A 72,089-nucleotide genomic window follows, 5' to 3' on the forward strand; every position below is an offset into this window, starting at 1 on the left:
CTTTATTGCATTTCTCACTAACACACTACGACACTTGACATACCAGACGACAGACAGGAACTTTGTTGCATTTCTCACTAACACACTATGACACATGACATACCAGACGACAGACAGGAACTTTATTGTATTTCTCACTAACACACTATGATACATGACATACAAGATGACAGACAGGAACTTTATTGCATTTCTCACTAACACACTATGATACATGACATACCAGATGACAGACAGGAACTGTATTGCATTTCACACTAACACACTATGACACATGACGTACCAGACGACAGACAGGAACTTTATTGTATTTCTCACTAACACACTATGATACATGACATACCAGATGACAGACAGGAACTTTATTGCATTTCTCACTAACACACTATGACACTTGACTTACCAGACGACTGACAGGAACTTTAATGCATTTCTCACTAACACACTATGACACTTGACATACCAGACGACAGACAGGAACTTTATTGCATTTCTCACTAACACACTATGATATATGACATACCAGATGACAGACAGAAACTTTATTGCATTTCTTACTAACACACTATGACACTTGACATACCAGACGACAGACAGGAACTTTATTGCATTTCTCACTAACACACTATGACACATGACATACCAGACGACAGGCAGGAACTTTATTGCATTTCTCACTAACACACTATGACACTTGATATACCAGACGAGAGAGAGGAACTTTATTGTATTTCTCACTAACACACTATGATACATGACATACAAGATGACAGACAGGAACTGTATTGCATTTCTCACTAACACACTATGACACATGACATACCAGACGACAGACAGGAACTTTATTGCATTTCACACTAACACACTATGACACATGACATACCTGACGACAGACAGGAACTTTATTGCATTTGTCACTAACACACTATGATACATGACATACCAGATGACAGACAGGAACTTTATTGCATTTCTCACTAACACACTATGACACTTGACTTACCAGACGACAGACAGGAACTTTATTGCATTTCTCACTAACACACTATGACACATGCCATACCAGACGACAGACAGGAAGTTTATTGCATTTCTCACTAACACACTATGACACTTGACATACCGGACAACAGACAAAAACTTTATTGCATTTCTCACTAACACACTATGATACATGACATACAAGTTGACAGACAGGAACTTTATTGCATTTCTCACTAACACACTATGATACATGACATACCAGATGACAGACAGGAACTTTATTGCATTTCTCACTAACACACTATGACACATGACATACCAGACGACAGACAGGAACTTTATTGCATTTCTCACTAACACACTATGATACATGACATACCAGATGACAGACAGGAAGTTTATTGCATTTCTCACTAACACAGTATGATACATAACGTACCAGACGACAGACTGGAACTTTATCACAATTCTCACTAACACACTATGATAAAGGACATTCCAGACGACAGACAGGAACTTTATTGCATTTCTCAATAACACACTATGACACATGACATACCAGACGACAGACAGGAACTTTATTGTATTTCTCACTAACACACTATGATACATGACATACAAGATGACAGACAGGAACTTTATTGCATTTCTCACTAACACACTATGATACATGACATACCAGATGACAGACAGGAACTGTATTGCATTTCACACTAACACACTATGACACATGACGTACCAGACGACAGACAGGAACTTTATTGCATTTCTCACTAACACACTATGATACATGACATACCAGATGACAGACAGGAACTTTATTGCATTTCTCACTAACACACTATGACACTTGACTTACCAGACGACTGACAGGAACTTTAATGCATTTCTCACTAACACACTATGACACTTGACATACCAGACGACAGACAGGAACTTTATTGCATTTCTCACTAACACACTATGATATATGACATACCAGATGACAGACAGAAACTTTATTGCATTTCTTACTAAGACACTATGACACTTGACATACCAGACGACAGACAGGAACTTTATTGCATTTCTCACTAACACACTATGACACATGACATACCAGACGACAGGCAGGAACTTTATTGCATTTCTCACTAACACACTATGACACTTGACATACCAGACGAGAGAGAGGAACTTTATTGTATTTCTCACTAACACACTATGATACATGACATACAAGATGACAGACAGGAACTGTATTGCATTTCTCACTAACACACTATGACACATGACATACCAGACGACAGACAGGAACTTTATTGCATTTCACACTAACACACTATGACACATGACATACCTGACGACAGACAGGAACTTTATTGCATTTGTCACTAACACACTATGATACATGACATACCAGATGACAGACAGGAACTTTATTGCATTTCTCACTAACACACTATGACACTTGACTTACCAGACGACAGACAGGAACTTTATTGCATTTCTCACTAACACAGTATGATACATAACGTACCAGACGACAGACTGGAACTTTATCACAATTCTCATTAACACACTATGATAAAGGACATTCCAGACGACAGACAGGAACTTTATTGCATTTCTCAATAACACACTATGACACATGACATACCAGATGACAGACAGGAACTTTATAGCATTTCTCACTAACACACTATGACACATGACATACCAGACGACAGACAGGAACTTTATTGCATTTCTCACTAACACACTATGATACATGACATACAAGATGACAGACAAACACTTTATTGCATTTCTCACTAACACACTATGACACTTGACATACCAGCCGACAGACAGGAACTTTATTGCATTTCTCACTAACACACTATGACACTTGACATCCCAGACGACAGACAGAAAGTCTATTACATTTCTCACTAACACACTATGACACTTGACATACCAGACGACAGACAGGAACTTCATTGCATTTTTCACTAACACACTATGATATATGACATACCAGATGACAGACAGAAACTTTATTGCATTTCTCACTAACACACTATGACACTTGACATACCAGACGGCAGACAGAAACTTTATTGCATTTCTCACTAACACACTATGACACATGACATACCAGACGACAGACAGGAACTTCATTGCATTTTTCACTAACACACTATGATATATGACATACCAGATGACAGACAGAAACTTTATTGCATTTCTCACTAACATACTATGACACTTGACATACCAGACGACAGACAAAAACTTTATTGCATTTCCCACTAACACACTATGATACATGACATACCAGATGACAGACAGGAACTTTATTGCATTTCTCACTAACGCACTATGACACTTGACATACCAGACGACAGACAGGAACTTTATTGCATTTCTCACTAACACACTATGACACTTGACATACCAGACGACAGACAGGAACTTTATTGCATTTCTCACTAACACACTACGACACTTGACATACCAGACGACAGACAGGAACTTTATTGCATTTCTCACTAACACACTATGACACATGACATACCAGACGACAGACAGGAACTTTACTGTATTTCTCACTAACACACTATGATACATGACATACAAGATGACAGACAGGAACTTTATTGCATTTCTCACTAACACACTATGATACATGACATACCAGATGACAGACAGGAACTGTATTGCATTTCACACTAACACACTATGACACATGACATACCAGACGACAGACAGGAACTTTATTGCATTTCTCACTAACACACTATGATACATGACATACCAGATGACAGACAGGAACTTTATTGCATTTCTCACTAACACACTATGACACTTGACTTACCAGACGACAGACAGGAACTTTATTGCATTTCTCAGTAACACACTACGACACTTGACATACCAGACGACAGACAGGAACTTTATTGCATTTCTCACTAACACACTATGACACATGACATACCAGACGACAGACAGGAACTTTATTGTATTTCTCACTAACACACTATGATACATGACATACAAGATGACAGACAGGAACTTTATTGCATTTCTCACTAACACACTATGATACATGGCATACCAGATGACAGACAGTAACTGTATTGCATTTCACACTAACACACTATGACACATGACATACCAGACGACAGACAGGAACTTTATTGCATTTCTCACTAACACGCTATGATACATGACATACCAGATGACAGACAGGAACTTTATTGCATTTCTCACTAACACACTATGACACTTGACTTACCAGACGACTGACAGGAACTTTAATGCATTTCTCACTAACACACTATGACACTTGACATACCAGACGACAGACAGGAACTTTATTGCATTTCTCACTAACACACTATGATATATGACATACCAGATGACAGACAGAAACTTTATTGCATTTCTTACTAACACACTATGACACTTGACATACCAGACGACAGACAGGAACTATATTGCATTTCTCACTAACACACTATGACACATGACATACCAGACGACAGACAGGAACTTTATTGCATTTCTCACTAACACACTATGACACTTGACAAACCAGACGAGAGAGAGGAACTTTATTGTATTTCTCACTAACACACTATGATACATGACATACAAGATGACAGACAGGAACTGTATTGCATTTCTCACTAACACACTATGACACATGACATACCAGACGACAGACATGAACTTTATTGCATTTCACACTAACACACTATGACACATGACATACCTGACGACAGACAGGAACTTTATTGCATTTGTCACTAACACACTATGATATATGACATACCAGATGACAGACAGGAACTTTATTGCATTTCTCACTAACACACTATGACACTTGACTTACCAGACGACTGACAGGAACTTTAATGCATTTCTCACTAACACCCTATGACACTTGACATACCAGACGACAGACAGGAACTTTATTGCATTTCTCACTAACACACTATGATATATGACATACCAGATGACAGACAGAAACTTTATTGCATTTCTTACTAACACACTATGACACTTGACATACCAGACGACAGACAGGAACTTTATTGCATTTCTCACTAACACACTATGACACATGACATACCAGACGACAGACAGGAACTTTATTGCATTTCTCACTAACACACTATGACACTTGACATACCAGACGACAGACAGGAACTTTATTGTATTTCTCACTAACACACTATGATACATGACATACAAGATGACAGACAGGAACTGTATTGCATTTCTCACTAACACACTATGACACATGACATACCAGACGACAGACAGGAACTTTATTGCATTTCACACTAACACACTATGACACATGACATACGTGACGACAGACAGGAACTTTATTGCATTTGTCACTAACACACTATGATACATGACATACCAGATGACAGACAGGAACTTTATTGCATTTCTCACTAACACACTATGACACTTGACTTACCAGACGACAGACAGGAACTTTATTGCATTTCTCACTAACACACTATGACATATGCCATACCAGACGACAGACAGGAAGTTTATTGCATTTCTCACTAACACACTATGATATATGACATACCGGACAACAGACAAAAACTTTATTGCATTTCTCACTAACACACTATGACACTTGACATACCAGACGACAGACAAGAACTTTATTGCATTTCCCACTAACACACTAAGATACATGACATACCAGATGACAGACAGGAACTTAATTGCATTTCTCACTAACACACTATGGCACTTGACATACCAGACGACAGACAGGAACTTTAATGCATTTCTCACTAACACACTATGACACATGACATACCAGACGACAGACAGGAACTTTATTGCATTTCTCACTAACACACTATGACACTTGACATACCAGACGACAGAGAGGAACTTTATTGTATTTCTCACTAACACACTATGACACATGACATACCAGACGACAGACAGGAACTTTATTGCATTTCCCACTAACACACTATGACACTTGACATACCAGACGACAGACAGGAACTTTATTGTATTTCTCACTAACACACTATGATACATGACATACAAGATGACAGACAGGAACTTTATTGCATTTCTCACTAACACACTATGACACATGACATACCAGACGACAGACAGGAACTTTATTGTATTTCTCACTAACACACTATGATACATGACATACCAGATGACAGACAGTAACTTTATTGCATTTCTCACTAACACACTATGACACTTGACTTACCAGACGACAGACAGGAACTTTATTGCATTTCTCACTAACACACTATGACACATGCCATACCAGACGACAGACAGGAAGTTTATTGCATTTCTCACTAACACACTATGACACTTGACTTACCAGACGACAGACATGAACTTTATTGCATTTCTCACTAACACACTATGACACTTGACATACCAGACGACAGACAGGAACTTCATTACATTTCTCACTAACACACTATGATAGATGACATACCAGAAAACAGACAGGAACTTCATTGCATTTCTCACTAACACAGTATGATACATAACGTACCAGACGACAGACAGGAACTTTATCGCAATTCTCACTAACACACTATGATATATGACATACCAGACGACAGACAGGAACTTTATTACATTTCTCACTAACACACTATGACGCATGACATACCAGACGACAGACAGGAACTTTATTGCATTTCTCACTAACACACTATGACACTTGACATACCAGACGACAGACAGGAACTATATTGCATTTTGCACTAACACACTATGATATATGACATACCAGATGACAGACAGAAACTTTATTGCATTTCTCACTAACACACTATGACACTTGACATACCAAACGACAGACAGGAACTTTATTGCATTTCTCACTAACACACTATGACACATGACATACCAGACGACAGACAGGAACTTTATTGCATTTCTCACTAACACACTATGACACTTGACATACCAAACGACAGAGAGGAACTTTATTGTATTTCTCACTAACACACTATGACACATGACATACCAAACGACAGACAGGAACTTTATTGCATTTCTCACTAACACACTATGACACTTGACATACCAGACGACAGACAGGAACTTTATTGTATTTCTCACTAACACGCTATGATACATGACATACAAGATGACAGACAGGAACTTTATTGCATTTCTCACTAACACACTATGATACATGACATACCAGATGACAGACAGGAACTGTATTGCATTTCACACTAACACACTATGACACATGACATACCAGACGACAGACAGGAACTTTATTGTATTTCTCACTAACACACCATGATACATGACATACCAGATGACAGACAGGAACTTTATTGCATTTCCCACTTACACACTATGACACTTGACATACCAGACGACAGACAGGAACTTTATTGTATTTCTCACTAACACACTATGATACATGACATACAAGATGACAGACAGGAACTTTATTGCATTTCTCACTAACACACTATGATACATGACATACCAGATGACAGACAGGAACTGTATTGCATTTCACACTAACACACTATGACACATGACATACCAGACGACAGACAGGAACTTTATTGTATTTCTCACTAACACACTATGATACATGACATACCAGATGACAGACAGTAACTTTATTGCATTTCTCACTAACACACTATGACACTTGACTTACCAGACGACAGACAGGAACTTTATTGCATTTCTCACTAACACACTATGACACATGCCATACCAGACGACAGACAGGAAGTTTATTGCATTTCTCACTAACACACTATGACACTTGACTTACCAGACGACAGACAGGAACTTTATTGCATTTCTCACTAACACACTATGACACTTGACATACCAGACGACAGACAGGAACTTCATTGCATTTCTCACTAACACACTATGATAGATGACATACCAGAAAACAGACAGGAACTTCATTGCATTTCTCACTAACACAGTATGATACAAAACGTACCAGACGACAGACAGGAACTTTATTGCAATTCTCACTAACACACTATGATATATGACATACCAGACGACAGGCAGGAACTTTATTACATTTCTCACTAACACACTATGACACATGACATACCAGACGACAGACAGGAACTTTATTGCATTTCTCACTAACACACTATGACACTTGACATACCAGACGACACACAGGAACTATATTGCATTTTGCACTAACACACTATGATATATGACATACCAGATGACAGACAGAAACTTTATTGCATTTCTCACTAACACACTATGACACTTGACATACCAAACGACAGACAGGAACTTTATTGCATTTCTCACTAACACACTATGACACATGACATACCAGACGACAGACAGGAACTTTATTGCATTTCTCACTAACACACTATGACACTTGACATACCAAACGACAGAGAGGAACTTTATTGTATTTCTCACTAACACACTATGACACATGACATACCAGACGACAGACAGGAACTTTATTGCATTTCTCACTAACACACTATGACACTTGACATACCAGACGACAGACAGGAACTTTATTGTATTTCTCACTAATACGCTATGATACATGACATACAAGATGACAGACAGGAACTTTATTGCATTTCTCACTAACACACTATGATACATGACATACCAGATGACAGACAGGAACTGTATTGCATTTCACACTAACACACTATGACACATGACATACCAGACGACAGACAGGAACTTTATTGTATTTCTCACTAACACACCATGATACATGACATACCAGATGACAGACAGGAACTTTATTGCATTTCTCACTAACACACTATGACACTTGACTTACCAGACGACAGACAGGAACTTTATTGCATTTCTCACTAACACACTATGACACATGCCATACCAGACGACAGACAGGAAGTTTATTGCATTTCTCACTAACACACTATGATATATGACATACCGTACAACAGACAAAAACTTTATTGCATTTCTCACTAACACACTATGACACTTGACATACCAGACGACAGACAGGAACTTTATTGCATTTCTCACTAACACACTATGATAGATGACATACCAGAAAACAGGCTGGAACTTTGTAGCATTTCTCACTAACACAGTATGATACATAACGTACCGGACGACAGACAGGAACTTTATTACATTTCCCACTAACACACTATGATACATGACATACCAGACAACAGACAACAACTTTATTGCATTTCTCAATAACACACTATGACACATGACATACCAGATGACAGACAGGAACTTTATTGCATTTCTCACTAACACACTATGACACATGACATACCAGACGACAGACAGGAACTTTATTGCATTTCTCACTAACACACTATGATACATGACATACCAGATGACAGACAAACACTTTATTGCATTTCTCAATAACACACTATGACACTTGACATACCAGACGACAGACAGGAACTTTATTGCATTTCTCACTAACACACTATGACACTTGACATACCAGACGACAGACAGAAAGTCTGATACATTTCTCACTAACACACTATGACACATGACATACCAGACGACAGACAGGAACTTTATTGCATTTTTCACTAACACACTATGATATATGGCATACCAGATGACAGACAGAAACTTTATTGCATTTCTCACTAACATACTATGACACTTGACATACCAGACGACAGACAAAAACTTTATTGCATTTCCCACTAACACACTATGATACATGACATACCAGATGACAGACAGGAACTTAATTGCATTTCTCACTAACGCACTATGACACTTGACATACCAGACGACAGACAGGAACTTTATTGCATTTCTCACTAACACACTATGACACTTGACATGCCAGACGACAGACATAAACTCTATTACATTTCTCACTTACAATCTATGACACTTGACATACCAGACGACAGACAGGAACTTTATTGCATTTCTCACTAACACACTATGATATATGACATACCAGATGACAGACAGAAACTTTATTGCATTTCTCACTAACACACTATGACACTTGACATACCAGACGACAGACAGGAACTTTATTGCATTTCTCACTAACACACTACGACACTTGACATACCAGACGACAGACAGGAACTTTGTTGCATTTCTCACTAACACACTATGACACATGACATACCAGACGACAGACAGGAACTTTATTGTATTTCTCACTAACACACTATGATACATGACATACAAGATGACAGACAGGAACTTTATTGCATTTCTCACTAACACACTATGATACATGACATACCAGATGACAGACAGGAACTGTATTGCATTTCACACTAACACACTATGACACATGACGTACCAGACGACAGACAGGAACTTTATTGTATTTCTCACTAACACACTATGATACATGACATACCAGATGACAGACAGGAACTTTATTGCATTTCTCACTAACACACTATGACACTTGACTTACCAGACGACTGACAGGAACTTTAATGCATTTCTCACTAACACACTATGACACTTGACATACCAGACGACAGACAGGAACTTTATTGCATTTCTCACTAACACACTATGATATATGACATACCAGATGACAGACAGAAACTTTATTGCATTTCTTACTAACACACTATGACACTTGACATACCAGACGACAGACAGGAACTTTATTGCATTTCTCACTAACACACTATGACACATGACATACCAGACGACAGGCAGGAACTTTATTGCATTTCTCACTAACACACTATGACACTTGATATACCAGACGAGAGAGAGGAACTTTATTGTATTTCTCACTAACACACTATGATACATGACATACAAGATGACAGACAGGAACTGTATTGCATTTCTCACTAACACACTATGACACATGACATACCAGACGACAGACAGGAACTTTATTGCATTTCACATTAACACACTATGACACATGACATACCTGACGACAGACAGGAACTTTATTGCATTTGTCACTAACACACTATGATACATGACATACCAGATGACAGACAGGAACTTTATTGCATTTCTCACTAACACACTATGACACTTGACTTACCAGACGACAGACAGGAACTTTATTGCATTTCTCACTAACACACTATGACACATGCCATACCAGACGACAGACAGGAAGTTTATTGCATTTCTCACTAACACACTATGACACTTGACATACCGGACAACAGACAAAAACTTTATTGCATTTCTCACTAACACACTATGATACATGACATACAAGTTGACAGACAGGAACTTTATTGCATTTCTCACTAACACACTATGATACATGACATACCAGATGACAGACAGGAACTTTATTGCATTTCTCACTAACACACTATGACACATGACATACCAGACGACAGACAGGAACTTTATTGCATTTCTCACTAACACACTATGATACATGACATACCAGATGACAGACAGGAAGTTTATTGCATTTCTCACTAACACAGTATGATACATAACGTACCAGACGACAGACTGGAACTTTATCACAATTCTCACTAACACACTATGATAAAGGACATTCCAGACGACAGACAGGAACTTTATTGCATTTCTCAATAACACACTATGACACATGACATACCAGACGACAGACAGGAACTTTATTGTATTTCTCACTAACACACTATGATACATGACATACAAGATGACAGACAGGAACTTTATTGCATTTCTCACTAACACACTATGATACATGACATACCAGATGACAGACAGGAACTGTATTGCATTTCACACTAACACACTATGACACATGACGTACCAGACGACAGACAGGAACTTTATTGCATTTCTCACTAACACACTATGATACATGACATACCAGATGACAGACAGGAACTTTATTGCATTTCTCACTAACACACTATGACACTTGACTTACCAGACGACTGACAGGAACTTTAATGCATTTCTCACTAACACACTATGACACTTGACATACCAGACGACAGACAGGAACTTTATTGCATTTCTCACTAACACACTATGATATATGACATACCAGATGACAGACAGAAACTTTATTGCATTTCTTACTAAGACACTATGACACTTGACATACCAGACGACAGACAGGAACTTTATTGCATTTCTCACTAACACACTATGACACATGACATACCAGACGACAGGCAGGAACTTTATTGCATTTCTCACTAACACACTATGACACTTGACATACCAGACGAGAGAGAGGAACTTTATTGTATTTCTCACTAACACACTATGATACATGACATACAAGATGACAGACAGGAACTGTATTGCATTTCTCACTAACACACTATGACACATGACATACCAGACGACAGACAGGAACTTTATTGCATTTCACACTAACACACTATGACACATGACATACCTGACGACAGACAGGAACTTTATTGCATTTGTCACTAACACACTATGATACATGACATACCAGATGACAGACAGGAACTTTATTGCATTTCTCACTAACACACTATGACACTTGACTTACCAGACGACAGACAGGAACTTTATTGCATTTCTCACTAACACAGTATGATACATAACGTACCAGACGACAGACTGGAACTTTATCACAATTCTCATTAACACACTATGATAAAGGACATTCCAGACGACAGACAGGAACTTTATTGCATTTCTCAATAACACACTATGACACATGACATACCAGATGACAGACAGGAACTTTATAGCATTTCTCACTAACACACTATGACACATGACATACCAGACGACAGACAGGAACTTTATTGCATTTCTCACTAACACACTATGATACATGACATACAAGATGACAGACAAACACTTTATTGCATTTCTCACTAACACACTATGACACTTGACATACCAGCCGACAGACAGGAACTTTATTGCATTTCTCACTAACACACTATGACACTTGACATCCCAGACGACAGACAGAAAGTCTATTACATTTCTCACTAACACACTATGACACTTGACATACCAGACGACAGACAGGAACTTCATTGCATTTTTCACTAACACACTATGATATATGACATACCAGATGACAGACAGAAACTTTATTGCATTTCTCACTAACACACTATGACACTTGACATACCAGACGGCAGACAGAAACTTTATTGCATTTCTCACTAACACACTATGACACATGACATACCAGACGACAGACAGGAACTTCATTGCATTTTTCACTAACACACTATGATATATGACATACCAGATGACAGACAGAAACTTTATTGCATTTCTCACTAACATACTATGACACTTGACATACCAGACGACAGACAAAAACTTTATTGCATTTCCCACTAACACACTATGATACATGACATACCAGATGACAGACAGGAACTTTATTGCATTTCTCACTAACGCACTATGACACTTGACATACCAGACGACAGACAGGAACTTTATTGCATTTCTCACTAACACACTATGACACTTGACATACCAGACGACAGACAGGAACTTTATTGCATTTCTCACTAACACACTACGACACTTGACATACCAGACGACAGACAGGAACTTTATTGCATTTCTCACTAACACACTATGACACATGACATACCAGACGACAGACAGGAACTTTACTGTATTTCTCACTAACACACTATGATACATGACATACAAGATGACAGACAGGAACTTTATTGCATTTCTCACTAACACACTATGATACATGACATACCAGATGACAGACAGGAACTGTATTGCATTTCACACTAACACACTATGACACATGACATACCAGACGACAGACAGGAACTTTATTGCATTTCTCACTAACACACTATGATACATGACATACCAGATGACAGACAGGAACTTTATTGCATTTCTCACTAACACACTATGACACTTGACTTACCAGACGACAGACAGGAACTTTATTGCATTTCTCAGTAACACACTACGACACTTGACATACCAGACGACAGACAGGAACTTTATTGCATTTCTCACTAACACACTATGACACATGACATACCAGACGACAGACAGGAACTTTATTGTATTTCTCACTAACACACTATGATACATGACATACAAGATGACAGACAGGAACTTTATTGCATTTCTCACTAACACACTATGATACATGGCATACCAGATGACAGACAGTAACTGTATTGCATTTCACACTAACACACTATGACACATGACATACCAGACGACAGACAGGAACTTTATTGCATTTCTCACTAACACGCTATGATACATGACATACCAGATGACAGACAGGAACTTTATTGCATTTCTCACTAACACACTATGACACTTGACTTACCAGACGACTGACAGGAACTTTAATGCATTTCTCACTAACACACTATGACACTTGACATACCAGACGACAGACAGGAACTTTATTGCATTTCACACTAACACACTATGATATATGACATACCAGATGACAGACAGAAACTTTATTGCATTTCTTACTAACACACTATGACACTTGACATACCAGACGACAGACAGGAACTATATTGCATTTCTCACTAACACACTATGACACATGACATACCAGACGACAGACAGGAACTTTATTGCATTTCTCACTAACACACTATGACACTTGACAAACCAGACGAGAGAGAGGAACTTTATTGTATTTCTCACTAACACACTATGATACATGACATACAAGATGACAGACAGGAACTGTATTGCATTTCTCACTAACACACTATGACACATGACATACCAGACGACAGACATGAACTTTATTGCATTTCACACTAACACACTATGACACATGACATACCTGACGACAGACAGGAACTTTATTGCATTTGTCACTAACACACTATGATACATGACATACCAGATGACAGACAGGAACTTTATTGCATTTCTCACTTACACACTATGACACTTGACTTACCAGACGACAGACAGGAACTTTATTGCATTTCTCACTAACACACTATGACACATGCCATACCAGACGACAGACAGGAAGTTTATTGCATTTCTCACTAACACACTATGATATATGACATACCGGACAACAGACAAAAACTTTATTGCATTTCTCACTAACACACTATGATATATGACATACAAGATGACAGACAGGAACTTTATTGCATTTCTCACTAACACACTATGATACATGACATACCAGATGACAGACAGGAACTGTATTGCATTTCACACTAACACACTATGACACATGACATACCAGACGACAGACAGGAACTTTATTGCATTTCTCACTAACACACTATGATACATGACATACCAGATGACAGACAGGAAGTTTATTGCATTTCTCACTAACACAGTATGATACATAACGTACCAGACGACAGACTTGAACTTTATCGCAATTCTCACTAAAACACTATGATAAAGGACATTCCAGACGACAGACAGGAACTTTATTGCATTTCTCAATAACACACTATGACACATGACATACCAGATGACAGACAGGAACTTTATTGCATTTCTCACTAACACACTATGACACATGACATACCAGACGACAGACAGGAACTTTATTGCATTTCTCACTAACACACTATGATACATGACATACAAGATGACAGACAAACACTTTATTGCATTTCTCACTAACACACTATGACACTTGACATACCAGCCGACAGGCAGGAACTTTTTTGCATTTCTCACTAACACACTATGACACTTGACATACCAGACGACAGACAGGAACTTCATTGCATTTTTCACTAACACACTATGATATATGACATACCAGATGACAGACAGAAACTTTATTGCATTTCTCACTAACACACTATGACACTTGACATACCAGACGGCAGACAGAAACTTTATTGCATTTCTCACTAACACACTATGACACATGACATACCAGACGACAGACAGGAACTTCATTGCATTTTTCACTAACACACTATGATATATGACATACCAGATGACAGACAGAAACTTTATTGCATTTCTCACTAACACACTATGACACTTGACATACCAGACGGCAGACAGAAACTTTATTGCATTTCTCACTAACACACCATGACACTTGACATACCAGACGACAGACAGGAACTTTATTGCATTTCTCACTAACACACTATGATACATGACATACCAGATGACAGACAAACACTTTATTGCATTTCTCACTAACGCACTATGACACTTGACATACCAGACGACAGACAGGAACTTTATTGCATTTCTCACTAACACACTATGACACTTGACATACCAGACGACAGACAGAAAGTCTAATACATTTCTCACTAACACACTATGATACATGACATACCAGATGACAGACAGGAACTTAATTGCATTTCTCACTAACGCACTATGACACTTGACATACCAGACGACAGACAGGAACTTTATTGCATTTCTCACTAACACACTATGACACTTGACATGCCAGACGACAGACATAAACTCTCTTACATTTCTCACTTACAATCTATGACACTTGACATACCAGACGACAGACAGGAACTTTATTGCATTTCTCACTAACACACTATGATATATGACATACCAGATGACAGACAGAAACTTTATTGCATTTCTCATCAACACACTATGACACTTGACATACCAGACGACAGACAGGAACTTTATTGCATTTCTCACTAACACAATATGACACTTGACATACCAGACGACAGACAGAAAGTCTAATACATTTCTCACTAACACACTATGATACATGACATACCAGATGACAGACAGGAACTTAATTGCATTTCTCACTAACGCACTATGACACTTGACATACCAGACGACAGACAGGAACTTTATTGCATTTCTCACTAACACACTATGACACTTGACATGCCAGACGACAGACATAAACTCTATTACATTTCTCACTTACAATCTATGACACTTGACATACCAGACGACAGACAGGAACTTTATTGCATTTCTCACTAACACACTATGATATATGACATACCAGATGACAGACAGAAACTTTATTGCATTTCTCATCAACACACTATGACACTTGACATACCAGACGACAGACAGGAACTTTATTGCATTTCTCACTAACACAATATGACACTTGACATACTAGACGACAGACAGGAACTTTATTGCATTTCTCACTAACACACTATGACACATGACATACCAGACGACAGACAGGAACTTTATTGTATTTCTCACTAACACACTATGATACATGACATACAAGATGACAGACAGGAACTTTATTGCATTTCTCACTAACACACTATGATACATGACATACCAGATGACAGACAGGAACTGTATTGCATTTCACACTAACACACTATGACACATGACATACCAGACGACAGACAGGAACTTTATTGCATTTCTCACTAACACACTATGATATATGACATACGAGATGACAGACAGAAACTTTATTGCATTTCTCACTAACACACTATGACACTTGACATACCAGACGACAGACAGGAACTTTATTGCATTTCTCACTAACACACTATGACACATGACATACCAGACGACAGACAGGAACTTTATTGCATTTCTCACTAACACACTATGACACTTGGCATACCAGACGACAGAGAGGAACTTTATTGTATTTCTCACTAACACACGATGATACATGACATACAAGATGACAGACAGGAACTGTATTGCATTTCTCACTAACACACTATGACACATGACATACCAGACGACAGACAGGAACTTTACTGCATTTCACACTAACACACTATGACACATGACATACCTGACGACAGACAGGAACTTTATTGCATTTGTCTCTAACACTCTATGATACATGACATACCAGATGACAGACAGGAACTTTATTGCATTTCTCACTAACACACTATGACACTTGACTTACCAGACGACAGACAGGAACTTTATTGCATTTCTCACTAACACACTATGACACATGCCATACCAGACGACAGACAGGAAGTTTATTGCATTTCTCACTAACACACTATGATATATGACATACCGGACAACAGACAAAAACTTTATTGCATTTCTCACTAACACACTATGATACATGACATACAAGATGACAGACAGGAACTTTATTGAATTTCTCACTAACACACTATGATACATGACATACCAGATGACAGACAGGAACTTTATTGCATTTCTCACTAACACACTATGATACATGACATACAAGATGACAGACAAACACTTTATTGCATTTCTCACTAACACACTATGACACTTGACATACCAGCGGACTGACAGGAACTTTATTGCATTTCTCACTAACACACTATGACACTTGACATCTCAGACGACAGACAGAAAGTCTATTACATTTCTCACTAACACACTATGACACTTGACATACCAGACGACAGACAGGAACTTCATTGCATTTTTCACTAATACACTATGATATATGACATACCAGATGACAGACAGGAACTTTATTGCATTTCTCACTAATTAACACACTATGACACTTGACTTACCAGACGACTGACAGGAACTTTAATGCATTTCTCACTAACACACTATGACACTTGACATACCAGACGACAGACAGGAACTTTATTGCATTTCTCACTAACACACTATGATACATGACATACCAGATGACAGACAGGAACTTTATTGCATTTCTCACTAACACACTATGACACTTGACATACCAGACGACAGACAGGAACTTTATTGCATTTCTCACTAACACACTATGACACATGACATACCAGACGACAGACAGGAACTTTATTGCATTTCTCACTAACACACTATGACACATGACATACCAGACGACAGACAGGAACTTTATTGCATTTCTCACTAACACACTATGATACATGACATACCAGATGACAGACAGGAACTTTATTGCATTTCTCACTAACACACTATGATACATGGCATACCAGATGACAGACAGTAACTGTATTGCATTTCACACTAACACACTATGACACATGACATACCAGACGACAGACAGGAACTTTATTGCATTTCTCACTAACACGCTATGATACATGACATACCAGATGACAGACAGGAACTTTATTGCATTTCTCACTAACACACTATGACACTTGACTTACCAGACGACTGACAGGAACTTTAATGCATTTCTCACTAACACACTATGACACTTGACATACCAGACGACAGACAGGAACTTTATTGCATTTCTCACTAACACACTATGATATATGACATACCAGATGACAGACAGAAACTTTATTGCATTTCTTACTAACACACTATGACACTTGACATACCAGACGACAGACAGGAACTTTATTGCATTTCTCACTAACACACTATGACACATGACATACCAGACGACAGACAGGAACTTTATTGCATTTCTCACTAACACACTATGACACTTGACAAACCAGACGAGAGAGAGGAACTTTATTGTATTTCTCACTAACACACTATGATACATGACATACAAGATGACAGACAGGAACTGTATTGCATTTCTCACTAACACACTATGACACATGACATACCAGACGACAGACATGAACTTTATTGCATTTCACACTAACACACTATGACACATGACATACCTGACGACAGACAGGAACTTTATTGCATTTGTCACTAACACACTATGATACATGACATACCAGATGACAGACAGAAACTTTATTGCATTTCTCACTTACACACTATGACACTTGACTTACCAGACGACAGACAGGAACTTTATTGCATTTCTCACTAACACACTATGACACATGCCATACCAGACGACAGACAGGAAGTTTATTGCATTTCTCACTAACACACTATGATATATGACATACCGGACAACAGACAAAAACTTTATTGCATTTCTCACTAACACACTATGATACATGACATACAAGATGACAGACAGGAACTTTATTGCATTTCTCACTAACACACTATGATACATGACATACCAGATGACAGACAGGAACTGTATTGCATTTCACACTAACACACTATGACACATGACATACCAGACGACAGACAGGAACTTTATTGCATTTCTCACTAACACACTATGATACATGACATACCAGATGACAGACAGGAAGTTTATTGCATTTCTCACTAACACAGTATGATACATAACGTACCAGACGACAGACTTGAACTTTATCGCAATTCTCACTAAAACACTATGATAAAGGACATTCCAGACGACAGACAGGAACTTTATTGCATTTCTCAATAACACACTATGACACATGACATACCAGATGACAGACAGGAACTTTATTGCATTTCTCACTAACACACTATGACACATGACATACCAGACGACAGACAGGAACTTTATTGCATTTCTCACTAACACACTATGATATATGACTTGCCAGATGACAGGCAGAAACTTTATTGCATTTCTCACTAACACACTATGACACTTGACATACCAGACGACAGACAGGAACTTTATTGCATTTCTCACTAACACACTATGACACTTGACTTACCAGACGACAGACAGGAACTTTATTGCATTTCTCACTAACACACTATGATACATGACATACCAGACGATGGACAGGAACTTTATTTCATTTCGCACTAACACACTATGACACATGACGTACCAGACGACAGACAGAAACTTTATTGCATTTCTCACTAACACACTATGATACATGACGTACCAGACGACAGACAGGAAATTTGCCGCATTTCTCACTAACAAACTATGGCACATGACATACCGGACGACAGACAGGAACTTTATTTCATTTCTCACTAACACACTATGATACATGACATACAAGATGACAGACAAACACTTTATTGCATTTCTCACTAACACACTATGACACTTGACATACCAGCCGACAGGCAGGAACTTTTTTGCATTTCTCACTAAACACTATGACACTTGACATCCCAGACGACAGACAGAAAGTCTATTACATTTCTCACTAACACACTATGACACTTGACATACCAGACGACAGACAGGAACTTCATTGCATTTTTCACTAACACACTATGATATATGACATACCAGATGACAGACAGAAACTTTATTGCATTTCTCACTAACACACTATGACACTTGACATACCAGACGGCAGACAGAAACTTTATTGCATTTCTCACTAACACACTATGACACATGACATACCAGACGACAGACAGGAACTTCATTGCATTTTTCACTAACACACTATGATATATGACATACCAGATGACAGACAGAAACTTTATTGCATTTCTCACTAACACACTATGACACTTGACATACCAGACGGCAGACAGAAACTTTATTGCATTTCTCACTAACACACCATGACACTTGACATACCAGACGACAGACAGGAACTTTATTGCATTTCTCACTAACACACTATGATACATGACATACCAGATGACAGACAAACACTTTATTGCATTTCTCACTAACACACTATGACACATGACATACCAGACGACAGACAGGAACTTCATTGCATTTTTCACTAACACACTATGATATATGACATACCAGATGACAGACAGAAACTTTATTGCATTTCTCACTAACACACTATGACACATGACATACCAGACGACAGACAGGAACTTCATTGCATTTTTCACTAACACACTATGATATATGACATACCAGATGACAGACAGAAACTTTATTGCATTTCTCACTAACACACTATGATATATGACATACCGGACAACAGACAAAAACTTTATTGCATTTCTCACTAACACACTATGATACATGACATACAAGATGACAGACAGGAACTTTATTGAATTTCTCACTAACACACTATGATACATGACATACCAGATGACAGACAGGAACTTTATTGCATTTCTCACTAACACACTATGATACATGACATACAAGATGACAGACAAACACTTTATTGCATTTCTCACTAACACACTATGACACTTGACATACCAGCGGACTGACAGGAACTTTATTGCATTTCTCACTAACACACTATGACACTTGACATCTCAGACGACAGACAGAAAGTCTATTACATTTCTCACTAACACACTATGACACTTGACATACCAGACGACAGACAGGAACTTCATTGCATTTTTCACTAATACACTATGATATATGACATACCAGATGACAGACAGGAACTTTATTGCATTTCTCACTAATTAACACACTATGACACTTGACTTACCAGACGACTGACAGGAACTTTAATGCATTTCTCACTAACACACTATGACACTTGACATACCAGACGACAGACAGGAACTTTATTGCATTTCTCACTAACACACTATGACACATGACATACCAGACGACAGACAGGAACTTTATTGCATTTCTCACTAACACACTATGACACTTGACAAACCAGACGAGAGAGAGGAACTTTATTGTATTTCTCACTAACACACTATGATACATGACATACAAGATGACAGACAGTAACTGTATTGCATTTCACACTAACACACTATGACACATGACATACCAGACGACAGACAGGAACTTTATTGCATTTCTCACTAACACGCTATGATACATGACATACCAGATGACAGACAGGAACTTTATTGCATTTCTCACTAACACACTATGATACATGGCATACCAGATGACAGACAGTAACTGTATTGCATTTCACACTAACACACTATGACACATGACATACCAGACGACAGACAGGAACTTTATTGCATTTCTCACTAACACGCTATGATACATGACATACCAGATGACAGACAGGAACTTTATTGCATTTCTCACTAACACACTATGACACTTGACTTACCAGACGACTGACAGGAACTTTAATGCATTTCTCACTAACACACTATGACACTTGACATACCAGACGACAGACAGGAACTTTATTGCATTTCTCACTAACACACTATGATATATGACATACCAGATGACAGACAGAAACTTTATTGCATTTCTTACTAACACACTATGACACTTGACATACCAGACGACAGACAGGAACTTTATTGCATTTCTCACTAACACACTATGACACATGACATACCAGACGACAGACAGGAACTTTATTGCATTTCTCACTAACACACTATGACACTTGACAAACCAGACGAGAGAGAGGAACTTTATTGTATTTCTCACTAACACACTATGATACATGACATACAAGATGACAGACAGGAACTGTATTGCATTTCTCACTAACACACTATGACACATGACATACCAGACGACAGACATGAACTTTATTGCATTTCACACTAACACACTATGACACATGACATACCTGACGACAGACAGGAACTTTATTGCATTTGTCACTAACACACTATGATACATGACATACCAGATGACAGACAGAAACTTTATTGCATTTCTCACTTACACACTATGACACTTGACTTACCAGACGACAGACAGGAACTTTATTGCATTTCTCACTAACACACTATGACACATGCCATACCAGACGACAGACAGGAAGTTTATTGCATTTCTCACTAACACACTATGATATATGACATACCGGACAACAGACAAAAACTTTATTGCATTTCTCACTAACACACTATGATACATGACATACAAGATGACAGACAGGAACTTTATTGCATTTCTCACTAACACACTATGATACATGACATACCAGATGACAGACAGGAACTGTATTGCATTTCACACTAACACACTATGACACATGACATACCAGACGACAGACAGGAACTTTATTGCATTTCTCACTAACACACTATGATACATGACATACCAGATGACAGACAGGAAGTTTATTGCATTTCTCACTAACACAGTATGATACATAACGTACCAGACGACAGACTTGAACTTTATCGCAATTCTCACTAAAACACTATGATAAAGGACATTCCAGACGACAGACAGGAACTTTATTGCATTTCTCAATAACACACTATGACACATGACATACCAGATGACAGACAGGAACTTTATTGCATTTCTCACTAACACACTATGACACATGACATACCAGACGACAGACAGGAACTTTATTGCATTTCTCACTAACACACTATGATATATGACTTGCCAGATGACAGGCAGAAACTTTATTGCATTTCTCACTAACACACTATGACACTTGACATACCAGACGACAGACAGGAACTTTATTGCATTTCTCACTAACACACTATGACACTTGACTTACCAGACGACAGACAGGAACTTTATTGCATTTCTCACTAACACACTATGATACATGACATACCAGACGATGGACAGGAACTTTATTTCATTTCGCACTAACACACTATGACACATGACGTACCAGACGACAGACAGAAACTTTATTGCATTTCTCACTAACACACTATGATACATGACGTACCAGACGACAGACAGGAAATTTGCCGCATTTCTCACTAACAAACTATGGCACATGACATACCGGACGACAGACAGGAACTTTATTTCATTTCTCACTAACACACTATGATACATGACATACAAGATGACAGACAAACACTTTATTGCATTTCTCACTAACACACTATGACACTTGACATACCAGCCGACAGGCAGGAACTTTTTTGCATTTCTCACTAACACACTATGACACTTGACATCCCAGACGACAGACAGAAAGTCTATTACATTTCTCACTAACACACTATGACACTTGACATACCAGACGACAGACAGGAACTTCATTGCATTTTTCACTAACACACTATGATATATGACATACCAGATGACAGACAGAAACTTTATTGCATTTCTCACTAACACACTATGACACTTGACATACCAGACGGCAGACAGAAACTTTATTGCATTTCTCACTAACACACTATGACACATGACATACCAGACGACAGACAGGAACTTCATTGCATTTTTCACTAACACACTATGATATATGACATACCAGATGACAGACAGAAACTTTATTGCATTTCTCACTAACACACTATGACACTTGACATACCAGACGGCAGACAGAAACTTTATTGCATTTCTCACTAACACACCATGACACTTGACATACCAGACGACAGACAGGAACTTTATTGCATTTCTCACTAACACACTATGATACATGACATACCAGATGACAGACAAACACTTTATTGCATTTCTCACTAACACACTATGACACATGACATACCAGACGACAGACAGGAACTTCATTGCATTTTTCACTAACACACTATGATATATGACATACCAGATGACAGACAGAAACTTTATTGCATTTCTCACTAACACACTATGACACTTGACATACCAGACGGCAGACAGAAACTTTATTGCATTTCTCACTAACACACCATGACACTTGACATACCAGACGACAGACAGGAACTTTATTGCATTTCTCACTAACACACTATTACACTTGACATACCAGACGACAGACAGAAAGTCTAATACATTTCTCACTAACACACTATGATACATGACATACCAGATGACAGACAGGAACTTAATTGCATTTCTCACTAACGCACTATGACACTTGACATACCAGACGACAGACAGGAACTTTATTGCATTTCTCACTAACACACTATGACACTTGACATGCCAGACGACAGACATAAACTCTATTACATTTCTCACTTACAATCTATGACACTTGACATACCAGACGACAGACAGGAACTTTATTGCATTTCTCACTAACACACTATGATATATGACATACCAGATGACAGACAGAAACTTTATTGCATTTCTCACCAACACACTATGACACTTGACATACCAGACGACAGACAGGAACTTTATTGCATTTCTCACTAACACAATATGACACTTGACATACTAGACGACAGACAGGAACTTTATTGCATTTCTCACTAACACACTATGACACATGACATACCAGACGACAGACAGGAACTTTATTGTATTTCTCACTAACACACTATGATACATGACATACAAGATGACAGACAGGAACTTTATTGCATTTCTCACTAACACACTATGATACATGACATACCAGATGACAGACAGGAACTGTATTGCATTTCACAATAACACACTATGACACATGACATACCAGACGACAGACAGGAACTTTATTGCATTTCTCACTAACACACTATGATATATGACATACGAGATGACAGACAGAAACTTTATTGCATTTCTCACTAACACACTATGACACTTGACATACCAGACGACAGGCAGGAACTTTATTGCATTTCTCACTAACACACTATGACACATGACATACCAGACGACAGACAGGAACTTTATTGCATTTCTCACTAACACACTATGACACTTGACATACCAGACGACAGAGAGGAACTTTATTGTATTTCTCACTAACACACGATGATACATGACATACAAGATGACAGACAGGAACTGTATTGCATTTCTCACTAACACACTATGACACATGACATACCAGACGACAGACAGGAACTTTACTGCATTTCACACTAACACACTATGACACATGACATACCTGACGACAGACAGGAACTTTATTGCATTTGTCTCTAACACTCTATGATACATGACATACCAGATGACAGACAGGAACTTTATTGCATTTCTCACTAACACACTATGACACTTGACTTACCAGACGACAGACAGGAACTTTATTGCATTTCTCACTAACACACTATGACACATGCCATACCAGACGACAGACAGGAAGTTTATTGCATTTCTCACTAACACACTATGATATATGACATACCGGACAACAGACAAAAACTTTATTGCATTTCTCACTAACACACTATGATACATGACATACAAGATGACAGACAGGAACTTTATTGAATTTCTCACTAACACACTATGATACATGACATACCAGATGACAGACAGGAACTTTATTGCATTTCTCACTAACACACTATGATACATGACATACAAGATGACAGACAAACACTTTATTGCATTTCTCACTAACACACTATGACACTTGACATACCAGCCGACAGACAGGAACTTTATTGCATTTCTCACTAACACACTATGACACTTGACATCCCAGACGACAGACAGAAAGTCTATTACATTTCTCACTAACACACTATGACACTTGACATACCAGACGACAGACAGGAACTTCATTGCATTTTTCACTAACACACTATGATATATGACATACCAGATGACAGACAGGAACTTTATTGCATTTTTCACTAATTAACACACTATGACACTTGACTTACCAGACGACTGACAGGAACTTTAATGCATTTCTCACTAACACACTATGACACTTGACATACCAGACGACAGACAGGAACTTTATTGCATTTCTCACTAACACACTATGATATATGACATACCAGATGACAGACAGAAACTTTATTGCATTTCTTACTAACACACTATGACACTTGACATACTAGACGACAGACAGGAACTTTATTGCATTTCTCACTAACACACTATGACACATGACATACCAGACGACAGACAGGAACTTTATTGCATTTCTCACTAACACACTATGACACTTGACAAACCAGACGAGAGAGAGGAACTTTATTGTATTTCTCACTAACACACTATGATACATGACATACAAGATGACAGACAGGAACTGTATTGCATTTCTCACTAACACACTATGACACATGACATACCAGACGACAGACATGAACTTTATTGCATTTCACACTAACACACTATGACACATGACATACCTGACGACAGACAGGAACTTTATTGCATTTGTCACTAACACACTATGATACATGACATACCAGATGACAGACAGGAACTTTATTGCATTTCTCACTTACACACTATGACACTTGACTTACCAGACGACAGACAGGAACTTTATTGCATTTCTCACTAACACACTATGACACATGCCATACCAGACGACAGACAGGAAGTTTATTGCATTTCTCACTAACACACTATGATATATGACATACCGGACAACAGACAAAAACATTATTGCATTTCTCACTAACACACTATGATACATGACATACAAGATGACAGACAGGAACTTTATTGCATTTCTCACTAACACACTATGATACATGACATACCAGATGACAGACAGGAACTGTATTGCATTTCACACTAACACACTATGACACATGACATACCAGACGACAGACAGGAACTTTATTGCATTTCTCACTAACACACTATGATACATGACATACCAGATGACAGACAGGAAGTTTATTGCATTTCTCACTAACACAGTATGATACATAACGTACCAGACGACAGACTTGAACTTTATCGCAATTCTCACTAAAACACTATGATAAAGGACATTCCAGACGACAGACAGGAACTTTATTGCATTTCTCAATAACACACTATGACACATGACATACCAGATGACAGACAGGAACTTTATTGCATTTCTCACTAACACACTATGACACATGACATACCAGACGAAAGACAGGAACTTTATTGCATTTCTCACTAACACACTATGATACATGACATACAAGATGACAGACAAACACTTTATTGCATTTCTCACTAACACACTATGACACTTGACATACCAGCCGACAGGCAGGAACTTTATTGCATTTCTCACTAACACACTATGACACTTGACATCCCAGACGACAGACAGAAAGTCTATTACATTTCTCACTAACACACTATGACACTTGACATACCAGCCGACAGACAGAAAGTCTATTACATTTCTCACTAACACACTATGACACTTGACATACCAGACGACAGACAGGAACTTCATTGCATTTTTCACTAACACACTATGATATATGACATACCAGATGACAGACAGGAACTTTATTGCATTTTTCACTAATTAACACACTATGACACTTGACTTACCAGACGACTGACAGGAACTTTAATGCATTTCTCACTAACACACTATGACACTTGACATACCAGACGACAGACAGGAACTTTATTGCATTTCTCACTAACACACTATGATATATGACATACCAGATGACAGACAGAAACTTTATTGCATTTCTTACTAACACACTATGACACTTGACATACTAGACGACAGACAGGAACTTTATTGCATTTCTCACTAACACACTATGACACATGACATACCAGACGACAGACAGGAACTTTATTGCATTTCTCACTAACACACTATGACACTTGACAAACCAGACGAGAGAGAGGAACTTTATTGTATTTCTCACTAACACACTATGATACATGACATACAAGATGACAGACAGGAACTGTATTGCATTTCTCACTAACACACTATGACACATGACATACCAGACGACAGACATGAACTTTATTGCATTTCACACTAACACACTATGACACATGACATACCTGACGACAGACAGGAACTTTATTGCATTTGTCACTAACACACTATGATACATGACATACCAGATGACAGACAGGAACTTTATTGCATTTCTCACTTACACACTATGACACTTGACTTACCAGACGACAGACAGGAACTTTATTGCATTTCTCACTAACACACTATGACACATGCCATACCAGACGACAGACAGGCACTGTATTTCATTTCTCACTAACACAATATGCTACATGACATACCAGACGATGGACAGGAACTTTATTTCATTTCGCACTAACACACTATGACACATGACGTACCAGATGACAGACAGGAACTTTATCGCATTTCTCACTAACAAACTATGACACTTGACATACCAGACGACAGACAGAAACTTTACCGCATTTCTCACCAACAAACTATGACACTTGACATAACAGACGACAAACAGGAACTTTATTGCATTTCTCACTATCACACTATGACACTTGACATACCAGACGACAGACAGGAATTTATTGCATTTCTCACTAACACACTATGATACATGACATACCGGACGACAGACAGGCACTGTATTTCATTTCTCACTAACACACTATGATACATGACATACCAGACGATGGACAGGAACTTTATTTCATTTCGCACTAACACACTATGACACATGACGTACCAGACGACAGACAGAAACTTTATTGCATTTCTCACTAACACACTATGATACATGACGTACCAGACGACAGACAGGAAATTTGCCGCATTTCTCACTAACAAACTATGGCACATGACATACCGGACGACAGACAGGAACTTTATTTCATTTCTCACTAACACACTATGACACTTGACATACCAGACGACAGACAGGAACTTTATTGCATTTCTCACTAACACACTATGATATATGACATACCAGACAACAGACAAAAACTTTATTGCATTTCCCACTAACACACTATGATACATGACATACCAGATGACAGACAGAAACTTTATTGCATTTCTCACTAACACACTATGATACATGACGTACCAGACGACAGACAGGAACTTTACCGCATTTCTCACTAACAAACTATGACACTTGACATAACAGACGACAGACAGGAATTTATTGCATTTCTCATCTACACACTATGCCACTTGACATACCTGACGACAGACATAATCTCTATTACATTTCTCACCTACACACTATGACACTTGACATACCAGACGACAGACGGGAACTTTATTGCATTTCTTACTAACACACTATGATATATGACTTGCCAGATGACAGGCAGAAACTTTATTGCATTTCTCACTAACACACTATGACACTTGACATACCAGACGACAGACAGGAACTTTATTGCATTTCTCACTAACACACTATGACACATGACATACCAGACGACAGACAGGAACTTTATTGCATTTCTCACTAACACACTATGACACTTGACATACCAGGCGACAGACAGGAACTTTATTGTATTTCTCACTAACACAATATGACACTTGACATACCAGACGACAGACAGGAACTTTATTGCATTTCTCACTAACACACTATGACACATGACATACCAGACGACAGACAGGAACTTTATTGTATTTCTCACTAACACACTATGATACATGACATACCAGATGACAGAAAAAAACATTATTGCATTTCCCCCTAACACACTATGACACTTGACATACCAGACGACTGACAAAAACTTTATTGCATTTCTCACTAATACACTATGATATATGACATACCAGACAACAGACAAAAACTTTATTGCATTTCTCACTAACACACTATGACACTTGACATACCAGACGACAGACAAGAACTTTATTGCATTTCCCACTAACACACTATGATACATGACATACCAGATGACAGACAGGAACTTAATTGCATTTCTCACTAACACATTATGGCACTTGAAATACCAGACGACAGACAGGAACTTTAATGCATTTCTCACTAACACACTATGACACTTGACATACCAGACGACAGACATAAACTCTATTACATTTCTCACCTACACACTATGACACTTGACATTCCAGACGACAGACATAAACTCTATTACATTTCTCACCTACACACTATGACACTTGACATACTAGACGACAGACATGAACTTTATTGCATTTCTCACTAACACACTATGATATATGACATACCAGATGACAGACAGAAACTTTATTGCATTTCTCACTAACACACTATGACACTTGACATACCAGACGACAGACATGAACTTTATTGCATTTCTCACTAACACACTATGACACATGACATACCAGACGACAGACAGGAACTTTATTGCATTTCTCACTAACACACTATGACACTTGACATACCAGACGACAGACAGGAACTTTATTGTATTTCTCACTAACACACTATGATACATGGCATACCAGATGACAGACAGGAACTTTATTGCATTTCTCACTAACACAGTATGACACTTGACACATCAGGTGACAGACAGAAACTTTATTGCATTTCTCAATAACACATTATGACACATGACATACTAGACAACAGACAAAACATTATTGCATTTCTCACTAACACACTATGACACTTGACATACCAGATGACAGACAAAATCTTTATTGCATTTCTCTCTAATACACTATGATATATGACATACCAGACAACAGACAAAAACTTTATTGCATTTCTCACTAACACACTATGACACTTGAAATACCAGACGACAGACAAAAACTTTATTGCATTTCCCACTAACACACTATGATACATGACATACCAGATGACAGGCAGGAACTTAATTGCATTTCTCACTAACACACTATGACACTTGACATACCAGACGACAGACAGGAACTTTATTGCATTTCTCACTAACACACTATGACACTTGACATACCAGACGACAGACATAAACTAACACACTATGACACTTGACATACCAGACGACAGACAGGAACTTTATTGCATTTCTCACTAACACACTAGGACACTTGACATACCAGACGACAGACAGGAACTTTATTGCATTTCTCACTAACACACTATGATATATGACATACCAGATGACAGACAGAAACTTTATTGCATTTCTCACTAACACACTATGACACTTGACATACCAGACGATAGACAGGAACTTTATTGCATTTCTCACTAACACACTATGACACATGACATTCCAGACGACAGACAGGAACTTTGTTGCATTTCTCACTAACACACTATGACACATGACATACCGGACGACAGACAGGGACTGTATTTCATTTCTCACTAACACACTATGATACATGACATACCGGACGACAGACAGGCACTGTATTTCATTTCTCACTAACACACTATGATACATGACATACCAGACGACGGACAGGAACTTTATTTCATTTCGCACTAACACACTATGACACATGACGTACCAGACGACAGACAGGAACTTTATCGCATTTCTCACTAACAAACTATGACACTTGACATTCCAGACGACAGACAGAAACTTTATTGCATTTCTCACTAACACACTATGATACATGACGTACCAGATGACAGACAAAAACTTTATTGCATTTCTCTCTAATACACTATGATATATGACATATCAGACAACAGACAAAAACTTTATTGCATTTCTCACTAACACACTATGACACTTGAAATACCAGACGACAGACAAAAACTTTATCGCATTTCCCACTAACACACTATGATACATGACATACCAGATGACAGACAAGAACTTAATTGCATTTTTCACTAACACACTATGACACTTGACATACCAGACGACAGACAGGAACTTTATTGCATTTCTCACTAACACACTATGATATATGACATACCAGATGATAGACAGAAACTTTATTGCATTTCTCACTAACACACTATGACACATGACATTCCAGACGACAGACAGGAACCTTGTTGCATTTCTCACTAACACACTATGACACATGACATACCGGACGACAGACAGGGACTGTATTTCATTTCTCACTAACACACTATGATACATGACATACCGGACGACAGACAGGCACTGTATTTCATTTCTCACTAACACACTATGATACATGACATACCAGACGACGGACAGGAACTTTATTTCATTTCGCACTAACACACTATGACACATGACGTACCAGACGACAGACAGGAACTTTATCGCATTTCTCACTAACAAACTATGACACTTGACATTCCAGACGACAGACAGAAACTTTATTGCATTTCTCACTAACACACTATGATACATGACGTACCAGATGACAGACAAAAACTTTATTGCATTTCTCTCTAATACACTATGATATATGACATACCAGACAACAGACAAAAACTTTATTGCATTTCTCACTAACACACTATGACACTTGAAATACCAGACGACAGACAAAAACTTTATCGCATTTCCCACTAACACACTATGATACATGACATACCAGATGACAGACAAGAACTTAATTGCATTTTTCACTAACACACTATGACACTTGACATACCAGACGACAGACAGGAACTTTATTGCATTTCTCACTAACACACTATGATATATGACATACCAGATGACAGACAGAAACTTTATTGCATTTCTCACTAACACACTATGACACTTGACATACCAGACGACAGACAGGAACTTTATTGCATTTCTCACTAACACACTATGACACATGACATACCAGACGACAGACAGGAACTTTATTCCATTTCTCAATAACACACTATGACACATGACATACTAGACAACAGACAAAAATATTATTGCATTTCTCACTAACACACTATGACACTTGACATACCAGACGACAGACATAAACTAACACACTATGACACATGACATACCAGACGACAGACAGGAACTTTATTGCATTTCTCACTAACACACTATGACACTTGACATACCAGACGACAGACAGGAACTTTATTGCATTTCTCACTAACACACTATGATACATGACATACCAGACGACGGACAGGAACTTTATTTCATTTCGCACTAACACACTATGACACATGACGTACCAGACGACAGACAGGAACTTTATCGCATTTCTCACTAACAAACTATGACACTTGACATTCCAGACGACAAACAGAAACTTTATTGCATTTCTCACTAACACACTATGATACATGACGTACCAGATGACATACAAAAACTTTATTGCATTTCTCTCTAATACACTATGATATATGACATACCAGACAACAGACAAAAACTTTATTGCATTTCTCACTAACACACTATGACACTTGAAATACCAGACGACAGACAAAAACTTTATTGCATTTCCCACTAACACACTATGATACATGACATACCAGATGACAGACAAGAACTTAATTGCATTTCTTACTAACACACTATGACACTTGACATACCAGACGACAGACAGGAACTTTATTGCATTTCTCACTAACACACTATGATATATGACATACCAGATGACAGACAGAAACTTTATTGCATTTCTCACTAACACACTATGACACTTGACATACCAGACGACAGACAGGAACTTTATTGCATTTCTCACTAACACACTATGACACATGACATACCAGACGACAGACAGGAACTTTATTCCATTTCTCAATAACACACTATGACACATGACATACTAGACAACAGACAAAAATATTATTGCATTTCTCACTAACACACTATGACACTTGACATACCAGACGACAGACATAAACTAACACACTATGACACTTGACATACCAGACGACAGACAGGAACTTTATTGCATTTCTCACTAACACACTATGACACTTGACATACCAGACGACAGACAGGAACTTTATTGCATTTCTCACTAACACACTATGATATATGACATACCAGATGACAGACAGAAACTTTATTGCATTTCTCACTAACACACTATGACACTTGACATACCAGACGACAGACAGGAACTTTATTGCATTTCTCACTAACACACTATGACACTTGACATACCAGACGACAGACAGGAACTTAATTGTATTTCTCATTAACACACTATGACACATGACATACCGGACGACAGTCAGGGACTGTATTTCATTTCTCACTAACACACTATGATACATGACATACCGGACGACAGACAGGCACTGTATTTCATTTCTCACTAACACACTATGATATATGACATACCAGATGACAGACAGAAACTTTATTGCATTTCTCACTAACACACTATGACACTTGACATACCAGACGACAGACAGGAACTTTATTGCATTTCTCACTAACACACTATGACACATGACATACCAGACGACAGACAGGAACTTTATTCCATTTCTCAATAACACACTATGACACATGAAATACCAGACGACAGACAAAAACTTTATTGCATTTCCCACTAACACACTATGACACTTGACATACCAGACGACAGACATGAACTTTATTGCATTTCTCACTAACACACTATGACACTTGACATACCAGACGACAGACAGGAACTTTATTGCATTTCTCACTAACACACTATGATATATGACATACCAGATGACAGACAGAAACTTTATTGCATTTCTCACTACCACACTATGACACTTGACATACTAGACCATAGACAGGAACTTTATTGCATTTCTCACTAACACACTATGACGCATGACATACCAAACGGCAGACATAAACTAACACACTATGACACTTGACATACCAGACGACAGTCAGGAACTTTATTGCATTTCTCACTAACACACTATGACACTTGACATACCAGACGACAGACAGGAACTTTATTGCATTTCTCACTAACACACTATGATATATGACATACCAGATGACAGACAGAAACTTTATTGCATTTCTCACTAACACACTATGACACATGACATAACAGACGACAGACAGAAAGTCTATTACATTTCGCACTAACACACTATGACACTTGACATACCAGACGACAGACAGGAACTTTATTGCATTTCTCACTAACACACTATGACACTTGACATACCAGACGACAGACAGGAACTTTATTGCATTTCTCACTAACACACTATGATACATGACATACCAGACGACGGACAGGAACTTTATTTCATTTCGCACTAACACACTATGACACATGACGTACCAGACGACAGACAGGAACTTTATCGCATTTCTCACTAACAAACTATGACACTTGACATTCCAGACGACAAACAGAAACTTTATTGCATTTCTCACTAACACACTATGATACATGACGTACCAGATGACATACAAAAACTTTATTGCATTTCTCTCTAATACAGTATGATATATGACATACCAGACAACAGACAAAAACTTTATTGCATTTCTCACTAACACACTATGACACTTGAAATACCAGACGACAGACAAAAACTTTATTGCATTTTCCACTAACACACTATGACACTTGACATACCAGAAGACAGACAGGAACTTTATTGCATTTCTCACTAACACACTATGACACTTGACATACCAGACGACAGACAGGAACTTAATTGTATTTCTCATTAACACACTATGACACATGACATACCGGACGACAGTCAGGGACTGTATTTCATTTCTCACTAACACACTATGATACATGACATACCGGACGACAGACAGGCACTGTATTTCATTTCTCACTAACACACTATGATATATGACATACCAGATGACAGACAGAAACTTTATTGCATTTCTCACTAACACACTATGACACTTGACATACCAGACGACAGACAGGAACTTTATTGCATTTCTCACTAACACACTATGACACATGACATACCAGACGACAGACAGGAACTTTATTCCATTTCTCAATAACACACTATGACACATGAAATACCAGACGACAGACAAAAACTTTATTGCATTTCCCACTAACACACTATGACACTTGACATACCAGACGACAGACATGAACTTTATTGCATTTCTCACTAACACACTATGACACTTGACATACCAGACGACAGACAGGAACTTTATTGCATTTCTCACTAACACACTATGATATATGACATACCAGATGACAGACAGAAACTTTATTGCATTTCTCACTACCACACTATGACACTTGACATACTAGACCATAGACAGGAACTTTATTGCATTTCTCACTAACACACTATGACGCATGACATACCAAACGGCAGACATAAACTAACACACTATGACACTTGACATACCAGACGACAGACAGGAACTTTATTGCATTTCTCACTAACACACTATGACACTTGACATACCAGACGACAGACAGGAACTTTATTGCATTTCTCACTAACACACTATGATATATGACATACCAGATGACAGACAGAAACTTTATTGCATTTCTCACTAACACACTATGACACATGACATAACAGACGACAGACAGAAAGTCTATTACATTTCGCACTAACACACTATGACACTTGACATACCAGACGACAGACAGGAACTTTATTGCATTTCTCACTAACACACTATGATACATGACATACCAGACGACGGACAGGAACTTTATTTCATTTCGCACTAACACACTATGACACATGACGTACCAGACGACAGACAGGAACTTTATCGCATTTCTCACTAACAAACTATGACACTTGACATTCCAGACGACAAACAGAAACTTTATTGCATTTCTCACTAACACACTATGATACATGACGTACCAGATGACATACAAAAACTTTATTGCATTTCTCTCTAATACAGTATGATATATGACATACCAGACAACAGACAAAAACTTTATTGCATTTCTCACTAACACACTATGACACTTGAAATACCAGACGACAGACAAAAACTTTATTGCATTTTCCACTAACACACTATGACACTTGACATACCAGACGACAGACAGGAACTTTATTGCATTTCTCACTAACACACTATGATATATGACATACCAGATGACAGACAGAAACTTTATTGCATTTCTCACTACCACACTATGACACTTGACATACTAGACGATAGACAGGAACTTTATTGCATTTCTCACTAACACACTATGACGCATGACATACCAAACAGCAGACAGGGACTTTATTGCATTTCTCACTAACACACTATGACACTTGACATACCAGACGACAGACAGGAACTTAATTGTATTTCTCACTAACACACTATGACACATGACATACCGGACGACAGACAGGGACTGTATTTCATTTCTCACTAACACACTATGATACATGACATACCGGACGACAGATAGGCACTGTATTTCATTTCTCACTAACACACTATGATACATGACATACCAGACGATGGTCAGGAACTTTATTTCATATCGCACTAACACACTATGACACATGACGTACCAGACGGCAGACAGGAACTTTATCGCATTTCTCACTAACAAACTATGACACTTGACATACCAGACGACAGACAGAAACTTTATTGCATTTCTCACTAACACACTATGATACATGACATACCAGACGACAGACAGGAACTTTACCGCATTTCTCACTAACAAACTATGACACTTGACATAACAGACGACAGACAGGAACTTTATTGCATTTCTCACTATCACACTATGACACTTGACATACCAGACGACAGACAGGAATTTATTGCATTTCTCACTAACACACTATGACACATGACATACCGGACGACAGACAGGGACTGTATTTCATTTCTCACTAACACACTTTAATACATGACATACCAGACGACGGACAGGAACTTTATTTCATTTCTCACTAACACACTATGATATATGACATACCAGACAACAGACAAAAACTTTATTGCATTTCTCACTAACACACTATGATATATGACATACCAGACAACAGACAAAAACTTTATTGCATTTCTCACTAACACACTATGACACTTGACATACCAGACGACAGACATAAACTCTATTACATTTCTCACTAACACAGTATGACACTTGACATACCAGACGACAGACAGGAACTTTATTGCATTTCTCACTAACACACTATGATATATGACATAGCAGATGACAGACAGGAACTGTATTGCATTTTTCACTAACACAGTATGACACTTGACACACCAGGTGACAGACAGAAACTTTATTGCATTTCTCAATAACAAACTATGACACATGACATACTAGACAACAGACAAAAACATTAATGCATTTCCCACTAACACACTATGACACTTGACATACCAGATGACAGACAAAAACTTTATTGCATTTCTCTCTAATACACTATGATATATGACATACCAGACAACAGACAAAAACTTTATTGCATTTCTCACTAACACACTATGACACTTGAAATACCAGACGACAGACAAAAACTTTATTGCATTTCCCACTAACACACTATGATACATGACATACCAGATGACAGACAAGAACTTAATTGCATTTCTCACTAACACACTATGACACTTGACATACCAGACAACAGACAAAAACATTATTGCATTCCTCACTAACACACTATGACACTTGACATACCAGACGACAGACATAAACTAACACACTATGACACTTGACATACCAGACGACAGACAGGAACTTTATTGCATTTCTCACTAACACACTATGACACTTGACATACCAGACGACAGACAGGAACTTTATTGCATTTCTCACTAACACATTATGATATATGACATACCAGTCGACAGACAGAAAGTCTATTACATTTCTCACTAACACACTATGACACTTGACGTACCAGACGACAGACAGGAACTTTATTACATTTCTCACTAACACTCTATGATATATGACATACCAGATGACAGACAGAAACTTTATTGCATTTCTCACTAACACACTATGACACTTGACATACCAGACGACAGACATAAACTAACACACTATGACACTTGACATACCAGACGACAGACAGGAACTTTATTGCATTTCTCACTAACACACTATGACACTTGACATACCAGACGACAGACAGGAACTTTATTGCATTTCTCACTAACACATTATGATATATGACATACCAGATGACAGACAGAAACTTTATTGCATTTCTCACTAACACACTATGACACTTGACATACCAAACGACAGACAGGAACTTTATTGCATTTCTCACTAACACACTATGACACATGACATACCAGTCGACAGACAGAAAGTCTATTACATTTCTCACTAACACACTATGACACTTGACGTACCAGACGACAGACAGGAACTTTATTACATTTCTCACTAACACACTATGATATATGACATACCAGATGACAGACAGAAACTTTATTGCATTTCTCACTAACACACTATGACACTTGACATACCAGACGATAGACAGGAACTTTATTGCATTTCTCACTAACACACTATGACACATGACATACCAGACGACAGACAGGAACTTTATTGCATTTCTCACTAACACACTATGACACTTGACATACCAGACGACAGACAGGAACTTAATTGTATTTCTCATTAACACACTATGACACATGACATACCGGACGACAGACAGGGACTGTATTTCATTTCTCACTAACACACTATGATACATGACATACCGGACGACACTCAGGCACTGTATTTCATTTCTCACTAACACACTATGATACATGACATACCAGACGATGGACAGGAACTTTATTTCATTTCGCACTAACACACTATGACACATGACGTACCAGACGACAGACAGGAACTTTATCGCATTTCTCACTAACAAACTATGACACTTGACATACCAGACGACAGACAGAAACTTTATTGCATTTCTCACTAACACACTATGATACATGACGTACCAGACGACAGACAGGAACTTTACCGCATTTCTCACTAACAAACTATGACACTTGACATAACAGACGACAGACAGGAACTTTATTGCATTTCTCACTATCACACTATGACACTTCACATACCAGACGACAGACAGGAACTTTATTGCATTTCTCACTAACACACTATGATATATGACATACCAGATGACAGACAGAAACTTTATTGCATTTCTCACTAACACACTATGACACTTGACATACCAGACGACAGACAGGAACTTTATTGCATTTCTCACTAACACACTATGACACATGACATACCAGACGACAGACAGGAACTTTATTCCATTTCTCAATAACACACTATGACACATGACATACTAGACAACAGACAAAAACATTATTGCATTTCTCACTAACACACTATGACACTTGACATACCAGACGACAGACATAAACTAACACACTATGACACTTGACATACCAGACGACAGACAGGAACTTTATTGCATTTCTCACTAACACACTATGACACTTGACATACCAGACGACAGACAGGAACTTTATTGCATTTCTCACTAACACACTATGATATATGACATTCCAGATGACAGACAGAAACTTTATTGCATTTCTCACTAACACACTATGACACTTGACATACCAGATGACAGACAGGCACTGTATTTCATTTCTCACTAACACACTATGATACATGACATACCAGACGATGGTCAGGAACTTTATTTCATATCGCACTAACACACTATGACACATGACATACCGGACGACAGACAGGGACTGTATTTCATTTCTCACTAACACACTTTAATACATGACATACCTGACGAAGGACAGGAACTTTATTTCATTTCTCACTAACACACTATGATATATGACATACCAGACAACAGACAAAAACTTTATTGCATTTCTCACTAACACACTATGATATATGACATACCAGACAACAGACAAAAACTTTATTGCATTTCTCACTAACACACTATGACACTTGACATACCAGACGACAGACAGGAACTTTATTGCATTTCTCACTAACACACTATGATATATGACATAGCAGATGACAGACAGGAACTGTATTGCATTTTTCACTAACACAGTATGACACTTGACACACCAGGTGACAGACAGAAACTTTATTGCATTTCTCAATAACACACTATGACACATGACATACTAGACAACACACAAAAACATTATTGCATTTCCCACTAACACACTATGACACTTGACATACCAGATGACAGACAAAAACTTTATTGCATTTCTCTCTAATACACTATGATATATGACATACCAGACAACAGACAAAAACTTTATTACATTTCTCACTAACACACTATGACACTTGAAATACCAGACGACAGACAAAAACTTTATTGCATTTCCCACTAACACACTATGATACATGACATACCAGATGACAGACAAGAACTTAATTGCATTTCTCACTAACACACTATGACACTTGACATACTAGACAACAGACAAAAACATTATTGCATTCCTCACTAACACACTATGACACTTGACATACCAGACGACAGACATAAACTAACACACTATGACACTTGACATACCAGACGACAGACAGGAACTTTATTGCATTTCTCACTAACACACTATGACACTTGACATACCAGACGACAGACAGGAACTTTATTGCATTTCTCACTAACACATTATGATATATGACATACCAGTCGACAGACAGAAAGTCTATTACATTTCTCACTAACACACTATGACACTTGACGTACCAGACGACAGACAGGAACTTTATTACATTTCTCACTAACACTCTATGATATATGACATACCAGATGACAGACAGAAACTTTATTGCATTTCTCACTAACACACTATGACACTTGACATACCAGACGATAGACAGGAACTTTATTGCATTTCTCACTAACACACTATGACACATGACATACCAGACGGCAGACAGGAACTTTATTGCATTTCTCACTAACACACTATGACACTTGACATACCAGACGACAGACAGGAACTTAATTGTATTTCTCATTAACACACTATGACACATGACATACCGGACGACAGACAGGGACTGTATTTCATTTCTCACTAACACACTATGATACATGACATACCGGACGACAGACAGGCACTGTATTTCATTTCTCACTAACACACTATGATACATGACATACCAGACGATGGACAGGAACTTAATTTCATTTCGCACTAACACACTATGACACATGACGTACCAGACGACAGACAGGAACTTTATCGCATTTCTCACTAACACACTATGACACTTGACATACCAGACGACAGACAGGAACTTTATTGCATTTCTCACTAACACATTATGATATATGACATACCAGATGACAGACAGAAACTTTATTGCATTTCTCACTAACACACTATGACACTTGACATACCAGACGACAGACAGGAACTTTATTGCATTTCTCACTAACACACTATGACACATGACATACCAGTCGACAGACAGAAAGTCTATTACATTTCTCACTAACACACTATGACACTTGACGTACCAGACGACAGACAGGAACTTTATTACTTTTCTCACTAACACACTATGATATATGACATACCAGATGACAGACAGAAACTTTATTGCATTTCTCACTAACACACTATGACACTTGACATACCAGACGATAGACAGGAACTTTATTGCATTTCTCACTAACACACTATGACACATGACATACCAGACGACAGACAGGAACTTTATTGCATTTCTCACTAACACACTATGACACTTGACATACCAGACGACAGACAGGAACTTAATTGTATTTCTCATTAACACACTATGACACATGACATACCGGACGACAGACAGGGACTGTATTTCATTTCTCACTAACACACTATGATACATGACATACCGGACGACAGACAGGCACTGTATTTCATTTCTCACTAACACACTATGATACATGACATACCAGACGATGGACAGGAACTTTATTTCATTTCGCACTAACACACTATGACACATGACGTACCAGACGACAGACAGGAACTTTATCGCATTTCTCACTAACAAACTATGACACTTGACATACCAGACGACAGACAGAAACTTTATTGCATTTCTCACTAACACACTATGATACATGACGTACCAGACGACAGACAGGAACTTTACCGCATTTCTCACTAACAAACTATGACACTTGACATAACAGACGACAGACAGGAACTTTATTGCATTTCTCACTATCACACTATGACACTTCACATACCAGACGACAGACAGGAACTTTATTGCATTTCTCACTAACACACTATGATATATGACATACCAGATGACAGACAGAAACTTTATTGCATTTCTCACTAACACACTATGACACTTGACATACCAGACGACAGACAGGAACTTTATTGCATTTCTCACTAACACACTATGACACATGACATACCAGACGACAGACAGGAACTTTATTCCATTTCTCAATAACACACTATGACACATGACATACTAGACAACAGACAAAAACATTATTGCATTTCTCACTAACACACTATGACACTTGACATACCAGACGACAGACATAAACTAACACACTATGACACTTGACATACCAGACGACAGACAGGAACTTTATTGCATTTCTCACTAACACACTATGACACTTGACATACCAGACGACAGACAGGAACTTTATTGCATTTCTCACTAACACACTATGATATATGACATTCCAGATGACAGACAGAAACTTTATTGCATTTCTCACTAACACACTATGACACTTGACATACCAGATGACAGACAGGCACTGTATTTCATTTCTCACTAACACACTATGATACATGACATACCAGACGATGGTCAGGAACTTTATTTCATATCGCACTAACACACTATGACACATGACATACCGGACGACAGACAGGGACTGTATTTCATTTCTCACTAACACACTTTAATACATGACATACCTGACGAAGGACAGGAACTTTATTTCATTTCTCACTAACACACTATGATATATGACATACCAGACAACAGACAAAAACTTTATTGCATTTCTCACTAACACACTATGATATATGACATACCAGACAACAGACAAAAACTTTATTGCATTTCTCACTAACACACTCTGACACTTGACATACCAGACGACAGACAGGAACTTTATTGCATTTCTCACTAACACACTATGATATATGACATAGCAGATGACAGACAGGAACTGTATTGCATTTTTCACTAACACAGTATGACACTTGACACACCAGGTGACAGACAGAAACTTTATTGCATTTCTCAATAACACACAATGACACATGACATACTAGACAACACACAAAAACATTATTGCATTTCCCACTAACACACTATGACACTTGACATACCAGATGACAGACAAAAACTTTATTGCATTTCTCTCTAATACACTATGATATATGACATACCAGACAACAGACAAAAACTTTATTACATTTCTCACTAACACACTATGACACTTGAAATACCAGACGACAGACAAGAACTTAATTGCATTTCTCACTAACACACTATGACACTTGACATACTAGACAACAGACAAAAACATTATTGCATTCCTCACTAACACACTATGACACTTGACATACCAGACGACAGACATAAACTAACACACTATGACACTTGACATACCAGACGACAGACAGGAACTTTATTGCATTTCTCACTAACACACTATGACACTTGACATACCAGACGACAGACAGGAACTTTATTGCATTTCTCACTAACACATTATGATATATGACATACCAGTCGACAGACAGAAAGTCTATTACATTTCTCACTAACACACTATGACACTTGACGTACCAGACGACAGACAGGAACTTTATTACATTTCTCACTAACACTCTATGATATATGACATACCAGATGACAGACAGAAACTTTATTGCATTTCTCACTAACACACTATGACACTTGACATACCAGACGATAGACAGGAACTTTATTGCATTTCTCACTAACACACTATGACACATGACATACCAGACGGCAGACAGGAACTTTATTGCATTTCTCACTAACACACTATGACACTTGACATACCAGACGACAGACAGGAACTTAATTGTATTTCTCATTAACACACTATGACACATGACATACCGGACGACAGACAGGGACTGTATTTCATTTCTCACTAACACACTATGATACATGACATACCGGACGACAGACAGGCACTGTATTTCATTTCTCACTAACACACTATGATACATGACATACCAGACGATGGACAGGAACTTTATTTCATTTCGCACTAACACACTATGACACATGACGTACCAGACGACAGACATAAACTAACACACTATGACACTTGACATACCAGACGACAGACAGGAACTTTATTGCATTTCTCACTAACACACTATGATATATGACATACCAGATGACAGACAGAAACTTTATTGCATTTCTCACTAACACACTATGACACTTGACATACCAGATGACAGACAGGAACTTTATTGCATTTCTCACTAACGCACTATGACACATGACATACCAGACGACAGACAGAAAGTCTATTACATTTCGCACTAACACACTATGACACTTGACATACCAGACGACAGACAGGAACTTTATTGCATTTCTCACTAACACACTATGATATATGACATACCAGATGACAGACAGAAACTTTATTGCATTTCTCACTAACACACTATGACACTTGACATACCAGACGATAGACACGAACTTTATTGCATTTCTCACTAACACACTATGATACATGAGATACCAGACGACAGACAGGAACTTTATTGCATTTCTCACTAACACACTATGACACTTGACATACCAGACGACAGACAGGAACTTAATTGTATTTCTCACTAACACACTATGACACATGACATACCGGACGACAGACAGGGACTGTATTTCATTTCTCACTAACACACTATGATACATGACATACCGGACGACAGACATGCACTGTATTTCATTTCTCACTAACACACTATGATACATGACATACCAGACGATGGACAGGAACTTTATTTCATTTCGCACTAACACACTATGACACATGACGTACCAGACGACAGACAGGAACTTTATTGCATTTCTCACAAACACACTATGATATATGACATACCAGATGACAGACAGAAACTTTATTGCATTTCTCACTAACACACTATGACACTTGACATACCAGATGACAGACAGGAACTTTATTGCATTTCTCACTAACACACTATGACACATGACATACCAGACGACAGACAGAAAGTCTATTACATTTCGCACTAACACACTATGACACTTGACATACCAGACGACAGACAGGAACTTTATTGCATTTCTCACTAACACACTATGATATATGACATACCAGATGACAGACAGAAACTTTATTGCATTTCTCACTAACACACTATGATACATGACATACCAGACGATGGACAGGAACTTTATTTCATTTCGCACTAACACACTATGACACATGACCTACCAGACGACACACAGGAACTTTATCGCATTTCTCACTAACAAACTATGACACTTGACATACCGGACGACAGACAGAAACTTTATTGCATTTCTCACTAACACACTATGATACATGACGTACCAGACGACAGACAGGAACTTTACCGCATTTCTCACTAACAAACTATGACACTTGACATAACAGACGACAGACAGGAACTTTATTGCATTTCTCACTATCACACTATGACACTTGACATACCAGACGACAGACAGGAATTTATTGCATTTCTCACTAACACACTATGACACATGACATACCGGACGACAGACAGGGACTGTATTTCATTTCTCACTAACACACTATAATACATGACATACCAGACGACGTACAGGAACTTTATTTCATTTCTCGCTAACACACTATGATATATGACATACCAGACAACAGACAAAAACTTTATTGCATTTCTCACTAACACACTATGATATATGACATACCAGACAACAGACAAAAACTTTATTGCATTTCCCAGTAACACACTATGACACTTGACATACCAGACGACAGACAAAAACTTTATTGGATTTCCCACTAACACACTATGATACATGACATACCAGATGACAGACAGGAACTTAATTGCATTTCTCACTAACACACTATGACACTTGACATACCAGACGACAGACAGGAACTTTATTGCATTTCTCACTAACACATTATGACACTTGAAATACCAGACGACAGACAGGAACTTTATTGCATTTCTCACTAACACATTATGACACATGACATACCGGACGACAGACAGGGACTGTATTTCATTTCTCACTAACACACTATAATACATGATATACCAGACGACGGACAGGAACTTTATTTCATTTCTCACTAACACACTATGATATATGACATACCAGACAACAGACAAAAACTTTATTGCATTTCTCACTAACACACTATGATATATGACATACCAGACAACAGACAAAAACTTTATTGCATTTCTCACTAACACACTATGACACTTGACATACCAGACGACAGACATAAACTCTATTACATTTCTCACTAACACAGTATGACACTTAACATACCAGAGGACAGACAGGAACTTTATTGCATTTCTCACTAACACACTATGATATATGACATACCAGATGACAGACAGAAACTTTATTGCATTTCTCACTAACACACTATGACACTTGACATACCAGACGACAGACAGGAACTTTATTGCATTTCTCACTAACACACTATGACACATGACATACCAGACGACAAACAGGAACTTTATTCCATTTCTCAATAACACACTATGACACATGACATACTAGACAACAAACAAAAACATTATTGCTTTTCTCACTAACACAGTATGACACTTGTCATACCAGATGACAGACAGGAACTTTATTGCATTTCTCACTAATACACTATGATATATGACATACCAGACAACAGACAAAAACTTTATTGCATTTCCCAGTAACACACTATGACACTTGACATACCAGACGACAGACAAAAACTTTATTGGATTTCCCACTAACACACTATGATACATGACATACCAGATGACAGACAGGAACTTAATTGCATTTCTCACTAACACACTATGACACTTGACATACCAGACGACAGACAGGAACTTTATTGCATTTCCCACTAACACATTATGACACTTGACATACCAGACGACAGACAGGAACTTTATTGCATTTCTCACTAACACATTATGACACTTGACATACCAGACGACAGACATAAACTAACACACTATGACACTTGACATACCAGACGACAGACAGGAACTTTATTGCATTTCTCACTAACACACTATGACACATGGCATACCAGACGACAGACAGGAACTTTATTGCATTTCTCACTAACACACTATGACACATGACATACCAGACGACGGACAGGAACTTTATTCCATTTCTCAATAACACACTATGATACATGACATACTAGACAACAGACAAAAACATTATTGCTTTTCTCACTAACACACTATGACACTTGACATACCAGACGACAGACAGGAACTTTATTGCATTTCCCACTAACACATTATGACACTTGACATACCAGACGACAGACAGGAACTTTATTGCATTTCTCACTAACACACTATGACACATGGCATACCAGACGACAGACAGGAACTTTATTGCATTTCTCACTAACACACTATGACACATGACATACCAGACGACAGACATAAACTAACACACTATGACACTTGACATACCAGACGACAGACAGGAACTTTATTGCATTTCTCACTAACACACTATGACACATGGCATACCAGACGACAGACAGGAACTTTATTGCATTTCTCACTAACACACTATGACACATGACATACCAGACGACGGACAGGAACTTTATTCCATTTCTCAATAACACACTATGATACATGACATACTAGACAACAGACAAAAACATTATTGCTTTTCTCACTAACACAGTATGACACTTGACATACCAGACGACAGACAGGAACTTTATTGCATTTCTCACTAACACACTACGATACATGACATACCAGACGACAGACAGGAACTTTATTGCATTTCTCACTAACACATTATGACACTTGACATACCAGACGACAGACATAAACTAACACACTATGACACTTGACATACCAGACGACAGACAGGAACTTTATTGCATTTCTCACTAACACACTATGACACATGGCATACCAGACGACAGACAGGAACTTTATTGCATTTCTCACTAACACACTATGACACCTGACATACCAGACGACAGATATAAACTCTATTACATTTCTCACTAACACACTATGACACTTGACATACAAGACGACAGACAGGAACTTTATTGCATTTCTCACTAACACACTATGATATATTACATACCAGATGACAGACAGGAACTTTATTGCAGTTCTCACTAACACACTATGATATATGACATACCAGATGACAGACAGAAACTTTATTGCATTTTTCACTAACACACTATGACACTTGACATACCGGACGACAGACAGGAACTTTATTGCATTTCTAACTAACACACTATGACACTTGACATACCAGACGACAGACAAAAACTTTATTGCATTTCCCACTAACACACTATGATATATGACATACCAGATGACAGACAGGAACTTAATTGCATTTCTCACTAACACACTATGACACTTGACATACCAGACGACTGACAAAAACTTTATTGCATTTCTCACTAATACACTATGATATATGACATACCAGATAACAGACAAAAACTTTATTGCATTTCTCACTAACACACTATGACACTTGACATACCAGACGACGGACAGGAACTTTATTTCATTTCTCACTAACACACTATGATACATGACGTACCAGACGTCAGACAGGAACTTTATCGCATTTCTCACTTACAAACTATGACACTTGACATACCAGACGACAGACAGGAACTTTATTGCATTTCTCACTAACACACTATGATACATGACGTACCAGACGACAGACAGGAACTTTATCGCATTTCTCACTAAAAAACTATGACACTTGACATAACAGACGACAGACAGGAACTTTATTGCATTTCTCACTTTCACACTATGACACTTGACATACCAGACGACAGACAGGAACTTTATTGCATTTCTCACTAACACACTATGACACATGACATACCGGACGACAGACAGGGACTGTATTTCATTTCTCACTAACACACTATGATACATGACATACCAGACGACGGACAGAAACTTTATTTCATTTCTCACTAACATACTGTGATATATAACATATCAGACAACAGACAAAATCTTTATTGCATTTCTCACTAACACACTATGATACATGACATACCAGACAACAGACAAAAACTTTATTGCATTTCTCACTAACACACTATGATATATGACATACCAGACAACAGACAAAAACTTTATTGCATTTCTCACTAACACACTATGATATATGACATACCAGACAACAGACAAAAACTTTATTGCATTTCTCACTAACACACTATGACACTTGACATACCAGACGACAGACATAAACTCTATTACATTTCTCACTAACACAGTATGACACTTAACATACCAGACGACAGACAGGAACTTTATTGCATTTCTCACTAACACACTATGATATATGACATACCAGATGACAGACAGAAACTTTATTGCATTTCTCACTAACACACTATGACACTTGACATACCAGACGACAGACAGGAACTTTATTGCATTTCTCACTAACACACTATGACACATGACATACCAGACGACAAACAGGAACTTTATTCCATTTCTCAATAACACACTATGACACATGACATACTAGACAACAAACAAAAACATTATTGCTTTTCTCACTAACACACTATGACACTTGTCATACCAGATGACAGACAAAAACTTTATTGCATTTCTCACTAACACACTATGATACATGACATACCAGACGACGGACAGAAACTTTATTTCATTTCTCACTAACACACTGTGATATATAACATATCAGACAACAGACAAAATCTTTATTGCATTTCTCACTAACACACTATGATACATGACATACCAGACAACAGACAAAAACTTTATTGCATTTCTCACTAACACACTATGATACATGACATACCATACAACAGACAAAAACTTTATTGCATTTCTCAATAACACACTATGACACATGACATACCAGTCGACAGACAGAAAGTCTATTACATTTCTCACTAACACACTATGACACTTGACGTACCAGACGACAGACAGGAACTTTATTACATTTCTCACTAACACACTATGATATATGACATACCAGATGACAGACAGAAACTTTATTGCATTTCTCACAAACACACTATGACACTTGACATACCAGACGACAGACAGGAACTTTATTGCATTTCTCACTAACACACTATGATATATAACATACCAGATGACAGACAGAAACTTTATTGCATTTTTCACTAACACACTATGACACTTGACATACCAGACGATAGACAGGAACTTTATTGCATTTCTCACTAACACACTATGACACATGACATACCAGACGACAGACAGGAATTTATTGCATTTCTCACTAACACACTATAATACATGACATACCAGACGACGGACAGGAACTTTATTTCATTTCTCACTAACACACTATGATATATGACATACCAGACAACAGACAAAAACTTTATTGCATTTCTCACTAACACACTATGATATATGACATACCAGACAACAGACAAAAACTTTATTGCATTTCTCACTAACACACTATGACACTTGACATACCAGACGACAGACATAAACTCTATTACATTTCTCACTAACACAGTATGACACTTAACATACCAGACGACAGACAGGAACTTTATTGCATTTCTCACTAACACACTATGATATATGACATACCAGATGACAGACAGAAACTTTATTGCATTTCTCACTAACACACTATGACACTTGACATACCAGACGACAGACAGGAACTTTATTGCATTTCTCACTAACACACTATGATATATGACATATCAGACAACAGACAAAATCTTTAGTGCATTTCTCACTAACACACTATGATACATGTCATACCAGACAACAGACAAAAACTTTATTGCATTTCTCACTAACACACTATGATACATGACATACCATACAACAGACAAAAACTTTATTGCATTTCTCAATAACACACTATGACACATGACATACCAGTCGACAGACAGAAAGTCTATTACATTTCTCACTAACACACTATGACACTTGACGTACCAGACGACAGACAGGAACTTTATTACATTTCTCACTAACACACTATGATATATGACATACCAGATGACAGACAGAAACTTTATTGCATTTCTCACAAACACACTATGACACTTGACATACCAGACGACAGACAGGAACTTTATTGCATTTCTCACTAACACACTATGATATATGACATACCAGATGACAGACAGAAACTTTATTGCATTTCTCACTAACACACTATGACACTTGACATACCAGACGATAGACAGGAACTTTATTGCATTTCTCACTAACACACTATGACACATGACATACCAGACGACAGACAGGAATTTATTGCATTTCTCACTAACACACTATAATACATGACATAACAGACGACGGACAGGTACTTTATTTCATTTCTCACTAACACATTATGACACTTGACATACCAGACGACAGACAGGAACTTTATTGCATTTCTCACTAACACATTATGACACATGACATACCGGACGACAGACAGGGACTGTATTTCATTTCTCACTAAAACACTATAATACATGATATACCAGACGACGGACAGGAACTTTATTTCATTTCTCACTAACACACTATGATATATGACATACCAGACAACAGACAAAAACTTTATTGCATTTCTCACTAACACACTATGATATATGACATTCCAGACAACAGACAAAAACTTTATTGCATTTCTCACTAACACACTATGACACTTGACATACCAGACGACAGACATAAACTCTATTACATTTCTCACTAACACAGTATGACACTTAACATACCAGACGACAGACAGGAACTTTATTGCATTTCTCACTAACACACTATGATATATGACATACCAGATGACAGACAGAAACTTTATTGCATTTCTCACTAACACACTATGACACTTGACATACCAGACGACAGACAGGAACTTTATTGCATTTCTCACTAACACACTATGACACATGACATACCAGACGACAAACAGGAACTTTATTCCATTTCTCAATAACAAACTATGACACATGACATACTAGACAACAAACAAAAACATTATTGCTTTTCTCACTAACACACTATGACACTTGTCATACCAGATGACAGACAAAAACTTTATTGCATTTCTCACTAATACACTATGATATATGACATACCAGACAACAGACAAAAACTTTATTGCATTTCTCCCTAACACATTATGACACTTGACATACCAGACGACAGACAGGAACTTTATTGCATTTCTCACTAACACATTATGACACTTGACATACCAGACGACAGACATAAACTAACACACTATGACACTTGACATACCAGACGACAGACAGGAACTTTATTGCATTTCTCACTAACACACTATGACACCTGACATACCAGACGACAGATATAAACTCTATTACATTTCTCACTAACACACTATGACACTTGACATACAAGACGACAGACAGGAACTTTATTGCATTTCTCACTAACACACTATGATATATGACATACCAGACAACAGACAAAAACTTTATTGCATTTCCCAGTAACACACTATGACACTTGACATACCAGACGACAGACAAAAACTTTATTGGATTTCCCACTAACACACTATGATACATGACATACCAGATGACAGACAGAAACTTTATTGCATTTTTCACTAACACACTATGACACTTGACATACCGGACGACAGACAGGAACTTTATTGCATTTCTAACTAACACACTATGACACTTGACATACCAGACGACAGACAAAAACTTTATTGCATTTCCCACTAACACACTATGATACATGACATACCAGACGACAGACAGGAACTTTATTGCATTTCTCACTAACACATTATGACACTTGACATACCAGACGACAGACATAAACTAACACACTATGACACTTGACATACAAGACGACAGACAGGAACTTTATTGCATTTCTCACTAACACACTATGATATATGATATACCAGATGACAGACAGGAACTTTATTGCAGTTCTCACTAACACACTATGATATATGACATACCAGATGACAGACAGAAACTTTATTGCATTTTTCACTAACACACTTTGACACTTGACATACCGGACGACAGACAGGAACTTTATTGCATTTCTAACTAACACACTATGACACTTGACATACCAGACGACAGACAAAAACTTTATTGCATTTCCCACTAACACACTATAATACATGACATACCAGATGACAGACAGGAACTTAATTGCATTTCTCACTAACACACTATGACACTTGACATAACAGACGACTGACAACAACTTTATTGCATTTCTCACTAATACACTATGATATATGACATACCATATAACAGACAAAAACTTTATTGCATTTCTCACTAACACACTATGACACTTGACATACCAGACGACGGACAGGAACTTTATTTCATTTCTCACTAACACACTATGATACATGACGTACCAGACGTCAAACAGGAACTTTATCGCATTTCTCACTTACAAACTATGACACTTGACATACCAGACGACAGACAGGAACTTTATTGCATTTCTCACTAACACACTATGATACATGACGTACCAGACGACAGACAGGAACTTTATCGCATTTCTCACTAAAAAACTATGACACTTGACATAACAGACGACAGACAGGAACTTTATTGCATTTCTCACTATCACACTATGATACTTGACATACCAGACGACAGACAGGAACTTTATTGCATTTCTCACTAACACACTATGACACATGACATACCGGACGACAGACAGGGACTGTAATTCATTTCTCACTAACACACTATGATACATGACATACCAGACGACGGACAGGAACTTTATTTCATTTCTCACTAACACACTATGATATATGACATATCAGACAACAGACAAAATCTTTATTGCATTTCTCACTAACACACTATGATACATGACAAACCAGACAACAGACAAAAACTTTATTGCATTTCTCACTAACACACTATGATACATGAAATACCATACAACAGACAAAAACTTTATTGCATTTCTCAATAACACACTATGACACATGACATACCAGTCGACAGACAGAAAGTCTATTACATTTCTCACTAACACACTATGACACTTGACGTACCAGACGACAGACAGGAACTTTATTGCATTTCTCACTAACACACTATGATATATGACATACCAGATGACAGACAGGAACTTTATTGCAGTTCTCACTAACACACTATGATATATGACATACCAGATGACAGACAGAAACTTTATTGCATTTTTCACTAACACACTATGACACTTGACATACCGGACGACAGACAGGAACTTTATTGCATTTCTAACTAACACACTATGACACTTGACATACCAGACGACAGACAAAAACTTTATTGCATTTCCCACTAACACACTATAATACATGACATACCAGATGACAGACAGGAACTTAATTGCATTTCTCACTAACACACTATGACACTTGACATACCAGACGACTGACAACAACTTTATTGCATTTTTCACTAATACACTATGATATATGACATACCAGATAACAGACAAAAACTTTATTGCATTTCTCACTAACACACTATGACACTTGACATACCAGACGACGGACAGGAACTTTATTTCATTTCTCACTAACACACTATGATACATGACGTACCAGACGTCAAACAGGAACTTTATCGCATTTCTCACTTACAAACTATGACACTTGACATACCAGACGACAGACAGGAACTTTATTGCATTTCTCACTAACACACTATGATACATGACGTACCAGACGACAGACAGGAACTTTATCGCATTTCTCACTAAAAAACTATGACACTTGACATAACAGACGACAGACAGGAACTTTATTGCATTTCTCACTATCACACTATGATACTTGACATACCAGACGACAGACAGGAACTTTATTGCATTTCTCACTAACACACTATGACACATGACATACCGGACGACAGACAGGGACTGTATTTCATTTCTCACTAACACACTATGATACATGACATACCAGACGACGGACAGGAACTTTATTTCATTTCTCACTAACACACTATGATATATGACATATCAGACAACAGACAAAATCTTTATTGCATTTCTCACTAACACACTATGATACATGAAATACCATACAACAGACAAAAACTTTATTGCATTTCTCAATAACACACTATGACACATGACATACCAGTCGACAGACAGAAAGTCTATTACATTTCTCACTAACACACTATGACACTTGACGTACCAGACGACAGACAGGAACTTTATTACATTTCTCACTAACACACTATGATATATGACATACCAGATGACAGACAGAAACTTTATTGCATTTCTCACAAACACACTATGACACTTGACATACCAGACGACAGACAGGAACTTTATTGCATTTCTCACTAACACACTATGATATATGACATACCAGATGACAGACAGAAACTTTATTGCATTTCTCACTAACACACTATGACACTTGGCATACCAGACGATAGACGGGAACTTTATTGCATTTCTCACTAACACACTATGACACATGACATACCAGACGACAGACAGGAACTTTATTTCATTTCTCACTAACACACTATGATATATGACATATCAGACAACAGACAAAATCTTTATTGCATTTCTCACTAACACACTATGATACATGACATACCAGACAACAGACAAAAACTTTATTGCATTTCTCACTAACACACTATGATACATGAAATACCATACAACAGACAAAAACTTTATTGCATTTCTCAATAACACACTATGACACATGACATACCAGTCGACAGACAGAAAGTCTATTACATTTCTCACTAACACACTATGACACTTGACGTACCAGACGACAGACATGAACTTTATTACATTTCTCACTAACACACTATGATATATGACATACCAGATGACAGACAGAAACTTTATTGCATTTCTCACAAACACACTATGACACTTGACATAACAGACGACAGACAGGAACTTTATTGCATTTCTCACTAACACACTATGATATATGACATACCAGATGACAGACAGAAACTTTATTGCATTTCTCACTAACACACTATGACACTTGACATACCAGACGATAGACGGGAACTTTATTGCATTTCTCACTAACACACTATGACACATGACATACCAGACGACAGACAGGAACTTTATTGCATTTCTCACTAACACACTATGACACTTGACATACCAGACGACAGACAGGAACTTAATTGTATTTCTCACTAACACACTATGACACATGACATACCGGACAACAGACAGGGACTGTATTTCATTTCTCACTAACACACTATGATACATGACATACCGGACGACAGACAGGCACTGTATTTCATTTCTCACTAACACACTATGATACATGACATACCAGACGATGGACAGGAACTTTATTTCATTTCTCACTAACACACTATGATATATGACATATCAGACAACAGACAAAATCTTTATTGCATTTCTCACTAACACACTATGATACATGACATACTAGACAACAGACAAAAACTTTATTGCATTTCTCACTAACACACTATGATACATGAAATACCATACAACAGACAAAAACTTTATTGCATTTCTCAATAACACACTATGACACATGACATACCAGTCGACAGACAGAAAGTCTATTACATTTCTCACTAACACACTATGACACTTGACGTACCAGACGACAGACAGGAACTTTATTACATTTCTCACTAACACACTATGATATATGACATACCAGATGACAGACAGAAACTTTATTGCATTTCTCACAAACACACTATGACACTTGACATAACAGACGACAGACAGGAACTTTATTGCATTTCTCACTAACACACTATGATATATGACATACCAGATGACAGACAGAAACTTTATTGCATTTCTCACTAACACACTATGACACTTGACATACCAGACGATAGACGGGAACTTTATTGCATTTCTCACTAACACACTATGACACATGACATACCAGACGACAGACAGGAACTTTATTGCATTTCTCACTAACACACTATGACACTTGACATACCAGACGACAGACAGGAACTTAATTGTATTTCTCACTAACACACTATGACACATGACATACCGGACAACAGACAGGGACTGTATTTCATTTCTCACTAACACACTATGATACATGACATACCGGACGACAGACAGGCACTGTATTTCATTTCTCACTAACACACTATGATACATGACATACCAGACGATGGACAGGAACTTTATTTCATTTCTCACTAACACACTATGATATATGACATATCAGACAACAGACAAAATCTTTATTGCATTTCTCACTAACACACTATGATACATGACATACCAGACAACAGACAAAAACTTTATTGCATTTCTCACTAACACACTATGATACATGAAATACCATACAACAGACAAAAACTTTATTGCATTTCTCAATAACACACTATGACACATGACATACCAGTCGACAGACAGAAAGTCTATTACATTTCTCACTAACACACTATGACACTTGACGTACCAGACGACAGACAGGAACTTTATTACATTTCTCACTAACACACTATGATATATGACATACCAGATGACAGACAGAAACTTTATTGCATTTCTCACAAACACACTATGACACTTGACATACCAGACGACAGACAGGAACTTTATTGCATTTCTCACTAACACACTATGATATATGACATACCAGATGACAGACAGAAACTTTATTGCATTTCTCACTAACACACTATGACACTTGACATACCAGACGATAGACGGGAACTTTATTGCATTTCTCACTAACACACTATGACACATGACATACCAGACGACAGACAGGAACTTTATTGCATTTCTCACTAACACACTATGACACTTGACATACCAGACGACAGACAGGAACTTAATTGTATTTCTCACTAACACACTATGACACATGACATACCGGACAACAGACAGGGACTGTATTTCATTTCTCACTAACACACTATGATACATGACATACCGGACGACAGACAGGCACTGTATTTCATTTCTCACTAACACACTATGATACATGACATACCAGACGATGGACAGGAACTTTATTTCATTTCGCACTAACACACTATGACACATGACGTACCAGACGACAGACAGGAACTTTATCGCATTTCTCACTAACAAACTATGACACTTGACATACCAGACGACAGACAGAAACTTTCTTGCATTTTCTCACTAACACACTATGATACATGACGTACCAGACGACAGACAGGAACTTTTCCGCATTTCTCACTAACAAACTATGACACTTGACATAACAGACGACAGACAGGAACTTTATTGCATTTCTCACTATCACACTATGACACTTGACATACCAGACGACAGACAGGAATTTATTGCATTTCTCAATAACACACTATGACACATGACATACCGGACGACAGACTGGGACTGTATTTCATTTCTCACTAACACACTATAATACATGACATACCAGACGACGGACAGGAACTTTATTTCATTTCTCACTAACACACTATGATATATGACATACCAGACAACAGACAAAAACTTTATTGCATTTCTCACTAACACACTATGATATATGACATACCAGACAACAGACAAAAACTTTATTGCATTTCTCACTAACACACTATGACACTTGACATACAAGACGACAGACATAAACTCTATTACATTTCTCACTAACACAGTATGACACTTAACATACCAGACGACAGACAGGAACTTTATTGCATTTCTCACTAACACACTATGATATATGACATACCAGACGACAGACAGGAACTTTATTGCATTTCTCACTAACACACTATGACACATGACATACCAGACGACAAACAGGAACTTTATTCCATTTCTCAATAACACACTATGACACATGACATACTAGACAACAGACAAAAACATTATTGCTTTTCTCACTAACACACTATGACACTTGACATACCAGACGACAGACAGGAACTTTAATGCATTTCTCACTAACACACTATGACACTTGTCATACCAGATGACAGACAAAAACTTTATTGCATTTCTCACTAATACACTATGATATATGACATACCAGACAACAGACAGGAACTTTATTGCATTTCCCAGTAACACACTATGACACTTGACATACCACACGACAGACAAAAACTTTATTGGATTTCCCACTAACACACTATGATACATGACATACCAGATGACAGACAGGAACTTAATTGCATTTCTCACTAACACACTATGACACTTGACATACCAGACGACAGACAGGAACTTTATTGCATTTCTCACTAACACATTATGACACTTGACATACCAGACGACAGACAGGAACTTTATTGCATTTCTCACTAACACATTATGACACTTGACATACCAGACGACAGACATAAACTAACACACTATGACACTTGACATAATAGACGACAGACAGGAACTTTATTGCATTTCTCACTAACACACTATGACACATGGCATACCAGACGACAGACAGGAACTTTATTGCATTTCTCACTAACACACTATGACACTTGACATACCAGACGACAGACAGGAACTTAATTGTATTTCTCACTAACACACTATGACACATGACATACCGGACGACAGACTGGGACTGTATTTCATTTCTCACTAACACACTATGATACATGACATACCGGACGACAGACAGGCACTGTATTTCATTTCTCACTAACACACTATGATACATGACATACCAGACGACAGACAGAAACTTAATTGCATTTCTCACTAACACACTATGATACATGACGTACCAGACGACAGACAGGAACTTTTCCGCATTTCTCACTAACAAACTATGACACTTGACATAACAGACGACAGACAGGAACTTTATTGCATTTCTCACTATCACACTATGACACTTGACATACCAGACGACAGACAGGAAATTATTGCATTTCTCACTAACACACTATGACACATGACATACCGGACGACAGACTGGGACTGTATTTCATTTCTCACTAACACACTATAATACATGACATACCGGACGACGGACAGGAACTTTATTTCATTTCTCACTAACACACTATGATATATGACATACCAGACAACAGACAAAAACTTTATTGCATTTCTCACTAACACACTATGATATATGACATACCAGACAACAGACAAAAACTTTATTGCATTTCTCACTAACACACTATGACACTTGACATACAAGACGACAGACATAAACTCTATTACATTTCTCACTAACACAGTATGACACTTAACATACCAGACGACAGACAGGAACTTTATTGCATTTCTCACAAACACACTATGACACTTGACATACCAGACGACAGACAGGAACTTTATTGCATTTCTCACTAACACACTATGATATATGACATACCAGATGACAGACAGAAACTTTATTGCATTTCTCACTAACACACTATGACACTTGACATACCAGACGAAAGACGGGAACTTTATTGCATTTCTCACTAACACACTATGACACATGACATACCAGACGACAGACAGGAACTTTATTGCATTTCTCATTAACACACTATGACACTTGACATACCAGACGACAGACAGGAACTTAATTGTATTTCTCACTAACACACTATGACACATGACATACCGGACAACAGACAGGGACTGTATTTCATTTCTCACTAACACACTATGATACATGACATACCGGACGACAGACAGGCACTGTATTTCATTTCTCACTAACACACTATGATACATGACATACCAGACGATGACAGGAACTTTATTTCATTTCGCACTAACACACTATGACACATGACGTACCAGACGACAGACAGGAACTTTATCGCATTTCTCACTAACAAACTATGACACTTGACATACCAGACGACAGACAGAAACTTTCTTGCATTTTCTCACTAACACACTATGATACATGACGTACCAGACGACAGACAGGAACTTTTCCGCATTTCTCACTAACAAACTATGACACTTGACATAACAGACGACAGACAGGAACTTTATTGCATTTCTCACTATCACACTATGACACTTGACATACCAGACGACAGACAGGAATTTATTGCATTTCTCACTAACACACTATGACACATGACATACCGGACGACAGACTGGGACAGTATTTCATTTCTCACTAACACACTATAATACATGACATACCAGACGACGGACAGGAACTTTATTTCATTTCTCACTAACACACTATGATATATGACATACCAGACAACAGACAAAAACTTTATTGCATTTCTCACTAACACACTATGATATATGACATACCAGACAACAGACAAAAACATTATTGCATTTCTCACTAACACACTATGACACTTGACATACAAGACGACAGACATAAACTCTATTACATTTCTCACTAACACAGTATGACACTTAACATACCAGACGACAGACAGGAACTTTATTGCATTTCTCACTAACACACTATGATATATGACATAGCAGACGACAGACAGGAACTTTATTGCATTTCTCACTAACACACTATGACACATGACATACAAGACGACAGACAGGAACTTTATTGCATTTCTCACTAACACACTATGACACATGACATACCAGACGACAAACAGGAACTTTATTCCATTTCTCAATAACACACTATGACACATGACATACTAGACAACAGACAAAAACATTATTGCTTTTCTCACTAACACACTATGACACTTGTCATACCAGATGACAGACAAAAACTTTATTGCATTTCTCACTAATACACTATGATATATGACATACCAGACAACAGACAGGAACTTTATTGCATTTCCCAGTAACACACTATGACACTTGACATACCACACGACAGACAAAAACTTTATTGGATTTCCCACTAACACACTATGATACATGACATACCAGATGACAGACAGGAACTTAATTGCATTTCTCACTAACACACTATGACACTTAACATACCAGACGACAGACAGGAACTTTATTGCATTTCTCACTAACACATTATGACACTTGACATACCAGACGACAGACAGGAACTTTATTGCATTTCTCACTAACACATTATGACACTTGACATACCAGACGACAGACATAAACTAACACACTATGACACTTGACATAATAGACGACAGACAGGAACTTTATTGCATTTCTCACTAACACATTATGACACTTGACATACCAGACGACAGACATAAACTAACACACTATGACACTTGACATAATAGACGACAGACAGGAACTTTATTGCATTTCTCACTAACACACTATGACACATGGCATACCAGACGACAGACAGGAACTTTATTGCATTTCTCACTAACACACTATGACACTTGACATACCAGACGACAGACAGGAACTTAATTGTATTTCTCACTAACACACTATGACACATGACATACCGGACGACAGACTGGGACTGTATTTCAATTCTCACTAACACACTATGATACATGACATACCGGACGACAGACAGGCACTGTATTTCATTTCTCACTAACACACTATGATACATGACATACCAGACGACAGACAGAAACTTAATTGCATTTCTCACTAACACACTATGATACATGACGTACCAGACGACAGACAGGAACTTTTCCGCATTTCTCAGTAACAAACTATGACACTTGACATAACAGACGACAGACAGGAACTTTATTGCATTTCTCACTATCACACTATGACACTTGACATACCAGACGACAGACAGGAAATTATTGCATTTCTCACTAACACACTATGACACATGACATACCGGACGACAGACTGGGACTGTATTTCATTTCTCACTAACACACTATAATACATGACATACCAGACGACGGACAGGAACTTTATTTCATTTCTCACTAACACACTATGATATATGACATACCAGACAACAGACAAAAACTTTATTGCATTTCTCACTAACACACTATGATATATGACATACCAGACAACAGACAAAAACTTTATTGCATTTCTCACTAACACACTATGACACTTGACATACAAGACGACAGACATAAACTCTATTACATTTCTCACTAACACAGTATGACACTTAACATACCAGACGACAGACAGGAACTTTATTGCATTTCTCACTAACACACTATGATATATGACATACCAGACGACAGACAGGAACTTTATTGCATTTCTCACTAACACACTATGACACATGACATACCAGACGACAAACAGGAACTTTATTCCATTTCTCAATAACACACTATGACACATGACATACTAGACAACAGACAAAAACATTATTGCTTTTCTCACTAACACACTATGACACTTGTCATACCAGATGACAGACAAAAACTTTATTGCATTTCTCACTAATACACTATGATATATGACATACCAGACAACAGACAAAAACTTTATTGCATTTCCCAGTAACACACTATGACACTTGACATACCACACGACAGACAAAAACTTTATTGGATTTCCCACTAACACACTATGATACATGACATACCAGATGACAGACAGGAACTTAATTGCATTTCTCACTAACACACTATGACACTTGACATACCAGACGACAGACAGGAACTTTATTGCATTTCTCACTAACACATTATGACACTTGACATACCAGACGACAGACAGGAACTTTATTGCATTTCTCACTAACACATTATGACACTTGACATACCAGACGACAGACATAAACTAACACACTATGAAACTTGACATAATAGACGACAGACAGGAACTTTATTGCATTTCTCACTAACACACTATGACACATGGCATACCAGACGACAGACAGGAACTTTATTGCATTTCTCACTAACACACTATGACACTTGACATACCAGACGACAGACAGGAACTTAATTGTATTTCTCACTAACACACTATGACACATGACATACCGGACGACAGACTGGGACTGTATTTCATTTCTCACTAACACACTATGATACATGACATACCGGACGACAGACAGGCACTGTATTTCATTTCTCACTAACACACTGAGATACATGACATACCAGACGATGGACAGGAACTTTATTTCATTTAGCACTAACACACTATGACACATGACGTACCAGACGACAGACAGGAACTTTATCGCATTTCTCACTAACAAACTATGACACTTGACATACCAGACGACAGACAGAAACTTTATTGCATTTCTCACTAACACACTATGATACATGACGTACCAGACGACAGACAGGAACTTTACCGCATTTCTCACTAACAAACTATGACACTTGACATAACAGACGACAGACAGGAACTTTATTGCATTTCTCACTATCACACTATGACACTTGACATACCAGACGACAGACAGGAATTTATTGCATTTCTCACTAACACACTATGACACATGACATACCGAACGACAGACAGGGACTGTATTTCATTTCTCACTAACACACTATAATACATGACATACCAGACGACGGACAGGAACTTTATTTCATTTCTCACTAACACACTATGATATATGACATACCAGACAACAGACAAAAACTTTATTGCATTTCTCACTAACACACTATGATATATGACATACCAGACAACAGACAAAAACTTTATTGCATTTCTCACTAACACACTATGACACTTGACATACCAGACGACAGACATAAACTCTATTACATTTCTCACTAACACAGTATGACACTTAACATACCAGACGACAGACAGGAACTTTATTGCATTTCTCACTAACACACTATGATATATGTCATACCAGATGACAGACAGAAACTTTATTGCATTTCTCACTAACACACTATGACACTTGACATACCAGACGACAGACAGGAACTTTATTGCATTTCTCAATAACACACTATGACACATGACATACCAGACGACAAACAGGAACTTTATTCCATTTCTCAATAACACACTATGACACATGACATACTAGACAACAGACAAAAACATTATTGCTTTTCTCACTAACACACTATGACACTTGTCATACCAGATGACAGACAAAAACTTTATTGCATTTCTCACTAATACACTATGATATATGACATACCAGACAACAGACAAAAACTTTATTGCATTTCCCAGTAACACACTATGACACTTGACATACCACACGACAGACAAAAACTTTATTGGATTTCCCACTAACACACTATGATACATGACATACCAGATGACAGACAGGAACTTAATTGCATTTCTCACTAACACACTATGACACTTGACATACCAGACGACAGACAGGAACTTTATTGCATTTCTCACTAACGCATTATGACACTTGACATACCAGACGACAGACAGGAACTTTATTGCATTTCTCACTAACACATTATGACACTTGACATACCAGACGACAGACATAAACTAACACACTATGACACTTGACATAATAGACGACAGACAGGAACTTTATTGCATTTCTCACTAACACACTATGACACATGGCATACCAGACGACAGACAGGAACTTTATTGCATTTCTCACTAACACACTATGACACTTGACATACCAGACGACAGACAGGAACTTAATTGTATTTCTCACTAACACACTATGACACATGACATACCGGACGACAGACTGGGACTGTATTTCATTTCTCACTAACACACTATGATACATGACATACCGGACGACAGACAGGCACTGTATTTCATTTCTCACTAACACACTATGATACATGACATACCAGACGATGGACAGGAACTTTATTTCATTTCGCACTAACACACTATGACACATGACGTACCAGACGACAGACAGGAACTTTATCGCATTTCTCACTAACAAACTATGACACTTGACATACCAGACGACAGACAGAAACTTTATTGCATTTCTCACTAACACACTATGATACATGACGTACCAGACGACAGACAGGAACTTTACCGCATTTCTCACTAACAAACTATGACACTTGACATAACAGACGACAGACAGGAACTTTATTGCATTTCTCACTATCACACTATGACACTTGACATACCAGACGACAGACAGGAATTTATTGCATTTCTCACTAACACACTATGACACATGACATACCGAACGACAGACAGGGACTGTATTTCATTTCTCACTAACACACTATAATACATGACATACCAGACGACGGACAGGAACTTTATTTCATTTCTCACTAACACACTATGATATATGACATACCAGACAACAGACAAAAACTTTATTGCATTTCTCACTAACACACTATGATATATGACATACCAGACAACAGACAAAAACTTTATTGCATTTCTCACTAACACACTATGACACTTGACATACCAGACGACAGACATAAACTCTATTACATTTCTCACTAACACAGTATGACACTTAACATACCAGACGACAGACAGGAACTTTATTGCATTTCTCACTAACACACTATGATATATGACATACCAGATGACAGACAGAAACTTTATTGCATTTCTCACTAACACACTATGACACTTGACATACCAGACGACAGACAGGAACTTTATTGCATTTCTCAATAACACACTATGACACATGACATACCAGACGACAAACAGGAACTTTATTCCATTTCTCAATAACACACTATGACACATGACATACTAGACAACAGACAAAAACATTATTGCTTTTCTCACTAACACACTATGACACTTGTCATACCAGATGACAGACAAAAACTTTATTGCATTTCTCACTAATACACTATGATATATGACATACCAGACAACAGACAAAAACTTTATTGCATTTCCCAGTAACACACTATGACACTTGACATACCACACGACAGACAAAAACTTTATTGGATTTCCCACTAACACACTATGATACATGACATACCAGATGACAGACAGGAACTTAATTGCATTTCTCACTAACACACTATGACACTTGACATACCAGACGACAGACAGGAACTTTATTGCATTTCTCACTAACGCATTATGACACTTGACATACCAGACGACAGACAGGAACTTTATTGCATTTCTCACTAACACATTATGACACTTGACATACCAGACGACAGACATAAACTAACACACTATGACACTTGACATAATAGACGACAGACAGGAACTTTATTGCATTTCTCACTAACACACTATGACACATGGCATACCAGACGACAGACAGGAACTTTATTGCATTTCTCACTAACACACTATGACACCTGACATACCAGACGACAGATATAAACTCTATTACATTTCTCACTAACACACTATGACACTTGACATACCAGACGACAGACAGGAACTTTATTGCATTTCTCACTAACACACTATGACACCTGACATACCAGACGACAGATATAAACTCTATTACATTTCTCACTAACACACTATGACACTTGACATACAAGACGACAGACAGGAACTTTATTGCATTTCTCACTAACACACTATGATATATGACATACCAGACAACAGACAAAAACTTTATTGCATTTCCCAGTAACACACTATGACACTTGACATACCAGACGTCAGACAAAAACTTTATTGGATTTCCCACTAACACACTATGATACATGACATACCAGATGACAGACAGAAACTTTATTGCATTTTTCACTAACACACTATGACACTTGACATACCGGACGACAGACAGGAACTTTATTGCATTTCTAACTAACACACTATGACACTTGACATACCAGACGACAGACAAAAACTTTATTGCATTTCCCACTAACATTCTATGATACATGACATACCAGACGACAGACAGGAACTTTATTGCATTTCTCACTAACACATTATGACACTTGACATACCAGACGACAGACATAAACTAACACACTATGACACTTGACATACCAGACGACAGACAGGAACTTTATTGCATTTCTCACTAACACACTATGACACTTGACATACAAGACGACAGACAGAAACTTTATTGCATTTCTCACTAACACACTATGATATATGACATACCAGACGACAGACAGGAACTTTATTGCAGTTCTCACTAACACACTATGATATATGACATACCAGATGACAGACAGAAACTTTATTGCATTTTTCACTAACACACTATGACACTTGACATACCGGACGACAGACAGGAACTTTATTGCATTTCTAACTAACACACTATGACACTTGACATACCAGACGACAGGCAAAAACTTTATTGCATTTCCCACTAACACACTATAATACATGACATACCAGATGACCGACAGGAACTTAATTGCATTTCTCACTAACACACTATGACACTTGACATACCAGACGACTGACAAAAACTTTATTGCATTTCTCACTAATACACTATGATATATGACATACCAGATAACAGACAAAAACTTTATTGCATTTCTCACTAACACACTATGACACTTGACATACCAGACGACGGACAGGAACTTTATTTCATTTCTCACTAACACACTATGATACATGACGTACCAGACGTCAAACAGGAACTTTATCGCATTTCTCACTTACAAACTATGACACTTGACATACCAGACGACAGACAGGAACTTTATTGCATTTCTCACTAACACACTATGATACATGACGTACCAGACGACAGACAGGAACTTTATCGCATTTCTCACTAAAAAACTATGACACTTGACATAACAGACGACAGACAGGAACTTTATTGCATTTCTCACTATCACACTATGATACTTGACATACCAGACGACAGACAGGAACTTTATTGCATTTCTCACTAACACACTATGACACATGACATACCGGACGACAGACAGGGACTGTATTTCATTTCTCACTAACACACTATGATACATGACATACCAGACGACGGACAGGAACTTTATTTCATTTCTCACTAACACACTATGATATATGACATATCAGACAACAGACAAAATCTTTATTGCATTTCTCACTAACACACTATGATACATGACATACCAGACAACAGACAAAAACTTTATTGCATTTCTCACTAACACACTATGATACATGACATACCATACAATAGACAAAAACTTTATTACATTTCTCAATAACACACTATGACACATGACATACCAGTCGACAGACAGAAAGTCTATTACATTTCTCACTAACACACTATGACACTTGACGTACCAGACGACAGACAGGAACTTTATTACATTTCTCACTAACACACTATGATATATGACATACCAGTCGACAGACAGAAAGTCTATTACATTTCTCACTAACACACTATGACACTTGACGTACCAGACGACAGACAGGAACTTTATTACATTTCTCACTAACACACTATGATATATGACATACCAGATGACAGACAGAAACTTTATTGCATTTCTCACTAACACACTATGACACTTGACATACCAGACGATAGACGGGAACTTTATTGCATTTCTCACTAACACACTATGACACATGACATACCAGACGACAGCCAGGAACTTTATTGCATTTCTCACTAACACACTATGACACTTGACATACCAGACGACAGACAGGAACTTAATTGTATTTCTCACTAACACACTATGACACATGACATACCGGACGACAGACAGGGACTGTATTTCATTTCTCACTAACACACTATGATACATGACATACCGGACGACAGACAGGCACTGTATTTCATTTCTCACTAACACACTATGATACATGACATACCAGACGATGGACAGGAACTTTATTTCATTTCGCACTAACACACTATGACACATGTCGTACCAGACGACAGACAGGAACTTTATCGCATTTCTCACTAACAAACTATGACACTTGACATACCAGACGACAGACAGAAACTTTATTGCATTTCTCACTAACACACTATGATACATGACGTACCAGACGACAGACAGGAACTTTACCGCATTTCTCACTAACAAACTGTGACACTTGACATAACAGACGACAGACAGGAACTTTATTGCATTTCTCACTATCACACTATGACACTTGACATACCAGACGACAGACAGGAATTTATTGCATTTCTCACTAACACACTATGACACATGACATACCGGACGACAGACAGGGACTGTATTTCATTTCT

The sequence above is a fragment of the Saccoglossus kowalevskii genome, chromosome 16 (genome assembly GCF_978046115.1).
Source record: "Saccoglossus kowalevskii chromosome 16, keSacKowa6.1, whole genome shotgun sequence".
Classification (NCBI taxonomy): Eukaryota; Metazoa; Hemichordata; class Enteropneusta; family Harrimaniidae; genus Saccoglossus; species Saccoglossus kowalevskii.